General features: G+C 49.7%; 12 protein-coding genes across 12 annotated transcripts; 8 read left to right on the forward strand and 4 right to left on the reverse strand.

Annotated features, from left to right (window-relative positions):
- Positions 1–1715: 1715 nt before the first annotated feature.
- On the forward strand, positions 1716–3380 carry TGAM01_v207984 (protein ssh-4; the record flags this gene model as incomplete). The annotated part of the gene is made up of 3 exons (XM_018805714.1): positions 1716–1968; positions 2034–2339; positions 2398–3380. 3 exons carry the CDS (start codon positions 1716–1718, stop codon positions 3378–3380), a joined length of 1542 nt encoding a protein of 513 aa, XP_018661137.1.
- Positions 3381–4384: 1004 nt separating this feature from the next.
- On the reverse strand, positions 4385–5407 carry TGAM01_v207985 (hypothetical protein; the record flags this gene model as incomplete). Its single annotated transcript, XM_018805715.1, has 1 exon — positions 4385–5407. The coding sequence occupies one exon, from the start codon at positions 5405–5407 to the stop codon at positions 4385–4387; it is 1023 nt and encodes a 340-aa protein (XP_018661138.1).
- A 1576-nt stretch (positions 5408–6983) lies between these two features.
- On the forward strand, positions 6984–10688 carry TGAM01_v207986 (hypothetical protein; the record flags this gene model as incomplete). The annotated part of the gene is made up of 5 exons (XM_024550221.1): positions 6984–7102; positions 7169–7977; positions 8029–8715; positions 8776–9072; positions 9124–10688. The coding sequence occupies 5 exons, from the start codon at positions 6984–6986 to the stop codon at positions 10686–10688; spliced, it is 3477 nt and encodes a 1158-aa protein (XP_024405052.1).
- An 862-nt stretch (positions 10689–11550) lies between these two features.
- On the reverse strand, positions 11551–13529 carry TGAM01_v207987 (hypothetical protein; the record flags this gene model as incomplete). The annotated part of the gene is made up of 4 exons (XM_018805717.1): positions 11551–11941; positions 11998–12524; positions 12604–13443; positions 13515–13529. 4 exons carry the CDS (start codon positions 13527–13529, stop codon positions 11551–11553), a joined length of 1773 nt encoding a protein of 590 aa, XP_018661140.1.
- A 3728-nt stretch (positions 13530–17257) lies between these two features.
- On the forward strand, positions 17258–19125 carry TGAM01_v207988 (hypothetical protein; the record flags this gene model as incomplete). Its single annotated transcript, XM_018805719.1, has 9 exons — positions 17258–17369; positions 17429–17752; positions 17809–17852; positions 17923–18133; positions 18209–18476; positions 18547–18652; positions 18712–18827; positions 18880–19077; positions 19122–19125. The coding sequence occupies 9 exons, from the start codon at positions 17258–17260 to the stop codon at positions 19123–19125; spliced, it is 1383 nt and encodes a 460-aa protein (XP_018661142.1).
- A 1656-nt stretch (positions 19126–20781) lies between these two features.
- Positions 20782–21701, forward strand: TGAM01_v207989 (hypothetical protein; the record flags this gene model as incomplete). The annotated part of the gene is made up of 2 exons (XM_018805720.2): positions 20782–20935; positions 21070–21701. 2 exons carry the CDS (start codon positions 20782–20784, stop codon positions 21699–21701), a joined length of 786 nt encoding a protein of 261 aa, XP_018661143.2.
- A 5397-nt stretch (positions 21702–27098) lies between these two features.
- On the forward strand, positions 27099–27698 carry TGAM01_v207990 (hypothetical protein; the record flags this gene model as incomplete). The annotated part of the gene is made up of 1 exon (XM_018805721.1): positions 27099–27698. The coding sequence occupies one exon, from the start codon at positions 27099–27101 to the stop codon at positions 27696–27698; it is 600 nt and encodes a 199-aa protein (XP_018661144.1).
- Positions 27699–28721: 1023 nt separating this feature from the next.
- Positions 28722–33149, forward strand: TGAM01_v207991 (hypothetical protein; the record flags this gene model as incomplete). The annotated part of the gene is made up of 1 exon (XM_018805722.1): positions 28722–33149. The coding sequence occupies one exon, from the start codon at positions 28722–28724 to the stop codon at positions 33147–33149; it is 4428 nt and encodes a 1475-aa protein (XP_018661145.1).
- A 1411-nt stretch (positions 33150–34560) lies between these two features.
- On the reverse strand, positions 34561–39696 carry TGAM01_v207992 (hypothetical protein; the record flags this gene model as incomplete). The annotated part of the gene is made up of 5 exons (XM_024550222.1): positions 34561–35457; positions 35513–35880; positions 37237–38240; positions 38301–38482; positions 38545–39696. 5 exons carry the CDS (start codon positions 39694–39696, stop codon positions 34561–34563), a joined length of 3603 nt encoding a protein of 1200 aa, XP_024405053.1.
- Positions 39697–47079: 7383 nt separating this feature from the next.
- On the reverse strand, positions 47080–49372 carry TGAM01_v207993 (CAMK protein kinase; the record flags this gene model as incomplete). The annotated part of the gene is made up of 2 exons (XM_018805725.1): positions 47080–47639; positions 47710–49372. The coding sequence occupies 2 exons, from the start codon at positions 49370–49372 to the stop codon at positions 47080–47082; spliced, it is 2223 nt and encodes a 740-aa protein (XP_018661148.1).
- Positions 49373–51825: 2453 nt separating this feature from the next.
- TGAM01_v207994 (DNA primase large subunit) lies at positions 51826–53537 on the forward strand (the record flags this gene model as incomplete). Its single annotated transcript, XM_018805727.1, has 4 exons — positions 51826–52015; positions 52070–52611; positions 52703–53310; positions 53375–53537. The coding sequence occupies 4 exons, from the start codon at positions 51826–51828 to the stop codon at positions 53535–53537; spliced, it is 1503 nt and encodes a 500-aa protein (XP_018661150.1).
- Positions 53538–64298: 10761 nt separating this feature from the next.
- Positions 64299–64622, forward strand: TGAM01_v207995 (hypothetical protein; the record flags this gene model as incomplete). The annotated part of the gene is made up of 2 exons (XM_018805728.1): positions 64299–64449; positions 64513–64622. The coding sequence occupies 2 exons, from the start codon at positions 64299–64301 to the stop codon at positions 64620–64622; spliced, it is 261 nt and encodes an 86-aa protein (XP_018661151.1).
- Positions 64623–69313: the final 4691 nt, after the last annotated feature.

Consider the following 69313-nt stretch of genomic DNA (forward strand, 5'->3'; position numbering starts at 1 on the left):
TTTAGCTAGATACCTACTGAGGACATATCTCAATGCTTCTCTAGATACATGTGATATATGCCTATTTCTGATACGGGGTAGCGTTATGAGATAGTAGTAGCAGTGTTACTTTAGATTCTTACCTGAGATGCTAGCTGAGCGGCTGTGTGCTATTCATAGCAGCAATTGACACAATCAGAGCCCCTGGGCAAATGGCACGCATAAGCCCGCATTGACAGGCCGATACAGCGAGCAAGCGGCTTGAAACCCGGGCTGTGTGGGTGAAACTACAGGGGCCGGAGCTGGTCAAAGCTCAATGCTGTGAATTAGACGCCGGGTCGTCCGAAGGGGTCCAGCTGGGAATGCGAGGGAAAGAAAACATAATTACAGGTATTTGATTTTGTTCTTATACGCAGTTTGTACAAGCAAATGCGGCGGCGTGTATGGAATTACTGCTAATTCCATGCCCCAGCGCTCCGGGGCTGAGCTGATTATTCGCTGCGCGCTCACGAGGCTGCGCCCATACGCAAAGCATTGCGTCACACGATCCACCGGCCCAAGAGCGAAAAAAAAGAAGCGCAGCTGGCACGATGTCACCGGTACCCGGCCAGGGAACGCAGCCTGGAGCTGCCGCCGGTACTTTAGCGCCCCCGCTGCCCAGATAGACGCTGCCACGGGGCCACCACGCAAAACCCTATCCGCCGCATCGATGCCTGCTTGTACTTCTCCGCGCCGGCGATCACGCGCGAGGAATGCGCCGCAGCTTGTACCCTGTACCCGCCCCGTCCCTTGGCCTGATATTCCACTTTTTTCCCTTTCCTCCTCTGCTCGTCCCAGCCTTCGCCCAACTTGGAACGCAAACTCTCTAGATCGAATCCTTTGTCTTCTCTTCTGTTTCTCGCGTGTTGTCGTACAAGCTGCGAATCATTGTTTCTTTTTTCATTCTTCCCTTATTGTTCTCATACAGGTGTTTTTACATTTTTTGAACCTCTACAGGCATTGTCTCCTTTGTTTCTCCCAAGTCTTTCCCCCTTTCCCTTGTGTATTTTATTTTGCGCACGCTGGCATCGGACGCTTCTCACCATCCAATCCATTCGATACATATCTTTCAGCCTTTAGCCCGTATTCCTCTAGGCCTCTTTTTGCTCTGGGCCCCTGCCAGAAGCCCGCCGCTGGTTGGGTCTTACGGCTGCGCTGCTCACAGGCATTCGCCGCTATAGCTTTAGTGCCCGCCACTGCCTGCGCTCAAAAACAAGCACGTCGCCGGTACTCGCTACAGACGCCTCGCAGCCCGTTCCAGGCCACCCTTCTGAGTCGCTCTCCCTCCAAGAGTGGCGACCCAAAACGCAAACTCTCTTCCATCAACCTTCAACTTTTTTTGTGCCCTCTGGTAGCGGCAGCTCCGGAACGGTCCGATACAGCATTCTTGTTTTGCTCTTGCTTCGAACGTGCGGGCGACGACACTCTTCGATTTTTGGCAACGAGCCCGGGATCTGCACCTTTGCGCCCAACGTTTCTGGCCCTCGACGCTGCAGATCGACCTTTGGAGCATCATCCCCGCAGCCTCCTCACCACCGCAAGTCAACGCTCACAGCGCTGCGACTGTCGCGGCGGAGACGCCGTGTCGTCCTTTGGACTCTTCGGAGTCTATCTTTGTTTTCGCTACGAGCGAATGCTAGATTGTGACTTCACTTGCCGCACCGACTCGACGGCTTGATTTGAAATACTCCGCCATCATGGCGTCGTCACCATCCTCCGCCTTGACGGGCGTCATCATCGGTCTGGTGTCCTCATTTGGCTCCATCGTCCTCATCTTCCTCATTGTATTCATCTTCTGGGCATCTGGATGCGCTGGCTCAGGCCGAATCATTCTCGACCGCATCGGCCGACCCGGTGAATATGACGATGAGCAGGCATTTGCAAGGGAAGAGGCTGAGGCCTTGGAGAATATGGACGACATGTCCAGGACCGAGTATCTGAGGGCTAAAGGTGTGCTACGCAGTCCATGCAGTATTACTGCAATATAGACCATATGCTGACCATTTGAAATCCAGCATTTGTTACTGCGAACCCTCCCGAATCCGCGCAAACAGACATCTCGCTCTCACAGTACCTTGCTATTCAAGAAAAGGGTGTCTCTGCCTGGGAATTTGAACCCGAACTGGAAATTGCGAATTGCTTCGTCGAGGCCCGAACCGAAATTGAATTCTTCGACTCCGAATGCACCGTCATGAGCAATTTGCCTGTGCCCAAGCAGAATGACGTCTACTACTGGGAAGCCAAGGTTTACGACAAGCCCGAAAACACACTGATTGCCATCGGTATGGCCACCAAGCCATACCCTCTCTTTAGATTACCAGGTATGTTTTCATTTCTATTTTGTATAATCTGCGCCTCGCGATCTGACAACGGTTGTAGGCTACCACAAGTATTCTGTCGCCTATCATTCAAACGGCTCGCGTCACTACAACCAGCCATTCAGCCGAACTCCATATGGTCCCCACATTGTCACCGGCGATGTTATTGGTGTCGGATACAGACCACGGACAGGCGTCATCTTCTTCACACGCAACGGGAAGAAGCTCGAAGAGGTTGTTCATGGCTTAAAGTCCCAAAACTTCTTCCCAGCCATCGGAGCAAACGGCCCCGCTTCAGTCCACGTCAATTTCGGTCAATCTGGTTTCGTCTTCATCGAGGCAAATGTCAAGAAATGGGGCCTGGCCCCTGTCACGGGCAGTTTGGCTCCTCCGCCTCCGTACGGTTCTGAGCAAGGCAGCATTCTCCTGGAAACTGGTACCAAAGACGGCTTTTCGTATTCACAAGGTCGCGCTCATCGACACTCCGTGAGCGGCACACCGTACAACGTCCGAGCTGCCGAAAATGACTTGAACCTGAACGTACAGCACGGTCGATCACGGAGCGGAAATTTCAGAGTTCTTCCTCCAACTAGCCCCGGTCCCGTCCGAAGTCCAACCGATATCTCCCTTGCCCAACTCGTACCATCGGATGAGCATGGTGAGCCTAGTAGCAGCAGCACGAATCTCGCCGATGAGCAACATTTGGATCAGAATCCCCTCCATCTCCATCTTGAAGACGCCACCAACCCGCCGCCCGATTACTCAAGTCCAAGGCTCCATCAGGGCCGTAATCGACAATACAGCAGCGACAGTGAAGAGGAGGAATACACCCCTCTCATCCATGTTATGAACCGCAGTAGAGGCGAATCATCCGCGACAATACGGCCTGCAGGACACGGCCAACCGGCTTTACCCGAGGATCCGGTTCCAAGCTACAGCGACGCGATACAACAGGGGGCGAGCCCACTACGCCGTGAAAGAAGCGACAGTTCTGAATCTGACGGCTCAAATCACAGCTCGAATAGCGGAACTTCATCAAGCTAAGATAGACTTGTTCAATTTTCAGCAAACGATTTCATGAAAACAGAGATACCAAAAGTTAAGATCTCGAAACCACCGCTACCCTCCGACCTAAATACCAATTCGACATCAGGGTGAGAGGTATACACGGAGCCACTAAGCATTGCTCTCATCCCAACATTCATACATACCACATACTCACACAATACCATCTTGCACATTTTTATATATCTTTCGCACGGGCGCCTTGGAGTTTGTATAGCATTGGGATTCACCGCCACGGCGGCAACACGTCGACCCAGTGGGTCTTTTTTTTTGTCTTTATATGTGGCACTGCCTCCTCTCCTCAGACCTTAGAATAGGCCTCTTATTCTTCTTTTCTGCCATGAATGGAAACATTTGCACGGAATACCTGGAGGGCCATGACACGATACCAACCTCTTTGAAGGCCTTGGCGAACTGCGACTACTTGGATTTTTTTCTTTTGTCTCTTCTGCAAACTCTGAGCGGGCTGAGCTTTTGGGGTAGCATGAGTTGTAGATAGCTGATTCAATAGTATAAGGGCTTCAATTTGGCAGTAACTTTTGGTCTCTTCGTGATTTTGCTCTCGATAACTGTGAGACCCCTAGCTAAATCTCACAGAGCTCAAGTATGTTTTGTTAGTAGCTGACTTACTAGTAGTCATCGACAAATTGTTTTTAGCACTGTGAATCGTACATGTTCAGATGGGTATAGTAGCCATGAATAAATCAAATGTCTTCAGCTAAATATCATTTTGCTAGCTAGAAGTATTAGAATATAATTTCACTGGCCAGACCCACTAGATCTCAGGTCTCAGTCCAGCTCAGATGCCACTGCGTCGCCCGCTTCGATACTTTCAGTCCGTAATGTAATCATGAGTTTCGTAACGCTAAACAAGTTTGTCCAAAGCCAAAGCCAAAGCCATTCTTTTAGGGAAGAGCTCAATATCCAGCAGCAGTAGCAGCAGTAGCCTCAGCTACATGATGCTGGATAACTTTTCCCTTCTTCTATCCCACCACTTCAAAGTCATATCCTAATTCCTCCACTATGGCGTCAAACTCAGCACTCTCCTCTTCCTCAGGCTTTTTTATCTCATCCTCAGGCCTCCTTTTTTCTGCCTCAGGCTCATCCATGCCTCCTAGAAAAGGTTCCGAATTTCCCTCCACAGCTCTCTCCACCATTTCGGGCCAGTAGTCGAATCCATCTCGAACTGTAAAGCCGCTCTTGTTGCCGAGGAACATTCGCCCTAGCTTTGCCCTCGTGCCCTCCACCTTCTCGAGCCGCACGAGCCTGTACCCTAGGAAGATGATGGTCTCTTCCTCGTAACACGCTGAGTATCCCTTTTCGCGATGGACCTGAAAGCGGCCGCCGGCACCGACGTTGAGATTGAAGCTAGGATCTACAGGGACCTTGACTTCTGCGCCAACACCCGATGTGCGGCCTGTGGAATCGCTGATTTCCATATTTGTGAGGGTAACGATGTCGGTGATGAAGTAGCCTTGCCCGTGATTATCCCGTAATAGGTCGAAGAGCTCCTCGAAATACTGTGTGTTCTTCAAGAGCTGCTTGAACTTCTCGCCCGGCGAATCCATATGCCACACCCGCGCCACAGTAGCCATCTTCTCGCTGGTGTCCTCCTTGGCCCGATCGACAAAGGCGTCGAGAATCTCATTGAGCTTCGCCGAGACGCCGGCGTCTTTGATTCGACGTGTCCAGAACTTGACGTCGCGGACTTGTACTGGCTTAGGGTCGAGGTTGGGGACTAGTTCTCGGGGCATTTTTGTGCCCTCGCGGTAGGGGATGTGGCGCTCGGTGGGGAGATCTGGGTATTTGACGACGCTGCCGATGAGCTTGTCGCGATACTCGCCGGCGTCGAGGCGTGGCTGGACGAGCCAGAGCGGCTTCGTCTCGTGGGCGTGAGGCATCGCGGGGGCGGCGAGGGGTTCACTGATATGTCGTGAAGGTGTGTCGATGGGCAGACGTTGAGTAAAGGGATGTGGATGGGGGTTTAGGACAGCGGCCGTTGGCATAGTAGGTATTATATGTGGAATTGAGAAAAAAGGAAGAAGAAAATTAGGAAGGAAACGGGTATAGGTCGAGAGGATAGTGGCAGTGAGACGATCGACTAAATGGATCTTCAGCTAGGTAGGTAGGTGTCAATGCTGGTTTGTTGCCGTAGCTGTTCTTGCAGGAAGGAGAAAATTTGAGCACCTTCAGAGAATTTACAGGGAAATATATACATCTCAATTAATGAATCAGCTATTTCTATTTCATTTAGCAGTCACCTAGGTGTGACCAAATCCTCGAGAGGCTTCGCCGACGACCATATACGGCCGATGACAGCCTTGTGTGGCATGTGACGATGCTGTTCCTGGCAGGGCAGAGAGGCCGCCACCAGCACCTGCTTAGCACCAAAGTCAGGGTTAGGCTGCGCCACAGCCGGCCGGTCGCCTGTGATTCAGCGTACCCTAGCTGCGCCACATAAACGAGCTTGCTGCGGGTTGGGCTATTGTAGAGGTCGGCCAATATGCGAAAGGTTTAGCGGTTATTCAAGGGATGTGCTTCACAGAACGTAAATTACATGAGTCACTAGTATTATATGAATAGGGTTGGTGTGGTAGAAAGTTGCGGAAAGGAACGGCATCTTTGCTAATGTTTACATCAGAGACGTTCAACTTACACCAGTTGAGATAGCAGAAAAGCCAAAGCCCTCAATCTATCGGTCCGCCATCAGCTGACTGTTCAATGCTGCGCAGCTAGGTATTCAGCAACAAAGAATACTACTTCACGTTGTGTGTTCATGGAAAAGTAGATGAATACAAGCGTTACATCCCGACATCTGGCGGAAAATCCAGTAATGTTGGGAGCTCTAGAACAAGTGGAGATCAATCTGGGCTGTTCCTGGCAACGTATCGCCACCTGAACTGTAAAAATTGTCGTTCAATGCAACAATGCCCGCCGCCTTCTCTTTCACCAACAAAATACAATTAAAGGCTCTTTCATTTCAAGAGTCACAGCCTTGATCACCGTTGTCATGGCCCAGACCTACCAGCCTGGCTTATGAGGCGTCCGTTGCCTTAGGTGCCTAGGCCTATTAGATAGCGTTGGCCACGGGATGGCTATAGCCGGCACCAAGTCTCGCGCCACCTGCGGAACAACAGTGTCAGCCCAGAATCAGCCCTACAAGTGAAAAGGCAGTGAACTGTCAAAGCTGTTGTTGTACCGGTATAACACACCATGTTGGCAGGAAAGGAAAGGGAACTGTAATTTAGGCGTTCTTTGTATAAATTGGCATTGCTCGCCGTATACTCCATGGCTTGCAACCACATGCTGACATTTCAGCCCGCTAGCACTTTTATGCCCAAAGCAGGGAAGTCGCCTTTGGACTTCCTGACACCTGCACCAGCCACATAGCCTCTCTCATTCTCTCCCACTCATCACTCATCCTTCATCCTTCGTTTCGCTCCCAAACTTGACGCTTTTATCTTTTAATCTCTGGGCAAGCAAGCTTCATGTTTGCGCATCATTTCTCATCGACTCTAGAATACCAAGCGGAGACAGCATTTGTCCATACCATACGACAGCCTTTGCATAGCCCCTGTGCGCATGTATCCGAGCCAAATGACGGGCCTATTCCAGCGCGTACGAGGGGCAGTAACGCGGCAAAGGAGCTCAGACTTGAGCGGTTTGAAGGTTGTGAAGGACCCCGAGGATGCAGATATAGAGTGAGTTTAACAGCTTTGGAGTCGTATTGTAATGATCCCCAGAACATTAAACTAACCCCTGGACAGCATTGTAGCGGTCCATGGACTTGGTGGGCAAGGCTTTAGATCATGGATTTCATTCGAGGGTGGCAAATCCAAGTTCTGGCTAGAAGACCTTCTTGCAGAAGATATTCCCAATGCGAGGATCATGACATATGGGTATGTTTCCGATGGGCCTAATTATCGATACCTAGTGCACAATGTGCTATATGGCAGAGCCTTGGATTTGGTCAAGGAGTTAGGGAGTCAACGAGACCGGGATGGAACGAGCAGGCGCCCTCTCTTCTTCATCGCGCATTCCCTAGGGGGGTGGATCGTCAAACGCGCACTCATCATCTCCAGCGAAGCCGTAGACGCAGAGATCAAGAACATCGAGCTGTCGACTTGTGGAGTGGCTTTTCTGGGAACGCTGTCTCCTGGTAGGCCTCAATCTCCAACGCCACTAGCGCATGTAATTCGAAGAACGACATCAGGACTCGATGAAATTCCAGATCGCAATGCTTCTCGGACGTCCTCCATGCAGCCCAAGGCTAGTGATTTTGAATGGCTGGAGAACCAAATGGAAGCCTTCAAGGCAATCACAGAAAACTTGCCGCAGATATCCTTTTACGAGACAAAACAAACGGCGGATGGATTTGTTGTCGAGCAACGGCATTCCATGTTTGGCTCCGACGGAGTACAGATTGGGTTATCCGCCACTCATTCGGGCTTGATTCAATTTCAAGGTCGTGACGCAAACTACAAGACATTCGTCAATAGATTTCGAGAACTAATTCATAAGGCTAAAGCCACTAATCTATTAGAGACGAAACGGAAGACATTTGACGTCGCTACAGGTAAGAAACGACCTTGAGGCCTACGTGGTAATATCACTGACTCGAATCTAGATCAACAACTAGGGTACCTGAAAGATAATTTTGATATTCCGTACAAGCTACCTGGTGAGTCTTGCACAATTATACGCAGAACAAGCCAGCTCGAGCTGCTCGAAGCCAGCTTCAAGCCACCCCACGATCCGCAAACTTTGCATATCAGCATTGCCGGTCTATGGGGAGACGCTGGCGCCGGTAAAACTACCTTGGCAAGAGACTACGCCGAAATAAACAGGGATAAGCTTTCCTTTATTTTCTGGATTTGGGCTGAGAGTTGGGAGACGGCTGTGACAAGTTATCTGGAGTTTGCCAACAATCTTGTTCAATACTACTCCAAGGACGTGTCCCGAATCCAAGTAGAAAACGATCTTGGACTCACTGGAGTTGAGGATATGCTCAAGGTAAAGAGCATCCAGGAGCTGGATGCGTCAAGAGTCAAGTCTGTGGTCCGAGCCGTTAAGGACTGGCTTATGAGGCCCGATAATGACAAATGGCTCCTCATCTTCGATAACGTGGAGCCGTCCTTTGATATATTCAACTTTATTCCTCTGACTCTCACTGGTAAGATCATCTTAACTGCGAGAGAGAGCAGTAGCTGTATTTGGGGGACAAAGCTACGTGTTGGGCCAATGCTGGATGGAGAAGCAGTAGAGCTCCTTCGTTCAGTAGTAGGAGATAACTCTCTACAGAATGACGGTGAAGGTATGAAAACATTCTTCAATACTTATTTAAGATCAGCACATAACTAACGACTGCGATTAGTGGAAGCGGCCTACAAGCTGGTGCGCCAGCTCAAATGTCATGCTCAGTCAGTAGCCCTTGCAGCCTCCACGATTAGCAAGAAAAGCCTTGTCGTGTCTCATTTTCAGAGCCAGCTCCAGTCCAATATGCCGCTCAGGCTATTAGGCTCGACTCTTGACCAGTCTTCCGTAACAAGGACAGTGCTTCGTGTTAGCGCAATGCTTTCATATACAGTTATCCCAGTGGCTCTCTTCAGTCCATCGAAAGAACCAAAGAATATCCCAACGCGATTTGCCGATGCTTTTGCGGAAATCAAAGGTTCGTTATCACGGCTATTATTATGGCAAAGTGGTACTAATTTTGATCTAGCATTCCAAGGTGCAAACAGGCTTGATGACGTCTTGCAGTACCTCTTTGATCAAAATTTTATACAGACTTCATCTAGTGAGTCACCGCCAGCATCAGCAACTTCATCGCCGAGCTCGCCTTCTGCGTCGCAAGATACAAACTCCTCTACAACGTCCTTTGAAACGTTCATACTTGACCCTGCAGCTCGCGAACACGTGCGTGCTACTCTCAAAGATGGTGAACAGAAAGAAAACGCATGGCTAGCTTGTAACATCTGTGTAGACGGAATTCGGGAACAAGAAACGACTTCTTCATACTTGCGGGAAATTCATGGCTTTGGAAGAATCATGGCTCCTCATGCGAAAGCTTGCTACGACGACTGGTCTAGAATCCTGGAGCATGACGAGGACGATGTTGCCTGGCATGTCTTGGGGAATGTCTGCATGACACAAGGTGCCCTGGAGCAAGCTATTGGATGCTTCGAGCTCTCTCTGCAGCAGAAATCGAACGTTGATGCCGGTGAGAGGATCCAGACCTCTCTATCACTTGCATCGCTGCTTCAGCAAACAGGGCAGCACGAAAAAAGCACAGAAGTCTTGAAGAATATTGACTTGGCATCCATTGACAAAGCGCTTGGATTTAGAGTTGCTCTGGCCAAAGTTTCGGCAGCGACTGCGCAGGGGGATTTCGATTATGCGGAAGACCAATATGGTGTTATTGAACATGCACAGGAAGAAGAGCTTGGGCCCACAGATGCGACAACTGTGAGCACTGTGCAAAAGCTCGCGTCTACATGGGAACAGCTGGGGAAGATGGAAGAAGCTCAGGCGCTCTACCGTCGTGTATACATCTCTTACCTGAGAATGTTTAACCAGAGCCACCCCCTGACGCTTGAAGCTCTCGATGACCTTGCGCACGTATCAAAGGCTAGCAACGCCATTGACGAGGCTGAGACACTTTACAAGAAATCACTAGAGATCAAAACCAGGGTGCTTGGAGCAGAACACCCCAACACTGCTGACGCTATGCAGAAGCTTGCCGTTATTGACGATATGCGGTGCCGTTATGAAGATGCCAAAGTCAAGTATCAAAAAGCCTTGGATATCATGGCTGCCTCGATAGGCAAAGCCCATCCGCTTTACACAACCACATTGGAGAATCTAGCATTAAGCAGTCGTCTACGTGCTAATGCATTGGGTGAGGAAGATGATACGAGATCAATACTCTCTGCAGAGAGTGGTACCGGCAGTCGTACTTTTCGTCACCGCGCCCGCCGTCGCCTCACAGCAAACTCAATGGCTACCATTACTCGAGAAAGCTATGCTGCAAATAAATCCAAAGAAGAGGCCGTGCTTCGCGATGCCTCTCGCCAGCGCGCTTTTGCCGAGGCAGAGAAACTCTATCTCGATGCTCTAGGCATCAAGAAATCTGCGGTTCTGCTGTACCGCGAGGAAGAGGTTGTTGAGACAGCGTCGAAGTTACGGGAGATGTATGAGAATGAAGCCTTCTATGAGGACTGTCGAGATGAAAAAGTTTTGGCCTTGATGAGCCTCTTGAGAGAGATGAAGAGGAGAGGGACATTGTAATGGTTTCTTTCTCTTACACCTTGACTTCCTGTGATGTTGCAGGCTATAACAATGGTTTCGTGGATTTGAGACAACAAGAGAAAACAGGCCGTGTGGCTCAATGGCAGAGCGTCTGACTACGATTAAGTATATCAGGAGGTTGCAGGTTCGACCCCTGTCTCGGTCAATCTTTTTAATCTTTTTTGGTGGCGTTTGCTTGGTTATGCGCTAATATCCACCAAGTCTCGTATGGTCTCTTTTTATGTTTTATCTTGCTTGTATGTTATCTTTTCTGTTTAAGGAGTTGAGCGAGGTGTTTGTTTCGTTATGTTTAGTTTCAGGTTGTCATTGTTAGGAGTGACTAGGGATGAATTTCCGGGTGGGCATATCTTATTTCTTTTGGGTTGGCGATTTGTTGTATTTTGGAGTTGAAATTCGTCATAGCTATAGTAAAAGACATCCTGGGTTATGTAGGACTTGAGACAAGAGGCTGTAGAAGGCCAACACAATGAAAAATGTTTGTATTTCAATGATGTAATAAACAAAAACACGTTTTGATCTCATAACAGAAAATACTTGGTATCATTTGTGTGGAGATACGTACGATACTTGCAACTAACTACAGTATACATTGTCGAACTCCAGCCATATCCAGCGCCAAGTCATATAATGCTATCGTCCCATCCAATATACCTTGATTCGAAGGCTGATCCCTCGTCCATCTGTAGTAAAAAGAGGCCCGTAAGTATACTCAGCCGTAGCCAACGGGTGAGGGAAACTCTCTATTCACTCTCTTTAATCCTTAAGGAAAAGATTTTAATAAAAGATGTCATAATCTTCCATATAAATATCTAGCTTGTCGCTTATACTCTCTTGCCCTCCTCTATTTCTGCTGCTGCTGCTGCTGCTCTTGCTGCGGCTGTTCCTCAGGAGGCGGCGGCGGCGGCGCGAAATACGCCTTTCCAGCATCCACAAGAACCTGCTGGTCAATACGGGCCTCGGTCTCACCGTACTCGACCCTCTTCCACGTCGTGATGCGCGCCTCCTCGGTGTCGACCTCGAACATGCGCAGGCGGCGGACGTAGCCGTCGTAGCCGGCGTAGCCACCGAAGCCGATGCCGCCGGAGTAGCACATCCACATCGCGGGGACACGGGGGACTTCGTCCTCGGGCTTCGTTTCGGACTGGAGGGGCAGTTTTTCTTCCCAGCCTGGGAGGAAGGATTTTGTTTCGTCGCCGTGGCGGGAGAGGGAGCAGTAGTCGTTGACGTGGTCACTTTTGAGGGATGATTAGTATATAGATGGAAATAAAGGGGAGGGGGGGCATCTTACTGTCCGGCGCTGACCATGACAACACCTTGCTCAACGAGGGCATCGTGGAATCCAGTGTTGTATACGGGGGCTGTGACGCCCTCTTTCCATTCTCCGACGCGGGGCTTATCCCAATCCGCGTATTCTATCAAGGGAATATGTATAAAGGCAATATCCATGTGTCGATGGGTGTATCCATCGTGGTTCTTCTTCAAGTTCGCATGGGTCTTTTTAAACCAGTCAATCTGATTGGGCTTGACCCAGTCATAGCCCGGATAATGACGTTCATCGGGGGAGTATGAATGCGTGTCGAGGAGGTAGATTGTCAAGGCAGAGTGGTCGTTGTGGCCACGAGCCAGGACTTCGATGTAGTAGTTGCCGACGCCGTCGACGTCTGCGGGGCCGGCTTGCGATAGAGAGTAGGGAAGGGTTTCCATGAGAGCCATTTGGGCTTCTCGCGACATGGACTTTTCGTCGTCGTGGTTGCCGAAGATGGCGGCATATGGTATTTTGCGCTCGATGAGGAGAGAAGCGTACTTGTATATAGCCTATCATTTGATTTCATCCAAGGTCAGTTCATGCATGCTCCGATTCCAACTGAAGAGAAAAAGGGGTGTATCATCATACCGAAGGGGCATCGGGGGCCGAATCGCCGTTAACCTGATCGCCGCTCAAGATGACCAAGTCGGGCTTCTCCTCATCCAGCATCTTGGTGAGGAAATCAAGCGTCCTGGGATCGGCCTCGCATTTGCCTCCCTTGTAGCCGTCGGGAACAGCCTCTCGGCACTCGCCCACGCCGGTGCTGAGGTGCAAGTCTCCCACTTGCATAATCTTAAGCCGTCCGTTGTCGGGGATCCTAGGCTGCGGCTTCTTCAGCTCGTGATGCGCGCCTCTCTTGACAGTCAAGTGGGCGCTGAGGAAATTCGAGCCGGTATCGAGATGTAGAGGTCTGCCGACAATGCCCCAGCCGTCGCGAGCCTCGGTTGCGTCATCGCCAAAGACGACGTCCACGTCCGTCACGGCAGCATCAGAGTCGCTTGATTTCTTATTTCTGGACCGCTTCAGCCAGATGCCGCCAGGTCTCGGCTCCCAGTGCTCGCCCTCGCCCGTCGAGACGTCTCCGGGATTCAGCGATCCCACCGAGACGCCGACAACAACCTCGTCTTCGTCGGTCAGGTTCTCTTCGTGCTTGCGGCGCACGTGGAGGTATGCGCTGGACGTCCAGGCCTTGCCCAGGTAGAGCTCTTTTTCGATGCGATGCCATTCGTTCGGGTTCAGCTCGCAGGAGGAGAAGGGCTTGAGGGAGGAGCAGGTCGTGATGGTGATGTCGGTGACCACGAGGCCGGGATGGTGGGTTGGCATGTAGTTGTGGAGGGCATTAGGCAGGACCCTGTAGTTTCGGTCGAGGAAGAATATGAGGATAGTGGTGAGGAACGCTACGGCGCCCAGCTGGGTGAGCGTGCGAACCTATGAGTCGAAGCGACAAGTCAGTGATCAAGAATTTGGAGTTGCGGCAAACAGGGTGGCGGCCAACGTACAATGCGTCGCGTCATCGTGAAGGGCGCCAGAAAGGGAATGTAAGCTGAGTATCAAACACGAGGATCGGTTCTCAGTGATGCGCCGTGCAGCAAAGTCCGCTCAGTGTCGCGTTGTTCGCATCTTCAGAAGAAAAATCGCATGGCGGATGATGTAGACAAGCGAAGATGTGTGTAGATGCGTATCCTATAACAATGCCCGCCACCAGATAAACAGGCCTCGGCTTCTGGCTGCTGACCGCCAGCAACTAGCGGCAATTCGCGCTCCTATAGAGATCCTCTAGATGAGGTTATTGGAGGCCAAAGTTTCGGAGAGCTTCACGTTGAGTCGAGTCTCGAAGATGCGTTGATGCGTTTTGCATGTGTCAACTTTTGCTGTGTCGCACTGGATAAGGCCACCGATATATCGATCCAAGGGGTCAATGCCGGGATCAGCGAGATGAGCTGCCGCGATTGGTCCAAATGCCGCTCCTAGTGCAGCGAAGCCAAGTCTTGGCTCTAAAGATTCCATGGCTCCAGTGGGGTAGGTTGTTGAGCTGTAGCGAGCTCTGGGGCCTGTAGCAGTCGCTAATGCCATAGGATCATGCATTTAGATTATTGCAGATTCATTTCATAATGAACAAGTCACCATCGTAAGGCATCATAAGTATACCAAATCTTATAACGGCTTGTCAAATACCCAAGCTATTATAAAGAATGAGCCTTTAGCAACATCAACGCTAATGTGATCCTAGTGGAGCACCACAGCTGCATCGACTCTTACAGATAGACGAGCTCTACCCATGTCGTTGATGCAGAGCTTACCAGTCATCTAATCATGGGCATCTTCCTATTACATATCATCTTCTCCCATGTTAGCCCTTGCTCAAAAAGCACATCTCTTTTACTAAAAGGTAAATATTTAGGGTTGCATAGCTCGAGCTCCATTTTCGTATTCAGTAGGAGGCAGACTAATACAGATTTTAGTTACGGATCTTTGCATGAAGCGAGAATTTGTAGAAGTTTGCTGTGAGTCTGTGTACTATCCTCTGGCATTTTCTTCTATACATCACATAATTCTGTAGTCCAATTCATTATATCGCAACGCCATCAAGGCCGTGCAGCCTATCAAGTAGAGGGCACTGCCACGATACACTGAGCTTTCTCTAGTATCTTAACCTTCTCCCCGTGAGCCTTGGTGTGTTTAATTAGAGCTCCAAAGACTGGGAACGCAAAATCTCCCGCCGTATCCGGAATATGAGGGATTTCTCCAATTGCTTCATATCGATCTTCCAACCCCTTCAGCTGGCATTCTGGAGAAACGTAGCATTCAAAAGGCTCTAGTGAGTTGCGCATTAGAAGTCGGAGAGCCCGAGCCTCTCTGCAAAGCTCTCGATAACCATTTCTCAGCTTCTCAAGCTGTTGTGGCGTCGCTTTCTGAGAGAGCAAACATTTAAAGTAATTAAACATTGCGTCCCCATATATGACACCAACGTCACCTCCCCCTAGGCCAGCAGACTCAATACATTTGAATGTAGATAATCTCCAGCTGACCAACATGTCGTCATTAACTTTTTTTTCTATTAGCTTAAACTGCAAATCGGGTGCTTAAACGACATTTTCAAGGTTTTCTTACCAGCGCAATCGCTAATCACTCGCTCAAAGAAGCCTAAAGGTGGACCTAAAGTTGTAAAGGGGTTGCCAAGTTGTGCTAAATATGGGCTCGCTTTCTCGTCGTTGATGTCAAAAAGCAGTTTATCCAGAATGTTGTTATGCAACAACTGGAACAGAAGACTCCGCAAGATAGCCAGCCGGCCTGACTTTGATGATACGCGCCATAAAGCTGCGATGTATATGTGCTCAAACCATGTTCCATCCAATGTAATAGTTTGGAACTCTTCTATATTATAGGCTTTGCTTGAAGCAATTCTCTGTATGCGCTGACGTAGCTGCGTAAACCTCTCGCACACGTCTCTATCGCTAACGATTTGGTTATGGTTATTTTCAATGAGGAAATCCCGCATGCTTCGTTCTTTGTCTTGCAATCTTGAGACTTCAGATTGAGAAGCCTGCAGTTCGGCTTGACAATGGTGTACCGAGTCGTTGAGTTGACGCACCTCACTGTGGGCTCGGTGTAGTTGGCCATTGGCTTGTAGCAGCTCACTTTTGGCTTGTTGTAGCTCGTCATGAGTTTTCTGTAGTGAATGAGCTAAGCGACTATAGTCGGCAGTGAGCTGATTGAGCTCCCTATTAGTCCTCGGAATAGTCCATGTTGGTAATATAGTATGTATCAAGCCTCTCATCGTGCCAGCAGCTTCTCTCTCTGTATTTTTTGCTCTCGCAGGTTGACGTAGAACTTGAAACGCTTTGGAGGCTGATGAATGCTCTCCGTCCGGGGCTACAATTTGATTGGCGCTTTGGGCTGGATCAAAGGAATTGACGCTGTTTGATTCGTGATAGCCGGAATTGCAAGCAGTATTTACTGATGACCTCCAACACGCCAGAAAGCAGTCGCATATCCCAAACATTAGATACGCATTATTATGAAGCTCGTGGCGAGGGATAAAAAGAATCGTGAGTTATATGGAGATGTTATTCATAATACAGTTGAATAGGTTCAAGAAGACAACAGAAGTTGGTTCAATAAAAGCTGTATTGTTCAATGACTGGATGGATATGGACATCCAAAAGTAATAAGGTTCAGCCAGCTTGGCCTTCAAAGTCATAGCCAGATTGTTTACCGTGGTTTAACACGACTTGTGCTTCTTACTGATAGAATTCTAGAAACATATAGAGCGTTGGTGACGTGATAATAACTTGTTAATTTGTAGCTTGGCTTCGATTTTGGGCGCCAAATTTGTGCCACTGGATCATAGCATACCAGTCAATTGTCGCCTACTCGGTAGGTATGCGAATAACTGTATCGTAATTAAATTAGCTTCGATCTCAAACCTTGGTATTATGGACATTGACGAAATCTCCAGATTGAATCGCAGTCTATACCTACTTCCGGCATAGATTAAAAGCACAATTATTGATATGTAGAGACTAGGCAGTATGCAAACTTCCCATTCCGGCGTGTCGCTATTGATATGAGTGAGCTCAACAAATAACTCCCTATGAGGAGAAAAGACGCATCGTTCCAGCTGAGAACGCCATCCTGTATCTCAATTGTCATTCTGAAGTCAAGATTGATGCATTCATCAATTAGTTCCTCGCTGTATCGAGCAATTTAGATTATCCACGGAGCTTTTTGCATTGGATCATTGAGTTGAATCGTGGTTCTTGAGAGTTAAATTTTATTCAATTTCCAAGGAATCATCAAGGGTTTATATGACTAGAGCTTTAGAGCTGGCTTCCGTATAGTTGGCTTCCTCATTGCGTCGTTGTGTGCGGCGAAGAGTTTTATCTTCAGCAGGGAGCTTTATCTTGAACCTTATTGTTAAGCGATCTAGACGATCTGACTTTGTTTGGCCTTGATGGCTAACCTGGCTGAACCTTATTACTTTTGGATGTCCTCGCCAGCCCATTTTTTCACCGACCTTTGCAGGTTTTTGAACCTATATAACTGCGATGTATACAAAATCTCTGTTTCCGAATTAGTGTTTGGCCTACGTGAATATGCATAGATATATAGTAGTTTCATACCTAACACAGTCGACATCGCGAACCTAGTTCTGTGATCAACACCATATTCATTATACAAGTATCTGACGGTCACTTTCTTCTTCATTCCAGTATACTTGAAAAAGACAAATCCATCCAGCATGGACGATAGGCTCATTATTGCTGTGGATTTTGGCACCACTTACTCTGGGATTGCTTATTGTTTTGCTGATCAGCGTAACAGTTCTCCCATTCCCATCGATAACTGGCCTGGTAAGCTGATTTCTGTCTCTGCCATTGTTAAGATCAAAATCTCACAAACTTAATCTCAGGAGCCAATGGCATTGATGTGCCAAAAATCCCCACTGTCATTTGCTACGACAAACGAAATTCTAACAAGTTTGCCTGGGGAGGGAGCGTAGAGCCCCAGGCTGACAGCATATCTGGATTCAAATTGTTACTTGACCCATCGCAACTAAGGCCAGATTACGTTCCCGGAATTCACGTTGCGCAAGAACTTCAACAGCTACCAAAAACGCCTATTCAGATTACTGCTGATTTCATTGGCGCCATACATAGCCATGCAATTGAAGAGATTGCCAAAAAGTTTCCCAAGGACTATGTCCAGTTGTGCCGCAAGGAATATTTGTTTTCTGGTATGTTGCTGACAGCGACCGGAGTACATGAGTATGTCTTCTAACAATGTTCATAGTACCGGCTGTATGGTCTGATGCTGCTAAACACGCTACATTAAAGGTAAGCTCTGGGTAATTGACACCATAGTAAGATTAAAGGCTTATACTTATGTTTTACTTTTTGTCTACAGGCCGCTGAGATGGCGGGACTTAGCCCTGTCCGACTGATCAAAGAACCCGAAGCTGCGGCATTATGGACAACTAAGAAGCTTGATGTTGCTCTCAACTCTGGTGACGTCTTTGTTGTATGCGATGCCGGTGGTGGTACAGTTGATTTGGTATCGTATGAAGTCGAGACCACCAGTCCCAAGCTGCAAGTCAAAGAAGTGGTTCCTGGCACAGGTTAGGCAATTATCTACCGAGCTGCGCTTTACGAGGTTGCAATACCAAGCTAATGTTTTCAACGCACTATCATAGGCGGAATGGCCGGATCTCTCAATCTGAACAAGCGTTTTGAAAGCGCTGTCAGGAAGCTTGTTGGCGACAAGCAGTGGAGCATGTTACACTCCAGCAAAGGCTTCCAGCTTGCATTGTCACTCTTTGAGAAGGAGATTAAGAAGGCATTCAAAGGGGATTCCGATGACGACTGCTTCGACGACGAGGAATTCTACGTTAATTTCTACCCGGCAAGACTGGCGGATGACCCTGACCGCGGCCTGGAGTCAAATACGTGGACAATGGTCAAGTACGTGGACAACTACGTGAACGAAATAATTTCATCGAACGACTAGGTAGTCATGCTCACATTTTGTCAGGGACGACTTGATGGATATATTCAATCCAGTTATTGATGACATTCTTAAACTAGTCGACGAACAGGTCAAGAATGTTGAGATCAAGATGGGAGGACAAGGGCCAAAGGTATAGTTCACATTTGTTATTGATCATGGGGTTTCAGAGCCAAAACTAACTACTTACAGTATATCTTCTTGGTTGGCGGCTTTGGTAGCAATCAATATCTGATGAAACGAATCATGAACAAATATCCAGATATTGAGATTTTACAGCCGCCTGATGCCTGGGCTGCAATTGCCAAGTAAGTCATCCCATATCTTAAGAGTAAGAGACTTTCTAATTGTCAAACTAAGGGGTGCCGCGCTCTCTGGAATGTCAACCGAGGTAACAAGAACAACTGTTACAAGTATTTCAGCTACTCGCCATTATGGTACCGAAGTTTTTGGCCGCTATGATGTGATTCAAGACCATGGAAGGCCCTTCCACGTGGCTCTTGATGACGATCTTGTAACTGAAAAGGTCAGTACCTCTGTAACTACCTACCTTCTTAGGTAGGTAGGTAGGCATATACTTGACCCGACTAATCAAAACGCAGATGAAATGGTATATACATAGAGGAGACGACCTTTCGAAAAATACTCGTATTCCATTTACGTTACAAGGTCACTATACTCAACATCAATATGATACAGAAGATCTTTGGTTACACAGCCAGCTGTTTGAATCTCAAGAAGAGTATGTATAAGCAAGCTTTTGGACGCTCATTTCCCTTGATGATAGAGTTATTGACTGGAATCAGAATTGCGCCTCGATATCCCTCAGAAGAAGAGATGGTCTGTATCAATTGCAAATTGATCTGCAATCTCTCCAAGGTGCCAAAACACCTATTTAAGAAATGCATTAGTGAGTGATGAGCACACTTATGTATCGAATGTTACCTAGCTAATCATGGTCGCATCGAAAGACAAACGTCAACAAACATAGTAAGCCCAATCTCCCCCCCTTTTTTTTTCCATTTCATGCTTCAGTAACGGTATTGACATATCGTGTAGCTATGCACTTACGTTGAAGTTAGTTATGACACTTGAAGGCCCGCTCATGAGATTTTCTCTGGAAGTTGATGGAGTTTTGTATGATTCGGTTGAAGCCAAGTATAGCCCATGTGTCCAAGGGTATGTACCTAACGATGAAAAACCGCTATTTGGCGCTCGGTTTCTAGACATGTAAAGAACTTATATCTGCCTCTGCAGATTAGACATAATTCGTAATGTTTTTGAGTGGAGTTTTATATGAAACGGAGGACTGCTAGCAGTAGTTGTGATGACTAGATCTGCTCTGTTGACGTGTCTTACGTGATGCTTCGTCTCATTGACGTTAGTGGAAATTGTGCCGTGGCCCTGCACTGACATGGAATTGTTTGGTCGAAAAATTGGCATCGTGAAGCTGTTTCAGGATTTATATAGAGAAATCACTTGATAAAATCTAGACATTTTTGACCCTCTCTCACACCATTCTTTGAAAAATTCCTTGTATTACCGGGTAGGTGGAGGCGAAAACAGACCAGCTTGGTACGTGTAAATCCAAACACAAGCTTGTAGTAACGATGAGCTGCACCTCCATCTCGAATGCCTTTTTATCGAGATAATGACGAGCTCTTAGCACCATAATATTGAATGCAATGTAAGCAATTGAGTAAAAAACATACGAGCTGCTGTTCTTATGACAAGCTTCATTGTGGTGATATAGAGTCAGCGGAGAGCTTCCAGAGCTCAGTGCTCTCCAAGGCTTACTTGGCCCGTGCGCTGCAGCTCAACGGGCTGGTGCATCTCATAATAGCGGCCCGGATCGCCGCCGCCGTGCACCGCGTCTGTCTCCCAGGCTGTCTCTCGTTTTCTTTGACCATTTCGTCACTTCCATTCATCCAACGCCCACTTCCTCTTCTTCTTCTTCTTCTTCTTCTTCTTCTTCGCTTCTCGCGCACTCGCAGCTTTTCCATTCACCATCAATTGCATGCGCCCGTAACGACCGCGTGGTGCCTCCCCTATTTATTCACCCTTTTTTTCTTCCAATACCGCTACCACATATTTTACTGCTACTCCAGCCGCTGCCTACCTAGGTACCTTGTAGCGCTGCTTCTTCTTCCGCTCCCTTGAGCCCAAATTTAATTTCGTCACCGCCAACTGCGCGCCATTCTTTTCATCCCGACCCAATTTTCCATCATCGTCTTTTTTTTCCCTCTTTTCAAATCCAACAAGATGTCCGACTATGCATCCCTCAAAGTGCCGGAGCTGAAGAAGCTCCTGGCTGAGAAGAAGCTGTCGCAGACCGGCAACAAGGCCGATCTGATTGCGCGCCTGCAAGAGGCCGACAAGAAGGACGCCACCGCGTCGGGGGAAGACAGCAAGCCTGGTATGTATAGCGACTGCACATTTCTATTTTCTTGTTATACATGATCGACAATTGAGTCTGATTGGCAAACGCCTTTTGTCGCGCTTGGCATGTTTTCAATGGGAAAAGCGACGCTAACGTTGGAACCTGCGCAGCCGAGAACAAAGAAGACGAAATCAACTACAGCGATGACGAAGCGACTGGCGCGGCCGCCTCAAAACCTGAACAGGCAAAGGCAGCAGAGCAACCCGTAGAGACGCCCGCCGAAGCGCCCGCCGCCGCCGCCGCCGAAACCGCAGAAGAACAGGAGGACGCAGTGAAGCCTGCTGAAGAAGAAAAGCCCGCTGCCGAGGAAGAGGCCAAGGAGCCCGCCCCGTCCTTCGCCATGGGTCTCTCGTCCTCCACCGCCGACGAAGAGCTCAAGAAGCGCGCCGAACGAGCCAAGCGCTTCGGCACTGAGCTCGACGACGAGACGACGAAACTGGCCGAGCGAGCCAAACGCTTTGGCATCAATGATAAGGAATTGGCCAGCGGATTGGACGCAGCTCTGCCCGAGCGATCGCTGAAGCGTGGCCGCGGCCGCAACGAGGGCGATGGCAACAGGCCCGGCAAGAAGCGCAGCCAGGACCGTAAGGGACCTTCTGGCAACGAGAGGCGCAGCGGCCGCAACAACAACAAGACTCAGGGTGGCAATGCCTCGGGCAAGCCCAAGTTCGGCAGCATCATAGAAGATCCTTCTGAGCGAGCCAAGGCCGAGAAGCGAGCTGCCCGATTTGCTGCGGCGTAAGTGGCTCAGTTCACAGGTAGCTACTGGCGCTTGAAGAATGTTGATTTAGCTGGACTGAAGCTCAAGAAAGCTGAAGGAGTAAGGAAAAAAAATCTTGAAGATCTAGGGTCTATAATGAGTACGTCTGGAAGGGAACGGAAAGTGGGATAGGATGAAATGGCATGTGTATCATACGAAAGCGCTTTTTTCTAATAAGAGGCAAAAAACGGCGTTTTCTGGGTTTTGAGACGATTGCTGCAATTTGCCTTGGTGCCGCTACTGTCTGTTACGGCTCTGTGAAGATGCAAATTGGCTGCCCATACCAGCTCTGAGACTGCGTTTGAACAAGTTGGCTCATGTTACTATGAACCTCGTAAAAGGAAATGATGTCGGCCCCGATGCCAATATACACGAAGAAACGAGCCTACGGCAGTACTAATGCTAAAGAGGTTAATAAGCTTCAGGGTCTGAGCAAAGCTCATCTGCCAGCTTCTCATGTAGATGAACTGCTCTAAATATCCATCAATCAGGTAATTACCCTCTCATTAGCAAAGAACATTTCCTTTTAATCTACCGGACAAGAAGGTAGGTACTTTTGTAAAATAAAAAAAGGTCCATAATAGGCCCTTCTCATCACGCTTCGGCTTGCCCTCTCAACCAACAGCAAATGTGACGTCTCCGTCTTTATCCAAGCCTACCGAGGGTGGAAAAAAAAAAGAACGCAGTAAAAGTTATACCTCAAAAGAGAGGTGTGATGAAAAAGGGGAAAAAAAAAAAGAGCGCACATTTTTATTCTGGCATGTAGGTATCATCACAGTCATATCACGATATATCCTCCTCCCTTATCCGTAACGTAACGCGAGAAGATCAAGAAAAAATTACATGTGCAAAGAGATCTTAAGCCTATATCAAATCACAATCACATTTGACTAAAAACCCGTGATCTCCGCTATATGTCCACATCCTGGCTCTCATCACACATATCACATCGCTTTTCCCCGCTCGACGGAGAGGAGCAGAAGCGAGAGAGAGAGAAGAAAAAGAGCGAAATGAGATGGGACAAGGGGTTAGGGGAATTTGTCCGTGACGGGTAGTCAAGCACGCCATCTGGGTTTCGTGCATTTTGTTCCAAATGTGATGTGTCGTCTTTAACACGTTGTGTGCAAGTATATCGTGATATCGTGATGTATATTTACTCTACCTACTAAGTAGTACTAGATACCCGTCGACGATGGTGCTGTTTAGCAGCGCTACTTTTTACGGGAGCCAAATATAGTGTTAACGCTAGTATTTGCTTTATGGGTCGCTGTGTTTATGAATAATCATCCCCTCTAGCAAAAAGAGAATGCTTACGCGCCCGGGGAATGTAGGTTGAAGGATTTAGCAGTAGCTGCTAGTACTACTATTGGAGAGCGGCTTGGCAGAAAGCCAATAGCGGGGATGAGATGTTGGAGATGTTGCTATAAGTATATCCGCAGGCTGCGGTGGGTATTCTCGGGAGAACGTCAAAGCGTTTAAGAGCAATAAAAGGGTCAAAGGAGGGGATGCTAGACGTTTCTCCTCAGCTGAGCCACTCGACTTGAGGTTGGTTGTACGGACGATACGACGGTGATTCATCGTGTATCGCTCTCTACTGAGAGGAAAATGAAAAGGATTCCGTGCACGCCTGCTACCTTCGAGCTCTTATTAGATCTTCTTCTGCAGACTAAGGAAGGGTGTTGATCCATTGTTTGAACAGACCAAGCTGATGTCTCGGACGACACATCGAACAAAGCAGCAGAGGTCTGCCACAAGATATGCAGAAAAGACAAAGAATAGTTTAGTTCAGCACGTAGTCAGAAATCAGCCGCTGCGTTGAAGTAGAATAGAGGCCAATCACTCAACGGAACGCACAACACCTTCAAGCCCGCTGCTCAGTTGATATGTCATATGGATCGCCCAACAGGACAAAAGATCCGTTTGAAGGCTCTGAAAAGACCAACGCGCTAATCCCGCAGTTTGAGCAATAAACGGCTGCCTGTGTCTGCTCCCACTTCTGCCGTAAATCATGGAAGCGCTCCAACCATCAATCACACCAAGGAGCCAGCTCTAGCGGCGGTGGTCGTCGGACGTCGCTTTGGGAGGTGAGACGAAGCAGAAATTTCGCCTCGGCGAGCCAACATGCCAGGCTTGCTCCCCACGTGCAGACCCGTCGGTAGCATGATTCAGCGCTGAAGAGCTGGAGTGGTTGGATGGCCTTCATGACTGAAGCTCCTCGGGGCCACCCTCCGTCACGTTACTTGGAGACCTTCAAATTCGGGAACCAATGGCGGCCTCGAAACCCTTGCTGAGCTAAACGAGATGGGGCCCTCACCTGGCGTCTCGATATGGATACAGTAGATGGGCAGAGGGGTGTGAAGTTGTGGAAAGAGGACGGACGTGGCTTGATTCGCTACTGCTGCCCCGGGATTTTCTTTCTTGGTTTCAATAGCAGCCTGCGATACTCCATCCATACTACCTACATATAGTAGCAGCAGAAGTATAGGTATACCGAATTTGGTAAGTAGCCGTGCTTTTGCCTGCTAATCTTATGCCTTGCTAAGCCGACCAAAGGAGAGCGTCGTCAAGCCTCGGGTCCGGCCGGGAGTCCAAAGCACCCGGATCTTGGGCCCAAGTGATCAAGTGACTCCGGCACAAAGAAGAATATAGGGGAAAGAAGCCTGACGACGTGTTCAATGCATCACCATCCACGTGTGGGCAAAAAGAAGAACAACAAAGAATATGCTTACCGCGCCACAGGCCAGCCAAAAGCAGATTGCCGCCAGCAAGAACGGCATCGGCGGCGACCGCAGATCGGGCGATTCGATTCGGCACCCAGCCACAGGCCACCAGCCCCACCAAGCCGAAGCCACTGCGGGAACGGCCACTGCGGGACGTGCCACGTCAACAAGCCTCACTTTGTTCCAACTGTGGCCATGTGTGGCGAAGCAGCTGCGGCACTTCAATGCACGTTGACGACAGCGCAGGTATTCTTAGCACGCAGGTTCCCTCCCATCTGACTTCGTGATATCGCTTGAGCATGAGTCTTTTGCCTCAGCAGATGCCCAACAGGTCGCATAGATGGCGCTGCGTCAGCAAAACAGTCGGCAATTGATAGACTTGGACATGGCCAACACCTCCTGTCGCCACTAGCTTCCAATGCCAAGGGATGTGGTGTTCAGCTCCGTTGTGCTCCCCGAGCTGTTGGGTCAACGGAGCACGGTCTGGTCATCCCAATGCGCTGACAATTCCGGTATCTGCCGTGCTGTGTAGCGTCATGCTGGGGCCGGATCAAGGCCTGTTGTTGCTATTCTTGTCATTTGCATTCGGAGACTCTGATTTTGATTCCTTATGAGGTAGGGTGTAGTATGGAATAGGTAGACCTCGCAGTTGCTGTCTGCCTTGCGGGCAAACAAACAACACACTAACCCCTGGAGAGTACGCTGCCCATTGAGCGGATTAGCTTGGCAAGTTCAACGTTCCAAATTATCATCCAGAATATCTGTCAACATCTTTGCGATGGCGATTGATATCGAGTCAAGGGTTGCCCGTATATTCCGCGCAGGCTATTCAGCTGAGCACATAGTGTAATTAACATGCTGGGGTATGTTGTTTGTTGCTATGTAGGTGCAAATTAGCGATATGGAACAAGGCGTTCTGGCTATCGGCGTATCCTAGCTCGCAGGGATAGCATGGAGTCGGAATAGCTGAAGAATGTGATTGGGAGAAAATACAAGAGTAGAGGCCAATCAAATCAGAGAGGCAACCGCCATTCCATGTTTTTTGGCGAATGGCCGTTCCTGATTTCTCCAGAGGTACCTTCTCCATAGCGGGGCGTGCGTTCAGGAATAGAAAGTGGGCAAGTGAGCCTCCAGAGCTGGGACTTTGAGAGCCCACTTGAAGCGATAGACCCCTGGCTATTTGGCTTCCGCGGTGTGATAGTGGTGGTGCGACAATTTGCGGCTGGCTTCACCCGGTATTACCTGTAACGTGAGCGCTGTCACCGTGTGATGAAGTCGGAAATAATGAGAGAGAGAAAATTTTTGCCAGGCCCAGTGCTCTGTGGCCGTTACCAGCCTAATTTCCCCTTCTGCCGAAGGCCTGGTCGGAAGCACAGAGCATTTGCGTGTGGCTAGAATGCATGATGATCTGCCAATGCCCCCTCAGCGGGTTACATGCAGATGAGAGATGCAGCAAAGGGCCATGCGGGAGCACCCTCCAAAGGTAAGTAATGGCCGACATCTGTCCGTCTAGGCGTCCGCTTGGAGACCGTCGTTGGATACGGGCGTAGGATTCAGTGCTACACCGGGCACATGTTAAAATCAAGCTGGTGGTGTCTCTGCTCGGGCAGCGGGCTGATTCTTGCCCGTGCCCAGCGATGTTTTGGAAGCGAGAGGACGCGAGAGAGAGACATGCGTACGCAAGGGCAGAGCACTATTCGTACAAAGTCTTATTTGCTTGTCCGGTTGGGGGCCCAGCTGGCCACTGAGAGGCTTCAGCAGATATCCATATGCAGCGATTGTTAGAATCGAAGTGGGTAAACAGCACACTAGGGAAGTTGGGTATGGCACATCTGCCTGTATTTGCACTAGGGATCAAGGCAGACAAGAGTATCACAGGCCCTGAGCAAGAGTTTGAGCACAAAGATGATAGAAAAGACGGCGTGAGATGGAGGGAGATGGATCTATGCGGGGCAGATGGTTATGGACAGATGGAGGCATACTTGAGGTTTAGCATGTGGAAGTCGCTTGCGAGCATGGAGCAAAGGTGTATATGACGAGAGAAAGGTTGGAAGTTGCGGAGTAATACCTCGACGTATGTACTGCTTAGCACTGTCTGCACCTCCAATCTTGCCAGTATACCTGCTGTGAAGGTATCGACTGGTGGTACCTGAGGCAGCACATACGAGGTCCTGCCTTAGTAGCTGCACACCCATTTCTCGCCGGCCCTCACCATCTCTCTCACCATCCATGTCTGCAAAAATTGACGCCCACCACTGACGGCTGCCCACTACGAGAAAGGAAACGGGCTAACGACGCAGATCGTGCGGAATGCTGAGACATGCAGACACCTCTTTCTTGGATCGACCTGTCGGAGTCGACGCAAATGAGACATGCAGGCAAGATATGTCTGAGACATGCATATAGCCTCTTGACCAGCGACAGAGCACAACGCTCGGCTGCGGCTGATGCCTGTTCCCATACGGGCGTAAGCGGCCGGTAAAGGTCGGCGACCACGCCCATGAGCAAGAAAGAGAGAAAGGGGATAGGACGTGGAGAGGTCACTGCCCCAGCTGCCAACTCATCCTCAGCTCTCTTCGCCTTCTGGTGACGATGATAGTGACGATGGCATAGAGTCAACCTTGGGCCTTGATCGGCCAGACCAAGATGGAGAGAGACCATGTGCCAGTCTCTGCTGCTGGGCAATAGCGCTCGTGGTACTTCATGCGATGCAAGCCTCGACCAGGCCAATTGCGTCGCGAGTTCGACGCCGCGCGCCAATGAGTCTTTCGTCCTGCGCTGCGGCCCTGTCGACCTAGTCTTCTCCGCCTGGAGCCATCAGGAACCACCGCAGCCTTTCATCTTCAACGGAGAGGCCTGCCTGGCCCTCAGACCCTCGGTGCCCCACCGCCCCGGGCGCTATGTTGAGGATTTTGGTGCTTGGACTGCCAGGAACAGACGCCGCTCGCCCATTTGCTGCCAGGCCTTGCGTCCAATCGCCGCTTCGCTCTGCCCGGACGGCCTCTGGCGGCATGCAATAGGACGATGGCATCCCAGGCCGCGTTTTCATGCGCATGCGGCGCAGCTCCAGCGAAAGCGCAGTGCCACTGATCTCCCCAAAGCTTCTGGGGACCCTGGTCTGGACGACTTGCCAGTGCATGGGCAGCGCACTGCCTCCGATCGGCCACAATTGACCGCCGCCCAAGCCCGCAGAACATCATTTTCTCTGCTCTGCGCATCTTGCAGTGGGGAGGGCAGAATGGGTCGCCAGACGCCCTAAGGCTTTCCAAGTGCTGCTGGTCGCGGCTGCAGCCGACCACTCACGATGCTCCATCCGGAGGCCTTCATGGCCTGAATAGGCATGCAGCCCACAAGATCCAAATGCTCGCGTTTACAAAGCCTGCGTCTCTCTTCATCCGCCCCAAGTAGCCTCATCCACCAGCGTCCCCGCTCTCGAGGTCCTCTTACAACGACTTCTCGTTGGTGTATCGCCCCGTGCAAGCTGGACTTCGTTTCGCCACTCCACACCTCTTTGCCACGCCCTGTATTCGCACAAGCAGCCAATCGATTCCCAGCTGGCGAAATCCTTTCCACGCCAAACGTCCCCCTGTTGATTGCTACAAGCCAAGTGCCCTCTGGCCTGCTATAGTCAATTTTATCTACTCACAAGCGCTTTCAGCAGCACTAAGCTACTCCGTCCCTAGTCAGCTTATTCCCGTCTCGGGCTGCGTCTCCACTCCTCCGGTCCTCTCTCAGTCTGCCGGTTTCTTTTATACTACCGGCACTCCATCGTTACATTTGCTCTCTTTCCGCGCAGAATAATTTCCTTTTTTCTTCTTCCTCTTCACTTGTTCTCGAACAAGGCACACACGCTCGTTTTGTGAAAATTTTGGCAGAAGCTTCTTTTTCCGCCCTAAAGCTGTTCAATAACAGCTTGTCCTAGCCCGCCTTGAGACGGTGGCCACTGGGTGTATTCCATTGCATACCGTCTGTTACTACTATCAACAGGGAGAAGAAAACAAGTTCCTAGAATATATATTCCAACAAGAGGCGTTGATTTGAGCTTGTAGCCAACGGGGTAAGTTCCTTTTTATTTATTTACTTCTGATGAGTCGACTTTGACTTGGGTTGTTGTCACCAATCTCCATTCTACTTTGCCCTTTGCAGTTACGTTTCATCTGCTAACTCCACTATAGAACAAGCTTCAGCTTTTAGGAAAACGTGTTTGGGCGAGATATGTGTCTCTATATATCATAAAAGGCATGTTTGGAATACTACAGATATCCCACGCGGTTGGAACAGTATGGCATCCCCCAAGGCGGGATACGGGCTACCGGCCAAGCCTACCGACGGCTTTCGAAGACGACCCGAAGACTCGAGAATGCTGAGTGGCATCCCAAAATCTACGTCTCGTGGGAACGAAAGAGAAGCGGACACATCGAGGACAGCAAAGCAGGATCAATCGCAATCCCGCGGGGCCAGTCGGGTCCCTCTTCCATCTGCGCCACGCCGTCCCTCTGCTACCCCAAAACTTATCCCAAAGCTCGCTTCAGACCGGCAATCAAAGTCATGGGGCTCAGCAACCAGCTCTTCTGGCCATTCTCGGTCCCATACGCAGACTGAATCAGGCTCGTCGTCCTCCAGTCGGTCATTCGATGGTGGCTCAAGATTGGGACAAAGTGTGCCGAGACGAAAGAATCCTTCTTTATCATCCGATGCCGCCAGCCTGCTTAGTGATTCTCCCAATCCTGGCTCAACTTCTCCCAAGCGCCGGTCACAAGTTATGATAGACCCGGCACTTGGAATTCAGCTTGATCCAGGTGTCATCACAAGCACCAGCAGCGTTTACAACGAAGAGTCGTCGACCCTGTCCAAGCCCGTTGGCCAATCTCCGGTGTTATACCCTGAGCTAGATCGATATCGCCATCACGTTCCAGTGCACAATGTCTCAAACAGGCAGATCGCGGACATGCCCTACCGCCTGGCTACGCATGACCTACCCCCGCCAACGCCTGGAAGCTTGCTCTTCTCTGCCAACAGCAGCGCTATCAGCGGCAGTCCTTCGACAGGATTTTCTGCATCTCCTGCTCCAGGGCCATATAGCCGAGACACTACGCCGACTTCAATATCTTCGCAATCTCCCGGACTTTTTGTCCCCAGTCGTGGCTTTCCCCTGACTAAGACCCGGCAACACAGTCCTGCTCTTACTCGCCCGCCGGTGACTAGGCGAAGAACTGCGAGTATATCAAATGAAGTCGACTTAATAAGCGTGGACCCCCATGGTCTAGCTGCAGTTAGAGAATCACTGACTTCTTCATCATCAAGTTCTACAGTCAAAGGGAGTGTAGTTAACAGAAGAAAAGAGAAAAAAGTGGGAAAAGTTCTAGCAGCGCCTCCACAGAGCCCACCTCCCCGGAAATCTTCGCAGAGGTTCCGTACGAGCCAAGACGATGAGGAGCTTTCTCCCAGGCAGCGTCTGCAACAGAGAACTCGGCCCATGGAGATGTCGCCCCCAGCAAAGTCCAATATCTCACCTCGCAGCTATCAGTCACCATCGCCACAAGCTATGCCGCCACGCCGACCAAGCCGAGATGGAACTGCTGATCTGAAGTCTCAGCTGTTCACGCCAATTCCCGTCATTCAAAGTAGTTTAGCGCTCCGAGCAGCCAATATGGAGAGACGTGATAGTGACTCTTCAACCCCTCACCCATCTCAGCCTTCAGTTTCGCAGGTCAACAAGAGTGCCTCGACATCAAATCTCCTCACATCTGAGCAACCTATCCCATCAACCAGGTTGACGGGTCGGAGAAAGCTTAGTGTGTCTGGTATTGTCAAGCCAACTGACACATCCACCTCGACTGCCAAGGCTTCGGGCTCTCGATTCCCATTCTTTGGGCGCAAAAAGTCTGCTTCTGAGAGCGTAGCAAATGATAGAGAGAAAAAAGACAAACAGAAAGTACCGAGAAAAGGTCCAGCGGCTGGCACAGGTCATGAAGGGTACGGACGCATCGGTGCCGTTCGACGGCGGAGTGGGATGATTCCGAATCCTCAATCATCAAATGAGAGCCTTGTCAGTGGTGACTCTTTCCTGGCTGACCGCATCAATCCTGTCATTATCTCAGGAGGAGCTATCGTCGAAAATCGAAACGCCAGTGCCGAGCTTCTCAGGTCAGAGAGCAACCTGAGTTTATCAACAAACGAACGTCCAAGCATTGATTCAGTAGCAAATTCCACCATGTCTTCTGCTTCGAGAGATGTGTCAAGAACATCTCTCTGGCCTTCAGCCATCCCTCGCGGACCTCACAATACCCGAAGACCATCTGACAGCACTGATACTAGTAGCGCGACCATGGGATCAACATTGGCATTCCGGCGATCAATTCAACGACTAAAGTCGTTTCCGGATAACCCTCTGCAAATGCCACAACCGATAAACACTAGCGGGGCAATCTCATCGCCAATGACCAGCTTTGATACCAGCATCATGTCTGATGAGTCTTCGCTATTCAATATCCAGCAACGGCCATCTCAGGAGTTGAGCAATGTCCCACCAGCACCAAAAAAGCTGCAAAAGAAGCCTCGATCTCCAAGAAAATGGAACCTGTTTGGTAGATCCAACGCTCAGCCCAAACAGAGAAAAACAAGTGAGACAGTTGCAGTCACAATTCAGCCGGTGGAGAAGAAGCCTGTGGCATTTTATACCATGATGGACTCGCCTGAACAAGAGCCTGTAGACCTACGGGAAATTCTACGGGAAGCCGACGCCTACTCGCGCTCGCCTGCTAAGATGGGTACCCCTGAGCTGCAGGCAGCTGAAGGACAGTCTCCCATCTTATCGCAGTTGCAACCTCCAGCAAACATCACACCGCAGCAACCCTTACCTGGCCATGAATTTCAGGCAATGATACCCGGGCCCACCCTTCCACAAGCTGAAGCAGGAGTGCCTGTTGCTGTGACGCTGAGCTCTGGGAGACCCAGTCGACTACCACAAGTAGGAAGAATCCCCCAGGTGGTGAGCAATCGTCCCGAGCCGGCCTCCCCTCGTAGCTTCTCGCGGCCGTTTGGGCCAAATCAGCCGCTGGCTTTGCATATACCTCCCACACGTGGTGTAGGCATGAACACCAGGGTGCCTAACTTCTCCAAGCCATCCACACCCATCCCGGATGCCAGCGGCGAAGGCTCAACCACCGACGCAGGGACAGAATTTTCCTTCTTTAGCGAGCCTAGACAACACAGATCTCCCGGTCCTCCAACTACACAAGAGTTCTTGGCATTCTCTCCTCGAAAGAACTCTGACTGTACCTCTTCGACTGAATCTTGTGTCTACAGCTACGTAGAAGCGACTGCTATTATCCCAAAGCCTGATGACCCACCTGCGGAAGATGAGGTTTGGGACGAGTACGATGATCTTCTAGGGGAAGAGGCTGTGAAAGACCGACAATCGACTACATCTTCCAAGGGTGTTCCTTTTCATCTCGAAACATATCAAATGAAGCTAATGAAGGGGAAGTCACTTGAGTCTCCAACAATCGTCACTGATAACCGCAAACTGTCGACTCTCTCAGATGCCCCAACAGCTTCCACTTCCTTTAGTGCTGATATGACAGAGAGAATTCGCAAAGCCTTTCAGCCTCATCCTAGCCCTACTGTGCCTTCACCGGTGCCGGAGGATGCAGAGCAATATCTTGGCGGACATTCAAGGAAGCCTAGCGCCGCTGAGACGGCCCGTCACAGTACTGTTTCTTCTCACAGGTCTAGGCAATCGAGCTCATCCAACTCTTCAGAAGAAGGAACACCTCTGGCTCAGGTGAATCTTCGCGTAGGATCTATGACCGTTAGTAAATGGCTTACTTTTGGTCAAGTTCTCTTTAGCGATATTCGCCATGGGCTGGTGCGTGGCCAAGAGTCCCTTGAACGCCCTCAAGTTCTTGTTATCGATGGGCTCGGTAACGACGACTGGTCATTTTACGCTGCGGAAACATACTCAGCCGCCAGCTTCTTCAACCTGTCTCCACGAGCTCCTTTACCTGCTGAAGTACAGAGCTCTCCATCTCGCTATCCCTTGAGCCCACCCAATCATCATCAAGTACAATATCTTTCCCATCTTGACGAGTTTCCCTTTGATCCGCAAACATTCAACTGCGTTGTTTATCGGTTCCCAGCTGCTGCCACGGAAGCGCATTATCAAAACGTTCTTTCCGAAGCCCGTCGTGTGCTCAAGCCGGGCGGATATCTTGAACTATCTATTCTTGACGCCGACCTCAATAACATGGGCAATCGCGGGCGCCGGGCCATTCGCCAGCTTAAGGAACGCATAAACGGAGCGTCTCCAGAAACTAATCTGGCGTCTACTGCCGATCTCATTGTTCGTCTTTTGGGAAAGAGTGGCTTTTCAACGATCAAAGCTGCGCGCGTTGGTGTTCCGGTGGCAAGTTCAATCACTTCCTCAGACGACAACTCTCAAGGCAGAAGCTCAATCGACGCCAAAAAGAAGAAGCCCAGGGATCAACCTAGCCTTGCAGAAATGATGCGAGACCATAGTTCAAATGCAGATGAGGGCATCACCAATATGGTATCCCGAGTGGGTCGCTGGTGGTACTCTCGATGCTATGAGAACGCAGCCAGTCATTCCTCTGGAAAGAGCATCTGGAACGATAAAATTTTACTCAGAGAATGCGAGGATCTGGGCACTAGTCTCAAACTGATGGTTTGTTGTGCTCGTGCGCCTTGAGCAGACCAATAGTGTCTTTGCACATGACAGTTTGTGGTTTTCATTACGACATATACGTATTTGTTTTTTTTATCTTCTTTCTTTTCCTACTTTCCACTGGCATGTGGAAACAAATTGGCATCGGAGAAAACAAAATTCCAAGATTGGAAAATAGGGCGCAAGCCTACCCTCAAGACTGGATCTTCAACGAGCATGATGTTACACTCATTCCTTTTCGTTTTTCTCCGATTGTTTCAAAGAACAACTTCTGGAGCTGGAGCCCTTAATACCCCAAGTTCGATAATCTTTTCACTCTACTCCTTCAGCGAAAGAGTCGCAGACAGCATATATGCATGTAGTGGCTACGAAGCCTCTATCTAGCGAGCATTTGACATTCTCAGCTTCGTTTATGTTGTTGGCTTTCTTCATTCTATTTCTTCTCTTTATTTCGCCGCCGGACGGAAGATCAGCTGCCGAGCGCACAAGACAGTTTTCTTTCTCTCGCTGCTTTCTCTTTTCTCTTTTGCTTTATTACTTTGCTTTATTACTTTGCTTTATTACGGTATCTGCGGCTAAATCTTAATGGAGAGCGCTTCGTTTAGAATGACGTTGAAACAGATGCAATGGCAGGCCGACGCACTCTGTGGATAGTCTTTGAAACGAGTATCAATACTTTAAGCAGTGTTGAGAAGACAAGCGCAGAGAGGGGGGCTATAAAGGAAAAGGAGGCAATGGTAAAGACTGTGTTTTTTCCTATTCATGAAGCGATTATGACGATTATGACGACATACCTAAAAATTGTTTATTCTTAACCTTGTATATAGAGATACCCACCATCAATTTGGTAGATGTTTGAGAAGCGAGAATGAATTTTGGCTGGGACCTTTTATTTCTAAACAACATTGCAGTAGCGAGTGAGAAGCATATTTGACCGAGCTATCAATTTCTTAAATGTTGATGTTCGTTCCCTGTTGATGTCGATATTAGTTTTATATCCTCCAATTTATTCTATCATACGCAGAGAGTAGGAACAGTCTATCAAGAACAAATCATTTGAGATTCAAGCGTTTTATCTCTCACTCCACAGCTATCTTGGCAGGAGGAATTGCCACCGACTGTTAATGACACGTAGTTGAGTAAAGGATTTGCTCTACAGTGATGTTTGACCTTATATGTAGCCGTACAAGTCGGCGGCGCCGCTCTGTGAGGCGTTTATACATCTATCTAATATATACGTATAATAGTGGCATTATATACAAAAATATGGGGAACAAATAGCCAAACGACCGTTCATCTAATATATACAATAATCATATTTCCATGAGAAAGGAAAAAGAATTCTAGTAAAGCGATTTCGAATTCATTCCTCAGTCTCTGCGTCATCATATTTCTGTGTGAAAGAACAGAGACTTTTTGTAAAGCCATTTCGAGCTCACTCCTCAGTCTCTGCTTCTCCAAGGGCATCTTGCGCCGGCTCTTCAGACACGGGCCATCGGCGTAATACAGCCAAAAACCCTCCACCGGCAACTCGCTCTCCTACCCTTGGCCGCATCACCTGTACTGGCTTCTTGTTCCCCTCTTCGCCCTGCTGCGCCCTGGGCACGACTGTTTTCACATCCCAGTGTCGTCCACCGGAGCTGTCGTGCACGCCACCTTCAGAGGCGGTGGTGGCGTATAGCTCAATAACTTTCTCTGTGCGCACTGGCTGCTTTGTCTCTGTGGACCAAGCCTGAAAATCGGCAATTTGGCTGATGGAGGGTTTGAAGAGGATGAGCAGGCCGTTGGGGTGCAGTGCCTTGATCACGAGCTCGGCGTTCTCATGAGCCGAGGGGAGATCGAGAATAGCGCGGGACAGAAAAGGTTGGCCACCTGTCTGCTCAAGTCGGTGGCCCAGAAAGTCGTCTATGGATCCGACGTGGAAGTCTACTGCAGGGAGGTACTGCGCACGTCGAAAGTTGCGAACTAGCTTATACGCAGCTCGGGCATGTTTCGTATTGTGGTCAAGTGTATGCAAGATCGCGCGACGGGAAGATGCATATGCGTCAAAAGCTGATTGGTCTTCGGGAGAGACTTCTAGACATCCTCGTGAGGCGGTAAAGTCGTAATGAGGTTTGTACGGGGCGGAAATGAGGGTTCGTCGTAAAGGAGCTGGGAGCGGCGGGTTTGCGGCGTGCAGGGCGCGAGCAATGTGCAGAGTGAGGCTGCCATGGCCAGTGCCCGCTTCGAAGATTTCGAAAGGGGGGCCTGAATCATCTTGGTCGTCTTCCCCGGGGCGGGATGGGTTCAGGTCGAGTAGGTTGACGATCGTGCTGGCATCGTTCGGATAGATCTGCGATCATCAGCTATGGTCCACTGCCAGTGCAAAAGAGAAAGACAGCGCTTACCGGAGTGGCAAGGCGCTCGCTGTTAATGATGTAGCTCGCAAGAGACGGCTCGTGCAAAACCACAGAGTTGCCGGCGCTATCGCGAACCACATCGAGGATGCGACGGCCGATCAGCTCTGCCGCAGGGACGGTGGCGCCATAAGACAGCTTCACCCGAGATGAAGGCCGCAGGGGAGCCGTGAGGTGCCATTTTGCGTGTTTGACGCCATGCTGACGGAGGAAAAGGACGTCGTGTTCTATGAAGGACGATAGGGGGGGTTTTTGTTTGCTGTTTGTTCTGTGTGCCTTTGGGGCCAAGTTTTTGGTTCTAAGAGCGTAGCGTACCTTGGATTGTGCGGTTTGAGGAGTAGAAGCGGCAAAGGGCTTTGCTACGGCTGGCTATTAGGAGCTGAGGGTGTTTGGAGCTCAATTGGCTACAGAACAGCGACATTGTCGTGTTCGGGCAAAAAGCGAGATGTTGCGATGCTATATGAGGGCGATGTTGTCGATGAGGTCACTGGCAACTTTTTTTTTTCCTCTTGCGCCGGTGATACTTCGGAGAGCCCGCTCACTGCTTCTTTCCGAGATTCATGTACTTGGAAAATGAAAGTGCACAGTAGACGATAAAACTCATTGAAGCAACAACAGTCGGTCCAAAATGCGCAAGTACAATGTCATCATGTCTTGATTCATTACGAAAGATTTAATATAACAGGCAAGTCGATAAGTCGATAGAAAAGAAGGTGCAATGAAAATCAGTGGGCTGCCGCTCCTTCCAGAAGGACGGCCTGGTTCTACCATCTGCATGACAATTGCCTCCTCGTCCGTTCCTGCCATCCAAACTCCAGCCTGCCGTCGCCTTCCCAGATAATGCAGGAAATGCTCGATAAGGTATTTTTCTGCCCAAATCCCATCAACTCCTCCTTTGCCCTCTTTTTTTTGTAAAGCCCAGCCTGGCTTCGTTTCTGCGCCACCACTGCTCCAGACACGTTCACATCCCTCTGTGGTCTCCAGAAACGCACACAACACAAAAGAAGAGCAAAGCACTGCACAAGACCAAAGAAAACGCAAAACTGAACAAGCACACTCTATTATACACGGATGGACATGCATCCAAGATCAAGGCCTCCAAAATAAAAACGCCGGCTCGAGGTGCAGCAACTGCATCAAACAATTCAAAGAAAAAGGGCTCGTCAGCGTCAACAAGATGAGAAAGGAAATTTCACGAGGGTGAAAATATCAGCCGTCCAAAACTCCAGGCTCGACATGAGATGGGAATGAGTCGCTGTGCGCGCCATAGCCCTCTTGATGCTGGGTATCAATCGTTTGCTGAGATATTCGACAATCAATCTCAACAATTCTTGCTCGCCAAAACGCGCATCATAGGCTTTTTTCTTTCTTCCTGAACAAGATAGTCGTCATGAGTAAACGAGTGAGAGAGGTAACATGATACCTGCTATTTGTGCCATTTGGGACATTTCGCTAAATGAAGCCCCAGGACCTATTTGTTGTGCCCATCTGGAGAGCCGCCGCCCACGCATTCTGGGGCTCTTGAGCATGCTCCGTTGTATGAAAGTCCTCTTCGAAATAAGGATGGATTTTCACTCCAACGACCTCTTCCATAATGGTTACGAGTGGGTCGTATCGTCTCCGACACCTTTTTGTCCACGGATCGACCTTAAGCGGACTGTGATAGCAGTAGCTATTCGGACGCGGGTCTCGCATCGGGAACATTGTGTTCATACTCCGCAACGTGTTCCAGTAGTCGTTTGCGGCTTGTTTCGCGATATCAGAACTCGGAGATGCAGCATACAGCAACTGCAAGATGGAGTATCGGATAGCTAGTACCTCGACACTGGTTTCGCCATGCCGCTGCTCGAATTGTTTTTGAAGCGCTCGAAGTTCGATGACCAGCTTTTCGATTCTCTCCGGATTCACCTGGTTATAAAACAGCGCAAGATCGGACCATGTTCGGGCCACATACGGATGGCGGCGTCCGTAGATCGCTTCGAGTTCTTCGGCAATTGTGGAGATGCTAATCCACAAGAGCTCGGAGAGGGTCTTGGCGCCATGCTTCTGTTGCACTTCATATAAACAAGTGAAAATCTGTCGGAGTGGATGTGTGCGTTCAAAGTTTGTCGACGAATACGCTGCCAAATATTTGCAGAGGGCCGTCATCATGCCGGGATCACCGTTAATCATCCCCAAGATTAGCTCCATGATGCCTTGGGGTGAAAGCTTCATCAAATCCACCTCGAGCTGTTTGAAGGCTCGCATCATATAGTCGCCTCCCTGATCTGCATCGCGGGCTTCGAAATGAAAGTTGGCCTCGAGCAAGAGGTCGCTTGATCCAGCCCCCCAAACCATAATTGATGGCCAACTAATTTGGGTATCCGTCTCCATCTCAAATTGCCGGCAGTGCAAAAACGCCTTTCGCATGTTTCCAACGACAAGCTCTTGGGCGCGAAGGAGGTCAGGGGATCGCAGTGCTGGAGGCGGCGTTGGTGTTCTACATCGAATATGAGCTGGCAGATCGGCGGGCAGCTCGAAATCCACCAAATCATATTCCGTCACCCCCTTTCGCTTCAAATAAGTACCCAAGTTAACCACCCTGCCATTTCGGACAAATTCGGAAACCTTGCCCTCGGCGTCTCGCTGAAACTTCATCGACAACAACCGCTTGACCTCTTCTTCTGTGTTATTCTTCACAAAACCCCATTGAGAAAACCGAGTCTTATACATCTTGGGTCTGGAAGGCGAGCCAGGTCAGCGTTCAAGAAACATTAAGAAAAAGGACCAAACAACTTACGTGGCTTGAAAACCATATTGTTCAGACATGATGCTCATGACCTCTTTCAACGGTTTTCTCTCCTCAAGATACAGAGTTCGGATGGTGGACTTATATTGCTCCCAGGCCTCTGCAGGAACCTGTTCCCGTGACGGCCTAGTACCTGCCTGGGCACGAAGAGAAATGGAATCCTTCCGTTGTGCCTGATTCTTTGGTTAGTACCGCTTGGGCCGAGAATTCTTCTGGCTCGTTTTCTATGACTTACAGTAGAAGGGGTGGATGAAGAGGAGGAAAAAGGCGGTTCTGAGGGTCGAGGCGGTTTTGGAGGAGGAGACATTGGCCCTGGAGTTGGAGCAACGGCTGGTACCGGTCTCGGTGTTGGCGCTTGCGCAGGTGTCAGTTCTCGTGCCAAAGCCTGTGTTTGTGTGACGGTAGTAGGCTTCCGTGGAGGCAATCGCGGCCTTGGTGGTTTTGCTGGAGCCTTCCCTTTGGCTGCCTTGGCGGCGCTGGGGTTGAATTCCAAAATGAACTGATTGCCTGTGTTCACAACCGGCTTTGGCGTCGTTGGTACCGGCGGTCTAAAATATCCTGCAAAGTTGGTCGCGTTGGTGAGACCAGAAGGCTCTGGTTTGGACCCCATCGATGGGGGAGGACGCCATATTTCGAATCCAGGGGTGCCAGGGACTGTGGGTGTAGCTTGAGTTGGCGTAGATACTATCGGGCTGGTCACCATAGGCGTCGATATCATCGGACTATTCACACGGGTAGTGTTCATGAATCCATCCATGCTTCCAAACGGCGTTCCAACACCAGGACTGTGCACTTGCTGAGTGTCATGGAAACTGCCAAAGTGCACACTGCCGGAGCGACCCATACTGGTTGCAATCGGGCTGGGAGTTGGCGGCGAATGGATACCGAGAGAGCCATACTGAGATTCACCTGAGCTATTAACGGGACTCGAGATCCTATGCGATTGGGCTACGGAATTCAGACTTCCAAAGTGTGACGAAATTGAGGGACTGGTACCAAGGTGATGTGTTTGGTGTTGCGCGTTATTGATGGGTCTCGGAGGCAGTGGAGGCACATATCCTTTGTTCTCGAATTGCGCGACCAAGCGACTGACTCCTCCTCCTCCTTGAACCGGATTCATACTGCTCATTTCGACATTCTCCGATGGCGACATGGCAACTCCATCGCCGTTGTGGTGGTGAAAGGGTGTGTCAATCTCGGGCGTCCAGTCCATTGCAGATGCTGTGGAATAGGCTCGTCCAGTTCTCTGCACAGGCTGAGGGCCCGGGGGCGGAGGCGATGACATATTGCTGAAGCCATACCGTTCCCAGGCCTGGTTGGCAACAAACCCAAACGGATCATCATCGTAGCCAGAAGCGCGAGGCTTGTCTGGCGGTTGATGGAACATGTCAACGTGCCCACGCCAAGCAGACGGAGCAGTTGGTGCTCAGTCCGCCGGCTATCTGTCTGTCAGTCACTGACGGACCTTGGCAAGTCAAAAGACTCGGCTGGAATAAAATCAGTCTCCAGCGCGATGATTCATCACTCTGCTGGAGTGGCGAGCGAGATTGCTCAATCAAATCAAGGTCGTGAAAGGGAGGCGGGCAAAAGGGCCCATAGTCGCCCAGCGCAGGTGGATGGTAGTAAAGAGAAGAGAAACACAGCGGTAGAAAGGTCTACTAAACGAGCGCCGAGCCCAGTACAAAGTCCAGCTAGGGGCAGATACTAGGTATCAGTATCGTTCCCCAGATATCGGCTGATGTGGGCAATGTCTTGATAGGGCAACAGTTTAATGATTGTGTAGTTTTATTAGGGACAAGCAGCAGTGCAAACTCGCGTGGGAGGAGGAGACCGGGCCAAGCCACGAAGCTCAGAGAGGGCGAGCAAAAGTTCCCTCGTCTAGGCCGCCAAGAATGGAAATCCCATTTGCCGTCGTTCAGTTAAGAAGGCCCCCGCTATGATAAGAGGGAGAGATCCCCCATACACGCTGGAAAGCAGGACGGAGCGGAGAGAGCTGCTACAGTACCTATGCTAGTATGCTTCTACGATTACTAGCACAATTGGATTAAACAGCGACGGGAGAGCCTAGGCACGAGAGCAGGTGGAGAGGGGCTAGCAGCAAAGACAGGCAGGCCAAAGATTGGATTAGAGGGGATGTAACCTAATGCAGGCTGGTGGCTAACGACTATTGCAACAACGATGGCGAAGCAAATAACCAGGCCGGGGAAACAAGTAGGGCTGCCGACCATTGAGCTGGAGTTACCAGGGGGGTCGGCGTGTGGGAATGCCACCATCGGCCAGAAGCAGAAGGTGATATGGATTCAAGCCACCATCCACCAGACAAAACCACCAATCATAGCGCTCTGATACCAACCCCTGGTGCCATACACACGAGAGCACTGTGCTGAGACCATCGATGATGGCATTCGGCTGCTAACGAGGGCCTCAGTTGCACAGCTCGATGTGTCTGTTGGTAGGCAGTTCCAGAAGGATTCTGCATCTTGTGGTGGCTCTGTCGTGCGAATATAGCAAGGCGGTTGTGAGATATGCGAGCCATTCAAACGAGGGGGACGGTGGGAAAAATAAAGCGCCACAAGTTGAACCACCACCACTACAATTCGCACCGGCATAACCGATCACCTCGGACGCCATTACCAGTTCGAAAGGAGTGACCGAGCAAGCGGGCGGGAAGGCTTAGGGCTCACACTATTCCGCCCAGGTCGCCAAATAGAATGTTCTCTGCGCCTGATAGACGTCTTCGCCCTGGTGTATCGCACTGCTTGCAAGATACGGAGGATGTATGGGGTGCTTGGGGGTTGTTACTCCAGCCCCTAGTCTCAGCGCCGTGCGCTAACCAATATAGTTGGACAGATTTGAACAAGAGCAAGTGCCTCGGAGACCGCCAAGAGGTGGCATGCCGCATACCTGGGGGCTTTCTTGCAGCGTTCGATAGCAGCCATCAACCGACAGGACTTTCCGCGGTGATTCTACGAAGAACGTTGACAAGTATGCAATCTATTGGCGCTGTTATGGCTGCCTTGTGTTGGAAGGATCGTCAATACGGAGTCGTAAAATCCGTCGGAATGGCACTCTTCTGATCCATGCGCAACGGACGGTGGGCGTATAAATGACCAGGCGCTGGAGCCGGGCCGACAGTCTCTTGTCCATGGCGATTTTTGCTCTTATTTGGTTTGAACAGAGGCTGATTGCAGCCAAAACACCAAGCCTGGAGACAGCATTGTGGGGCGCAACGCGATTCAGCGGCGTGGCACAGAGTACGGAGTACGGCGCAACATACTGCTGGCGCCTTCGGCCACCGCCGTGGGTCGAAGCAGAAGCCCATCGAGGGTCTGGGGCTGACCCGCGCCGAGACCTGGTGTCAGCAGCTTCTGCGGAACTAGCAAGGATTGCTTGGTGTCAGTGCAGCCCTGAACCCGCTCCCTTGGACACTGTGCTTGCTGCGGTGGGCATCTCACGAGATCTCCAACCAGTCGTCTAATACGAAGTACTCTCGTGCCTACTGTCCGATGCGTTGGTGTTGCAAAAGAAGCTTATCATCGATAAGCACGCTCAGAATCCTGCATCATAGACGACGGCTGCAATGTTCGCCGAGGGCAGCCAACGGCCAGAGCGGCTACACCTCCAGTTGTCGACATTTGCCCCAAGTGGGCAGAGCCTTCATGACCAAGCAATCCAGACCCGCTATCCACGAGCAGCAAGGCTTGCGGCAAAAAATGCGTGCAATTACAAAGTGCGTGCTACATTCTCTGCTGGCGTTATCTCTATTGGCGTCCACCTAGCGCAAGAGCCCCGGCGATATACGCCATCATCAGTTTTTTTTTTTTCTCGCGCCTGCAGGTTGGCAAACGAGCTTCCGAGAATCACGAAATTCCAAATCAGCTAGGGCAGCATAACGCTAATATCAAAACGAAAGGAAAGTGCTAATATCATGTGCAAAGCACTGACTTTTCATGCGCAATATACGATGGCGGCAGTCGCTGAACAGCATGTGAAGAGTACTTGAAAGATGGTATCCTGCTACTTTCACATGACGGAGAAATACTTGTACCTAGGTAACTGCGGCACACGGAATCCCTACCGTGCCAAGTGCTTAGTTTCGTTTACCCGCCTGGCCATCAGACGTTGCTCCCCGAGCCTCGTCCGCCGGCGCGGCTGCTGATAAGAGTTCACTTGGATATGATTAGCTAATTGAGGCGACAAAGGATTCATCACTCGCATATCATAGCCGTGCTGTGCGTGCCGAACGCTTCAGCTCGTCATGGGAATCTGCAGGTTTTTCAATGCAGTGATACGACGGGGCCAGGGTACGTTATGGTACTGGCTCCAGTACCTACTAACTACCACATAGAGCAGCGTGGCTGCTTTGGGGGCAATGCGACAAATACTAGTCGCCGTTGGCCTCGTGCCTCCGTGGCTGATTCCCGAGCCTGAAATGACAACTGAGTGACTGCTAGTCTTGGGAACGAGTAGGTAGTCGTACCGCCAGCCAAAACCCTCTAGGCCAGGGCCTTTCCAGGTCGAGACCAATGACGTTGGGTCGCAGACAAGCGAAGCAGCTGCTTGAGTGGCTTGTCTTAGCAGCATGACGAATCGCAGGGCCTTGAATGGCTGCCAGGATGTTCTCCCGATTCGACGGGGGGGCGTTCTTAAGTTCGGGAGGAAGCCGCTCGCATCATATTCCCCTGAAAACAAGCCTAGCCCCTACAACGAGAATTTGGCTGCTTGGCAATCATATCCTGAGTTGTAGCAAACGAAGTCTACACAGAGACCCTTAAAGGACTATCGAGATGGCGATTGGCTGTCGAGATTTGGATCTAGCCGGGGACACTGCCGAATTATGTGAAGCTATTCGTGCCCCGAGGCCTACCAGTACCCATCTATTAATGCGGGGACTGACAAGCGGAGCTCAGAGTTGCCGCCGAATGCTGGATCATGGAACCTTGCCGAAATGGCCTTGAGGCGATCCACCTGCTCACTGCAATTGCCAGAGACCCAGCCGACGGCACGTCCATGCGAGCTGCAATTCCAGGCCGTCCATCAACCGATGTTGAAACAGCTGCCGGCTGTCGGAGTACTTGCAGCTGCAGGCAGATAGATGGGCTTTGCTCATGACTAAAGAAAGTATCCGAGGCACACAGCGAGCAGCCTGTTTGAGGTGGAGGCTCAGCTTTGTCGCGCAAATTTTTTCGGAGGCGGCTCGGGCACTGTCGGGCTTCTACTGAGTGGTTGCCCCGATTTTGTGCCCTACTACAACTCTTTGCGCTCTGCCGACTGCGGGTTGCTTCCTCACAACCAGCTGCAGAGTTCAATGACAATGCATCTGTGAGTTGAACTTACATCGCGTGGCCGCATCGCATTCCCCCGCAGCCAAGATGACGGGGTTTTATTTCTATTAGTCGTGAGATTCCGAAAAGGTCCTCCAAAGTGGACATTTCCCCAGGAAATGCCATGCTCTCACACCACCAAACAGTGCACGTTGCTTCCCGACGATAGCCGCCGGTCCGTCGTGGCGGTTTCTGGGGACTTTGACCTCCTTTTCTGGGGTAAGGCTGGCCAGCCTCGTTGGAAATCGAACGAATCGAACGAATCGAACAAAAATAGACTGTTCCCTCCCTTCTGCAGAGTGCTTGAAGCCAAGACATGTCAGCATGGTTTATGGTTGTATTGGAGACTATTGGCTTCGAAATTGAATCCTTCCTGTGAACCTAGCGTTGAATGTAAGGAAGCCCATTCTAGAATCCATACACACCACACAACGAATCTGCGGAGAAAGTTTATTTGAGATCCAAACCCAAAGGAACAAACTACGGCTTTTACGAGCCGTTTACCTCATTTGGCTTTTTCCAATGGCATCAGAAGACAGAGTTACCCTCTCGCTGGTTCCTCGTCTAATTTCTCCGCATATCCTTCATACTGTCGAATAGCTACCTCCTTTTGCATCGTCCGAGCTCATCCAGGGGCAAACGATGACGGCTACAGTGTGCGGATGACCCGCCGTCGAATCCAAAGTGACATTCCTTGCAAATCCGTATTGAAAGCGGGCGTCATGTGTTACGCTGCGGTGACGAAACAGACACTGTGGAAACAGGAAAGTGTTTTGAAATACAGGAAAAACTCTTTTTCCATCGCAAGAGACTTGCTTTAGGGGTAGTACTCTACGATGAAGTAGTGTGCCTCTCGCTTCATCTTTTCGAGTGTTGCGTTGTTGGTTGAGCGGTGCTGCTGTTGACCAGCAGATGGTGTCTATTGGCAAAGGCCTGAGCTTGGCGAAGCAACTCTCTTCCCCGCGAATAGTACCACATGCATTCGTGCGTGGTCCTCGGTAGAATATTCACTAGACCGTTGGCCGCAACTAGGCCTCGTATTCTGTGTCTCGGATGGACTGACAACTATTCAGCCCTGTGTCTCTGATCATGGTCACTTGCCTGCTCTGTATCCGCCTGTCAACTGCTTCTCGCCATATGAGTCGATAGTTTCAAGTACGCTACTATGATCTTCGGCAAGTATCGTTGCACAAATATGGATTCGCCCGAAATCCTCCGAGAAATTGTGTTTGCGATGTAGCTTCGTTTGTTCCAGCCTATTCAGCCCAGAGGCACAGCGGGGAAGAAAATAAAGGGGGCAAGCAGCGCGAGAGAAAAGGGACTATGTGTCATGGTAGAAATAGACGGGCTTCAGCTGACGAAGATAAAGAGGGCTTGATTTTACATGTGATGTCCAATTTCTTTCCATCTTTCCCTCTATTTTCCTTTTTTCCGCTAGTGTTGAAGAAAGCCATATGCACGGACTCTTTGGCAGACCGTTGTTGCAGGTGGGAAAGCAGGTGCATTAGTTTGAGTCCTTTAATGGGGAAACTATCTCGTATACCCTGCTGGCACAGCCTCTTTCCTTTTTTTCTCTCTCTCACTGCTGTCATGCATGGGATTTCGAGTCAAGTTTCAGGTTCAGTCTATGAATAGTCCTTCCATGGATGTGCGCATGAGCTGTCTGTCGTGTACCTAAGATGAGACAAAACAGTAATAGGAGAGAGCGGCAGAATTCCGCGTTTAGGGGGTGTGTGATGTTGAGTCATTATGCTTATTTTTTTGAGTGGTATTTTGCCACAAGGGATAGATGGATGGATGGATGGATGAGGTACCTAGAAGAAGTTTTATGATAGGAAAGACGGAATGGGAGGGTTGGGCGTTTCGAGATGGAGGAGTGGTCTTGATATCTTATATATGGGTTATGAAAGGTTTATGTGATGTTGTAATTTAGATGTGGATGAATCATACGAGTGAAGTATATATGCGTTTGGTGATGTAAAAATCAGAAGAGGGAAACAGAGGGATTCTCGCGAAGAGTGTTTGATGATGATATTGAAGGTGATTTCTAGTTAAGATGGATAGGAGGCTTGAACGTAACCTGTAGCCAAAATTGTCTCGTGTAACTATGCTTATACTTTTGCATAGCATGGCTCATCAATCTATGATAAAGTTAGTCGTGATCAATAAAGGGGGGGGGGGGGGGGGTCTCCGTTTGGCACTTTAATGGTCTAGAAACAACCCAATCCTTAATCCCTTGCAGTGATTCTCTCTGCCTTGATGTTAGCCTTTATATAAAACATTTTGTATCGAATCGGATATAGGCATTCAGCCGTAAGTAAATATAAAAATATCATGAGAAAAGTGAGCTTTTTTTTTTAAAAAAAAAAGCAGAGGTGAAGGAATGTGTTTTTTATTTTTGTCTAGTTAGACTAAATAAGAAAGAGTTAGGCAAAAGGACGATTGTAATGTGCTTGATTTGGAATTCTCAAGTTTGTCTCAAAGTCGAGTGGATAGCCGATAGAGCGTAGATCTAGTGAGTAGATGGATCTAAATGCGTAGCGTAGATGAATCTAACAAGATGGACCTAATAAAGTAGATTGATCTAATATCTAACAGAAGAAAACATTTAGATGACGAGATAGTTTATTAGAAGTTATTTCCCCTAAACATAGAATCTCAAAGCAACAACTACCCGCATCTCTTTACACGAGACGTTACATATAGGCCAGAATAGAAAGATAAAGAGGCCAACTACTAATACAATACTACCAATACATACAATCTATCAGACCCCTTATTCAAGTCAAATAGATTGCGAATTTAATCAAGTTGACACAGTGACGGGTCACATTTATTGTCAAAGAAACCAAAGCAGTCCGAGAAAAATACATATCAAAAGGGAAAACCTGATGGTTCCGAACCAAACACCCAAAAATTCTAAAGAAACGCTCTTCCATCGCAACGAGTCAGCCATACGTGACTACTGATTGCCTTGCATAAAACTCTCCCCCTCTAGTTGGAACTTCCTCCACTTTCCTTCCAAAACTGCTCATAGGCCTAGAGCTGTCAAAAAAAACAAATGTGTTGCATGCGGTAGGATCGTTGTCCATCTACCGCCCTTATAACTCCTGTTCGTATGATGGGTATGACCCGTTTTCGTGGTTGGTTTAGTATAGCGTGAATTGAATATAAATGTCAGTTGAGTCCTGCCTGACGTAGCGGATAACGTGGAAAAGCATAATGAGAAAATAGTGGGAAAGGCTCCGAGGTGTATAAGCGTGGGTCGGGCCAAGAGAAAAGATGTATTGTGACGGGTTAGTTGTTTTTGGTAGCCCCAGGGCAGACTTAAAGGTAGCGACTTTCCATCCCAGTACCTCTTCCGAAGAAGGGTCTTTGCTGGAAGTGTGTCTACGTCGTCGTGTTTGAGGGCATGGAGGCAGATGTTGATCTAGGAGTGTCAACCATCATACTTCGACTCCTCCAACTTCTTCTCGAAAGCGTATTCCGCCTTCCACGGTAATTCCAGCTTGCACCCAAGGCGTGCTAAAAACTTGCTGCAACGTCCAGCGGCTTCTGGCACGCTTGAGAAGACCCTCTGTGATGTACATGGAGTCCAAAAGGCCTCTTTCTCTGAAACGGGCCTCGTTACCTTCATGGTCACCGTCGTCGCCCCCGTACTCGATCCAACGCCACTCGCCCCTGGCAATCCGGTGGCTCTTTCGACTTCTCATTTTATGAGAGTCGTTCATGCCGGGAGGAGGATCAAATGGAAGTCGAGACTCCAAAAGAGCGTAAAGAAGCACACCAAGCGACCACGCATCAGTAGCACGCCCGTCGTAAGGCTGACCCATGATGACCTCGGGAGCGGCGTAATCTTCTGATCCGCATCGTGTCTCAAGCTTCTCATCCTCAGCGATTCGTCTTGATAAGCCCAGATCAGCCAAAGCAATCACTGAATGTGGGTATGTGCTCCAATTGACTGATGGGTCTGCAAGCTCGTTTGGTGTGAGATTGACAAGAACGTCTAAAGAAAAGGGGGTGTTAGCGATGCTGCCGCTTCTCTTTGGCTCAAAACAAAAGCCAGTCCAACTTACTTTCTAGCTTGATATCACGATGGACAATCATTTGTTCATGAAGATACTTCACGGCGCCAACCAGCTCAGCGAAAATCCTTCTCAAGAGGGGTGGTGTCAAAAGCTTTCGGTGGGCCGTGGCGACATCAAACAGGTCTCCTCCAGGAGAGTAAGTCAAGACGAGAATGGCCCTCGTGGGTTCTATGCTCCACGCCTTGAGGTCAACCAGGCTAGGATGATGAATGTACTGCATGATTTCCAATTCTCGCTTGAGACTCATCTCAACACGTTCCTCACTGGCTCCCCCTTGAGGACCATGCTCGCACACTTTGATAGCTACCAACGTCTTTCGGTCAAGCGGGGGATCAGTCACGGCAATGTTAGTTCCTGAATCGGCATTGAGATTTTTGGGCTGATCCATCTGACTGGTAGCCAATACGACTCTGCTAAAGGTACCTTGACCCACAGTTCGTACCGAGCGCCAGCGTCTCCGTTTCCGATCATGTCGGTCAAAAGCTTCGAAATACTCGTAGCATGAGGCTGATGAAGCATCTGCCGTGTCCCTTGATGACTCGCTAGGGGGAGGGGTTGGCGGCTTTGTAACACTAGGAGATAGACCGCGTGATTCTGCTAGATTTTGCTCTCTTCTCATCTGAGGACCTTGAGTATCAGGTTTTGCATGAGGGCCAGAGACCGAGACAATCCTCTTAGGAATGGCAGTAGGATCTGGCGCCGTATATTCACTGAGACTTCGATTTCTTGTATGAGGTTGATTTTCAGTTTGATGCTGAAGTTGTTGCGAGAGTTTGGGCAAAGGCTGACTGGCGCCGTCACTTTCGGCTAGGCTTACATATACTTTGCGTCTCGAAGAAGAAGCCGCTGCATTGGAACCCCTCATTGGCCCTGCCGGGGCCGCCATCGAGGGCAAATCCTCGCCAACGCTGCTCAATAAACTGCGATGTTGAGGAGGGGATACAGAGCCCACAGTCAGCTTCTTCCACGGCCCAGGAGATTCTCCCGACAAGAGAGGACTCGGCAAAGGCGTCACGTCTCCCATTGCAGTAATCATAGGGCTTGAAATGACACTGCTAGTACCGCTAGCAGATCCAATTGAATGCGCAAGCGCAGCCCGGAGACTTGGGGTTCGCGTCAGCAGCCGTATACTGCTAGACGATGTCTTGTGGTTCAAAGGCGTGGGGATTCGGATAGGCGATAGGCTTGTGTGGCCAGTAGGAGACTCGCGATGGTATACGGAAGGGGAAGCTGTAGGAGAAGAGGACGATGCAACGTTGGTGGAAATGCGGAGCGACGAAGTGGCATCGTAAGAGGCCCCAGGGTCTAGAGCGGCCCTGCCTTGGTGACCAGCATCTTCAAACAGAGCAGACTGAATTGGAGGCGTTGGAGCAGTAGTTGTGGCCTGGAAGTCGACAAAGTGCATCGGAGGATTGCGGCTGGCAGCTGCGGCAGCGGCTGGGGAAGCAGTTGCAGCGGGCAAAGCTAATTCGTCATCTGGAACAAAAGCTGATCTCTCGTTGCGCTGATTGGCGCCGGATCGGATCTCGGAAGCACAGCCCGAGCTCGGGGTCATCAGATTCTCAGAGCTCGATGTCGAGGGAGCTTGGGAGCCATCGTCGTGAGGAGTCGAGGTCGAAGTTGACGGCGGGAAAAAAGAAGCGTTGCTCATGGCTGGACAGTTTGTCAGAAGCCCTGTGTCGAAGATGAGTATCCATCAATCGGACTGTGCAGCGAGAGCCCAGGCATACCCAAGGCTTGTCACGTACGTCAAGTCGAGCGCAGAACAGAGGCTGGAGCGGCCGCCTTGGAGGTTCAATGGCGCTGCAGACTGGGAGATCGGCAGATGGTCGAGGCTAGAAGTGAAGAGGAATAGAGGAACCGTCCCGAGCACGCAGAAAGGCACGCGGTCCAGCCAAAGCGAGGGCGGCGCGAGGGAGACGGGACGTCGCGGGCGGAATGAGGGGTTTGGCACAGCGAATCAGGCGCTGCGCTCTCCTATAAGGACGCCGAGGACATGCAGGGCTGCGGCGGCGAGGCGAAGCGGCGATGCGACAGCGCACAATGGGCGCTGGAGAAGGCTGAAGAGCAGAGGCAGAGGCTGTGAGTCGAGATCGTTGCCGCGAAGGAGTCAAAAGGCTTCCGACGACGTTGGCCCAGTCCGATCCAACGGCAAGCGCCAGGCTGGACGTCCCGGGTACAAGCGAAGCGCATGACATGCGGCGGGCCTGCCCCCTGTGCATGTACAGCAGCGAGTAGCAGGTACAAGCGCCCAACCGCAGGCCGTAGGGCGAGCACCAGGTGGGAGGTACATGGGGCTACAGGGCCTGCGCTAGCCCCAAGCAGCGCGGGCGGTACGTTACATAAAAGTACTTGACCGAGGGGCACGGCTGCAGGCCCAATCAAAGCGCTGGTGCTGCCCCAGCCCGATTTAATGAAATGAAATCGATGGACGTGCAGGCCTCTTCCTGGTTGTGCTGCTGTGCTTTTTTTTTTTTTCTATGCTAAAAAGGTGGCCCGGAAAGAAGTTTGTCTAGGAAAGGGGGGCTATTGATTCATGCGGGTAGCAAGAGAGAGAGCTTCGAATGACAGCAACAAGCAATGGCACATATCTTAGCACATGAATAGAGTGCTGCGTGTAAGTACTGATAGGTCACTCCATTACTGAGCTCCCAAACACAAATACCATCGCTCTCACAATAACGTCATACAGCTCACAAAGGCCAGAACGTGCATCGGCTTTGGCGAACAAGTGGACTCGTGGGAAAAGCGGGGTCTCGATGGATGTGAGCCACTATCAAGACTATCAAAACGCTGGCAGGGATTGGTTTCCTTATTCGCTCGTTTCATCTCTTGAGTGGCTTTAGCGGCATGCTCTTCCACGTGACAAGATCCCGGCCGTGTGGCTCAATGGCAGAGCGTCTGACTACGAATAGTATATCAGGAGGTTGCAGGTTCGACCCCTGTCTCGGTCAACGATATAGTCGATCCGCCACTACCAGAAGTGGCTTCTCTTTTTGGAGTATTCGACTCTGTCTCAGGAAGCTGTAACATTCTTGAGGCACTTGGGCCTGGCTCTCAACCACAATTCAAGGGCCGTGTGGCTCAATGGCAGAGCGTCTGACTACGATCAAGTACATCAGGAGGTTGCAGGTTCGACCCCTGTCTCGGTCACGAGATCGATCCCAATTCTGCGGAAGGGGATTTAATTTCTTTTTTGTTTCGCCTTTTCGCCTCTGTCGTGGAATGTTCCGTGGTGGGCTGCCTGTTTTGGTTACGAGTTCGTGTTCTAGCCGGGTTATGCCTTTGGTCACCGGTTCAAAGAGCCCAGCGCTAGATATTACGATAAGCTCTGAAGACAGGCAAGCGACATTGGCCAATGTCATGTAGAGAGCAGCGTCTTACAAGGCTAATTACTGATTGCCAGCACCCATGTCTTGAAGCCGTTTGTGGGATGCTGCATCTCACAGGTACCTAGCATTGGCTTCTTAACGGCACGCTGTAGTGCGGCAAGCCGTAATGCTTGGCATAGAGCACTTATAGAATTCTAATGTTCCAAGGTTTGAGAGTTGAATAAACAAGGGTCTTTTGGAGTGCACGTGAGATCTAACAAGGGCTAGGTATCTCTCTATAGGCGGTTCAAGGCCAGCCAAAGATGTCACGATAAAGCGCAGGTGAGAACGGCAACCAAAGTTAAACTAGCCAATTGCCTAGATGTCCTGATATATTGGCTGACATGAACGTAGGCAGTAGTCATTAGGACAGTGTCGCTGTATAAGCAAAGTTGATATACTTGTAGCACTTGTAGCTGTAAGGGTCATGCTCTAGTAAATGACGAGTCGCCTTTAATCCTAGGTGAACAATTGGATAATCAATGGTGGGTGGCAGGTGGGTGGCAGGGCCTAGGTTCCCTGTATCTATAGTATCGCTGCGCGTTAGTGTTGGCGCAACACAAGTACAGACACTAAATGCGACGAGCTTAATTGATTTTGAGCTGCCCCACGTCTCAACGCGTCAAGTCGCGTCTCTCCACTCAGTCTGTGATTCACGACACATATCCACCAGCTTCAACACAGCAGCTGGGCATCTAAAACAGCACAGCTTTTCAGCATACCGACAGCAGCCATGATGCGCCACGACCACAACAGAATCGACCCCAAGCGGCGAAACGTTGTCGACCACCGCAAGAAGCAGTTTGCAACGCCCCAGTTCAAGGACACGCAGTATCCCCACCGCCTGAACTTTTACGCAGATGCGCCCACAGCAGATATTACGCTCGAGCAGTTCGAGCAATGGGCCATTGATCGACTTAGAGGTGACGGAAGGCTGCTTTCGCTCAAGATTACACGCAGCTTCTAACATGGAATAGTTCTGGCCGAACTCGAGGCCTGCTCCTTTCGCAATCGATCGCCAGCCGAGACGGCATCCCACATGAAGTCCATTCTCGACAAATATCTTCCACTCGACTCCAACAGCTCCAGCAACACAAAGATCTTCTCACAGCGGCAGAAGGACCACTACAGCCATTTCATCCTGAGACTAGCCTTCTCTTCTACGGAAGACCTACGGCGGAGATTCTCTCGAGTTGAGACGATGCTCTTCCGGATGCGATTCAATAGCGATGATTTGAACGAACGGTCTGCATTCGTATCTGGCTTGGATCTCGACTGGTGGGAGCCGGTGACGGAGGATGAAAAGGTTCGATATGGCGTCGAACTCGCGGCCATGGTCAGCGGAAAGAAGATGAATAGCGAAGACAACACTTGGTTTAAAGTGGACTGGGAGCGAGTGCCTGACTTGGTAGAGAGCAGACGAGTATTCTTGAAGGCTGGAAAGGCATATGTGCCCGGGCGAGAACAGTCGAGTATGGTAGTAGCGGAATTCACGAGCCGGCTTGACAGGCAACTAGAGGTAAGCAGGATGCATTGTGGGGGCGGGGTTTGCTGCGAGAGCAAAACAACGAGTCGATTATAGCTAACGTTGGATGTTTCTTTGCAATCAGCTTACGGCGCGAGCTCTGCCGCGGCTAGACGAAGACGACAGGTTAACGCCAATTCTAAACCATCTCTCCAAAAACTTCATCACTCCCGACTCGGCTTACATGTCTGGATCAACGGCACCCGCTGGAGCTCAGATCTCGGCTGCCAACATTGATAACCTTTCACAGCATTTCCCCGCCTGCATGTCCAACTTGCATCGATCATTGCGTCGCGATGCTCATCTCAAGCACTACGGCCGTCTTCAGTACACTCTATTCCTCAAGGGCATTGGCCTAAACTTGGAAGAGTGCCTCATGTTTTGGCGGAGTGGCTTCCACAAGGTCACAGACGACACATTCAACAAGGAATACCGATACAATATTCGCCACGCTTACGGCGAAGTGGGCGGAGATTCAAATCGACGAGGTGGCGGCTACAGTCCGTTTAGCTGTCAGAAGATTCTTACTGAGCACCCCCCTGGGCCTGGCGAGGCTCACGGCTGCCCGTATCGGCATTTCAATTTGGACAATTTGAATGCTTTGGTGCAGGCCATGGGGGTATCAGATCGGTCGGTGCTGCAGGGGGTAAAAGAGGATAAAGATAACCAAAAGTTCCACATGGCATGCAACCGGTAAGCTATTCCAACATTCAAGTCTTATGTGTAATCATTGCAGAGAACTAATTCGGCTGCCTAGGGTATTTGAACACTTGCACAAGGCCGAGATAAAAAAGGCCAAGGACGAGGGTGTTATGACGTCCAATCAGCTTGAGACGATTGTCCACCCCAACGAGTACTTCAAAAGAAGCTACCTGCTGAAGAATCTTGGCAAAGAGACTGATGTGAAGATGGAGGGCTAATTGGTGTATTTTTGCGTTGGCATTCTATACAAATATTGCATTTGGAGGAGAAAACCATGCAAATGATTACATGATTGGTATGGGTGATGTGGGGTGATATGAATCACGGCATCGTGCTTTCTTGAGCTACGTAAATTTTTGAGTAAATGGGCAAGATACATTTAAAGAGATGACGTTATTGGCGTTTATCTTTTCTTGAGCTACCTATATTGAATGACAGAGGGATAGAGGAATTATATCAAGAGAATAAATTTTGGAAATTGTACGTAGCATGGCAAGATTTGCTAACTTAATGGCCTCTTGAAAATATTAATGAACAAGGTAGTGAATGAACTGCCAATAGCTTTCCTATTCTATATTATGGCAGCGGTGTTGAAACATAGCTATTTATGGCCGCAAAATCTAACAGACTAATTGATGCGAGCCCATGATCTTCGTCTCAGGCAACTACTTAGGCCTACCTACACGAGCAAGTTCCGAGCCGTTGTTTCTCGCGCAAACATGTAATCTCTATTATTTTAACCTCGAGGAGGATTAATATCATAAAAATAAAGAAAACTCAGAGTGCCAATGTCACCAGCTACTCCGGCGCAGCCATCCCTTCCTCCACAGTATACAGTATACAGGATTTGACACCAGTGATTACAAGTCCACGTCCAATATATGACTTTAGATTTGCATAACAAATATCCAGTAGATAGAAGACATGACCCAGCATGCTATAAGCTTCAATCTATCGTCCTCTGGAGAATGGTTCTCTTTGATACCGTATCCAGAATCACGTCTTATATTTAGCCGTCTCATGATAGAAACAATGGCTTAGTTTTGTGTCTTGTACATCCATCATAGCCTGAAGCTGCTCAAATTCGTTGGGACATGTGCAAAACTAGTCGAAAAATAGGGCTCAATAATTTCTGTAAATAGTGGACGGCTTTTACATATCTTGTCACAATTGTTCAACGGCGTCATTTATGAGGTTCTCAACGCTGATGGATACATTTGATGAGATGTCAACTTCGGTTATGATGTGTTTGGGCATTTTGGACAAAGTATTGGCTGATCTGAAGTCACATGCATAAGCCTTTTTCATGTCCGCTGCGCTTCAACCAATGCAGCCGCCTCCTCTCGCTGCTTACTACCAAGATCAAGCATAGTTTCCAGTTTCTAGGTTATCTTCTACTTACAATTATGCTTTACTACATGAAGAGCAATATTTCGACGCCATGCCAGTGTTAATAGCGTAGATCGCCTTACTAGAAGCCAGTTGCTATCTTCTCTTCATCTTAACTCACAGCCCATAATTTCACAATAGGCTCGATTTATAAGGCCTGACGCGATTATAACTCGTGGTTGCTCTTTACTCTCTACTTTTGTTTCGTTTTGTTAATTGCGCACTGCTGCAATTGGTGTGTGGTGCGGGTTCTCTTAGAGGCATTATACAATAGAGTAGGTAGACGCGGTTACCAGCTATTGACTACATGAGTATGAATATAAGAATCAGATAAGCGCTCTTGTAATAACTATCACATATATTTCGAATGAAGTGGTATGCCATCTGAGGAGTAGTCAACTCTATAGCGAAGCCCTTGCTAATAAAGAGCCATCTAAAAACACCCCTCGTGCGTAGTCGTGCCTTATGCAAACGCCCGTGTAGATAATGTATGTAAGATAATGTATGTAAGAGTATGTACCCTAGCATCGGTAATGTTCCAGCTTGAACTACGTAAAAGTCTAATGAAGTCATTGGAGGGTTTGTCTAACTGAATTAACAGTTGCATCGGGCCCTTATTCAACCACCACTTACACGCCATTGATGTCAAGTAACCGCGGCTATGAACCCTGCCCATTCACTACAACGTCACCGGCATCATAGCCATGTAACTCCAACTCTTATCTCAACTACACTGGTCGCCTAAACCCCCATCTCAGATCCCACCACAACCTCCAAAGCCCAACGTACCCTCCCAATCACCCACGCCCCTCTCCTCCGCTCGAACCCCTACCCAAGCTAAGGCAAGCGACCCGTTCGCGGAAACGCTGCTATACTCAAATGTCGTAGGCGTTTGGTTCATGCACGCACAAGCCGGTTTTTGTTTTTCCAAGTTGGGCTCTTACTCGCGGTACCTACATATATACAGACAGACCTTCATGCAACATCTCATCATGATCGACAGAGGGGATACCCTTGGCATCGGAAGATTAAACCCGCGTAGACGTACGCCCTGATGTGTGCGATTTTGTGTGAAAAACCCCGATTGAAAGATCAGACAAGCTGTGTTTATGTTTTGGGATGGTGGATATACGTGTAGCTTTGTCTACCAGTCTAAATGGTGGAGGTGAACGGGGAAAGTAGACATTGGAGAGCCGGAGATAGTTCGTAGTCTAGTCGTTTTGCTTATAGTATAAACTACGTCCATACGAGTCATTCGAACATAGCTACAGTAAGATCTAGGAGCTTGATCGGCCGACGAATGCGATGCTGAGGCGGTCAGCGGTTGTGAAAATGGAATCATAGCGGAACTATCCGGCCTCCATACGAAGATTCGAGTATCCATTCTGCAAAAATTTTAGCTCTTCTACGCAGCAAGGTTGATGTTTATTCACCTTTTTGATATACCCTCGGTTATTTTTCTCGTCGGTCCGTTTCTCATCTAACCGTCCGTCCTAAACGGGCTTAAAATAGCATTACAGCTACTAATCCGTTAAACAAGCAAAAGCGGGTGTGCTAAATCCCTGTACAAAGGTGCCATCAGATTAAGATATATAAAGATATATGCACAAGCAAAGCCTCTATGCGTGTAATTAAGACGAGCAGCAATAAAAACACTGCCCGTTTATTGCAATACGACGCAATGCAACGACCTTTACATCCTTCCTTCTTAACGGACCATCCATCAACTTTTCACGCTATCGTGGGAGAAAAAGAAGGTAGAATAAAAAAGAGTCGGACAAGGGTCTAAAAGCATCAGGCTAAAACCAAACCAAAATCTGCTGCATGATGATATCACCGCTACGCAGGAGGGCGTGCGCGGGTTGGAAAAAAGAGCAAAAGAAAAAAAAAAGCGCGGGATAAAGGTGCAAGGGTAAGGAAGCGATGACGACACTAGGCATGTAGGATGGCCGGGGGCAGAGGAGAAGGGTCTCTCGTTAATTTTCTTTTTTCTTTTTTCTTTCTTGCAGGGAGCTATTGCGCTAGTTTGTCTGTTATATGGGATATGTGAATGCGTTTCTATTTTTTCTGAAACTGGTGATTTGCTTCCGATGGGTAAAATGAGACAAGACGTGAGGCTATTCCCGCGGGGAAGCCAGAAACGAGACTGGGGTATAAGTGCCCACTATAAGAGATGCCACTACCGCTACAGTATGATCGTCATCGCTTGATGCGACAGATATTGCAAGCGTTATGAATTACAACGAAGCGCGAATATCAGGACTCAGAGAGGAAGGCAAGAGAAAGAAGATGGTCATCGAAATCTGGCCAGACGCTGAGACACGGTGCGACGGTTGGAGGATGTGCCGATGGGCTTCGATCACGATCGACTAGGGCCGTAGTGCATGACGCTCGCATTTGGGCGTGCGTGCTCGTTATCAGCATCTCGATGACAGACAGAAGAGGGGGGGCATGTCTACTGTAATTCCGTGTAACCACCAGCCATGTAATCTATCTGTCGATATTGATTCCTGCGGACAGAAACAGAAAAGGGGGAGAGAAGGCGTCTTCACGCGGGTTTGTGTTTTGTCTTCAATCAGCTCATACAACCCATGCGCAAAGCTGAACAGAGCTGCTGCGCTTTGCAAGGCACTGCATTGCATCAAATAATAAGCAGCCGTGGTGGTTCGGGGTTAGCAAACCCGTCTGGGGTTTTCGAGCAGGGCTATCACACAGAGGAGGCTGTCGCTGCTTATCGGCCAATGGCAGTCGGCAAACTCGTCTCTCCTTGGGTAAATCATTATCAAGACAAGACACTCGGCCAGGGGGGGTCACCTCACCTCACCCCGGGCTGCGGGCTGGACAGCAGCTGAGCGCGCGATGGAGCTGAAGGCGCTGCATTTTCGTTGCCAGGCCGCACATCGAGGTCAGCAGCGCCCACGATGCTGGTTTAGCGGCTCACAGGATTTTGCATTCAGCCTTGCTCGAACAAGGAGTCTGGTTTCCAGGCCGTCGGTAAATAGGCGATAACGCACAGCCAGGAGTTTACGAGTTATACTAGGTAGGTAGGTAGGTACTGCAAGCTTCACGATCCTAGCAGTCTAAGCGAATACTCGGTGTGCAACTGCTTGACATGGAGGCAGTCCCAATGCGGCCAGGCTCTGAGTCGTACCATACATAGGCAGGTAGGTCGTACATTGTAATCCCCCGCCCATGTGAAGGAGGTCATCGTGAGAGCCGTCGACGCGATGTGACGTGTATTGGGCCACCTGGGGGACCGCCAAGATGCGGGGGAGTTGCATATGGCTGCGACCCAAGGGGAACCGCAACAGCAGAGCATGCAATAATAGGGTCTTGGGGGACCCGTCCCTGCTCCGAATACTACTCCATCCAATGTTGGAGATTCAGTCGGGCTGCCTACGTAGGTATGAAGTCTACGCAGCCTGAGGTCAAGTGCAGCGCCAAACTTGCTCAGCGACTTACATGCACACTCCACCCCATAACGCTACGATATGATGTGTGTACATACTTGCGCTTCTTGAAATAGTACTCATCATCCAAAAGCAAATCTATGCAATGCATCAGCGTCATGTTCTCGCGTTCTCATGTGTTCACTCCCTCTCGAATCATTTCTCGACCTTCATCCACCGTGTCATATTCCTTCTTCTCCTGCTTCTCCTCCACAAGTAAAACCCCCTCATACATCAATCACCGCATCTCAGTCCCCCATGAACACGGCACGACAATTTCAAGGGGGGAGACAACAAGAGCGCCAACTGCTACCGTCTTTTTGGAAAATGATTGCTCTTTTTGGAAAATGATTGCTCTCAGATAAGCATTAAAAAGCGGCAATAGCCGTCCCCTGGTATATCAGAGAAGATGCAAGCCAGGATTGAGGCATCTAAAAGGCGGTAGCGGGACGATCCTCCAGTTGGCTCTCTCACCCTTTCTTCTCTCTCAACCCCAGTTTGTATGAATGCAGGCGTACAACGATTGAGGTGCTGATACCTGTTTGATGCTGCTAGTAAGAGATTATCACTGTTATTACTGCAAACATGCCCCCTATTGCCCGTACTATTTGAAGATTGCATACATGCACATGGTTTACATATGTATGCCCGTCCATGTCTTATCATTTTCATTATTGTTCATTAACCGACTGCTCTCTCGCCTTGCTTCGTCATCCCCAGCCAATAAAACGTCCAGGGATATCCCTCTGCGCTACTCCATATTCGAGCTCTGCGCTGCGCATGTGGTTGATTTTACTTGTTGCCGCGCATAGCGCCCATAAATCCCGGACTCGCCATTGGCCGTTTTTAAGCCAGTCAGCAGTCGATGGTGGTCCAATGCGGAATTTGCAGCACAGCGCATTTGGTCTTGCTTCTGATTGGTGCTGCTTGCTTCAAGTTAGGTACCTACATAATGTAGGTAGAGACTGGCAGCTTCACATGACCTTGACCATTCATTTTCTCCAATCGCTAAACGCCTTTGACATGGAGATGATTCCGTCCCTTCTGGTCTCCAGGTCACGGAAGCGTCCCGGAGATGCTGCGTTTCAGCACATGTGCCCTGTAACCGCCCACTAACACGCACGATGCTTGTGCAAAGCAGCACATGCAGCATAATGAACAAAGGACACGGTTCAGTTTGGGTAGCAATGGCGATGAATTGCCCATGTCTGCTCTCCCTTGCTTCTTCTCGCTCTCAATGTCCAGACTCGATTTAGCGAGTCGAATCCTCCACTCCAGAGATCGCGTAATTCCCTGTCCATCTTTCCACCGCCGCATCCGAGAAAACACGAAGTGATCTCCGGCTTAGGCCGTAGTGTCAGGAACAAGCCTCGCTCGCTTGACCTCCAACCGAGACGCCGTAAGAGGTAAGAGAACATGAAAGGCATTCGGTCATGCGATTCATCGTGCCATAGTAGAAAAAGAGCTCTAAATGCGAGAGAAGAAACCTCTGAGCTTGGCAATTATACCCCACCAGATTGAAGTCTCCTCTCCTCTCGTCAACAACGCCCTCCTGGTGTGCACAGCTCTCTCCTCCGCTATTCTCCATACTAGCACGATGCATGTCTCAACTATTCCTCGCATAAAATCTAGATTCCGGCTCCTCTTTTGGGGGTCAAATTACATGTAGCTGATCCCCGCTTTACCCTGCGGGATACTGCAACTACAGCTCGCGATATCGCTTGAGCTGATATTGGCCAATTAATGTCTGCGGCTTACACGCCGACTCTGGCTGCACCCTCTCTGCAGAGCGCTAAGAAAAACCACTGCATCGGCCTATGCACTCACAAAAAATGAGGCATAGACGGCACTCTCTTGCCCATTGATAACCGTAAGAGGTAGGAAAAAAATGCCTCTCTCGTAGGATACGCACACATGGTCTGATGTTAGAATCCACATGGCAAAACGGCACGGAATGCAACTCCGATGCGACCGTCTTCATAGTGACTGGGCGCAAAGTGCAGTCGCCTGTAATGAATTGTGCATACGCGTATAAGAAAATCTAGAGCCTCATACTGTGCTGTTTGCTGAGAGAACGCAGCCCGCAGCCCTCTCCAATCTGCCTGCAGTAAGTAGGAAGCGGGAGGCAACCATCCTAATCTCTCATATCGCCACCTAATCTGCTGTATAATAGAACTCGAAACAATTGCAGGGCCAACCCGGCAAAACATTAGTTTCCGCAAAAACATTAGATTTTATGAACAAAAGCCCAGTTTGCACCGATTGCATCCACTCCCCCGCCAAATCTCTCCCCAGAACCTCTGTTGTTTCTTCTGTTCGGCGATCATTCAAGAGAAAGGAAAAAAAAGATATTCAGGAACAGGCGCCCACCAATCTCAACCCGCAATTTAGCCCCAGGCACACAAGAGTAGCTCACCCGTTCTGGTCCCTTATTCTTTCTAAACGGGCGCCCAACGTGTATAGATCAGGGTTCCCCCTCCGCTCTCCGCCCCACGGTTTCAGCCATCTCTGTCTATCTCGAGTCAGGAGAAATAGAATATAAGACTTACTAAAGGCCTAGTTTTATAAGGAATAGGAAAGTATCTGCAGAACTTTTTATTGGGGTTTCAAGCATGGAGAAACACGTGGAGGGATTTACCTCTTGGGGGAATTGGTGTGTGGATTGACATAGATCGGGGCGTCACAGATTGAAACTTTTCGATCGCCTTTGCGACAAGATGACTTCATTTTGACTTGCCCTCCCTACATATCGTCTATGATGCAATGCATATTGAGCACTTTCGTAGATTGAATTTGTTATGAAAAGAAGGAGCCAAAAACTCCAAAATTCAATATAATTTGTATTTACTTTTGTGTTTCTATTCATAGCTGATCAAGATGCAGCACAGCCTCGTCTCACCCAAGCCATCGCGCGTGCATTAAATACCACCCTTCAGCTGGCTACTCGCATAAACCCATAGACCTCGACACCACAAACTTCTACATCTACATAAGCAGATGTGCAAAAGAACGCTGATGCTGTTTGCCACCGGAAGCGCCTTTACAGATTTCTAACTCAAATCAATCCACAATTCAATATCTTGCATCTGCATGCCACCCATTTCCTCGATACAGTAGTAGCAGGTGGTAGTAGAATTACAGTTGTATAGCGCCCTGAACAGAATGCACACTCCATCACCATCAAATCCTCCTCATTCCTCCACCATCCCCATTCCATAAATAACCCAATCAAACCCTCACGGCCTCATCATTAAACAAAGCAAAAAAGTACTAGTAAAATGAAATGAGAAAGAACCACGTAGCCTCGCATCACATAGCATTACATCGCATCAAGCAGCCAACACACCGCACAAATGAAAACAAAAATGCGCCCATATACGCATTTACCTGCATGCCATCCCCTGCCAATAGCAAAAGTAAAAGGTCAGTTTTTTTGCCCATGCCCATGCGTATGTATGTACGTGCACCCTGCATATATGTAGGCCTCGCAAACAAGTCACACCGCAGAATCAACACAACAGCCTTGTTTATTTTTTTCTGCAAGCAAATACCTAGTATTGATGCCTTATACACCCCCCTCCTCACTCATATATCAGATCAAATATTATTAAAAGAAAAACAGACATGTTATAGCAGCATGGGCCTCTCTCCCTGCAGCCTCGCGCAGCCATCGCTTTGCTCCATGAATCATTTGAGACATGCATACGCACAAACCTATTACCAATCCATTCCGCAGCCTCTAGCCCTTTAGTCCAATAAAGTTCATCATTTGCTTCTTGACATGTAAGACAGAGAGCGGCAGCCGCAGTAGCAAAAAAGACAAGAAGAAAAAGTGACAGAATCCAGAATGCGTCGCAACTCGCAAGTCATGCCCATGGCCGACCGCCCAGGCTTGGCCCGGCCCGACCTTTGGCCCCAATACGGAGAGGGTTGGGTAGCTGCAGTCCAATGTTCACAAAAAAGAGCATTCGTACATTGCTTGATTCACAGCATAACAAGCGACAAACAATCGATGCACAGAAAGGTAATCATAATTTGTAGTCATGAGAAAGTAATTTCGTATTCTAATACTAAAATAGCATAGGCTTCGCAGGCCCAGATGGTATCACTATAAAACTAAAAAAAAGAGATGATTCTCGCAGTCTATATCGCAGCGCACCAACGACAAAGAAAATAAAAGCATAATAAAGTGATAATAGTCAATGCACGCATTGCGACCTCGCGCAAGCGGAAGAAGTAAATGGTAGAAGAAGAAGAGAAAGAAAATATCCGTTTATCCCAGGCCCCTCTTTCAATTTCGTCCCGTCGTCGTATATGCATCATGTCGGGGTCCCTCCCCTCTTGGCGCTCAGCGCCTGGGTAGCAAGTATGCAAGGAAAAGAAAAGAAAAGTGTACACCAAGTAATAAAGACGTCAGTGGCTATGCCAAAGGAGCTCTGTGAAAAAATGAGAGCCAGAAATAGCATGAGACCACGGTGCATGCCAAGGAACAGGAATTGGTCCGGTCCGCAAGGCTAGCCTCCGAATGGCGAGCGACGGAGCCCACTCGTGCCATTGTCGCTGATTCGGCATCCTTTTTTTTCTTGCTCTCATTTGTGTACAAGCAAAGAGTCCAAGACCAAGACCCCTGTCGCGCATATGAACTGGTAGGCCAAGCTATTCGTCGCTTGCAGCTCGGCGCGGCCTAGCGGTATCCGTCTTTTCTGCCCCAAAAGTCGCCGTGCATAATTTAGCAAAAATGGGGGTATCGTAAAAAGAACTTGTGCGGAACAAAGGGAGAAGAAAAAAAATTAAGCCAAAAATAAAACAAGTGGGAAAAAAATCGTGGCCATGATCGTCATTTCGTAGTCTTTGTTCGCATGGTGCGCCGAGGCTGTGGAGAAGAGAGAGAGGGAAGAGATCCCCATCAGGTATCGTGGTTCCCAGTTCCCCAGACAGGTAAGCCCAGTTTCGCTTGCAAACGACCTGTCACAAAACACAGGACCGGGTGCTCTGGCGAATCAGCGGCGCTCACCAGCATTGCCGAAATGCCGCAGCCTCCAATTGGAAGCCCTGTCTGCGGGCGACTTTGCGAGGGCGCCACTCACGGCTGGTGCATCGTACTGGTCCAGTACTTGTAACAAGCGAAACAAGCGAAGGCAGTGCGGCACCGGCCAGGGCGAAAGGGCCATGCGCCTCGTACACTTTTCGGGTTGCACCGCATGTGTATGTAGATGCAGATGCACATCGCTCGGAACAGCCAAGAGAGGCATCAGGGTCCTGTGCCGTCCGGCGGCAGCTCGGTGTGTGTGCGGAATGTGGACGTTTGCTCACACTTGCTGTCCGTTCCCTTCCATCAAAGGGATGCCAGATGCTGTGCCACTCACCCTCTGCCGTTCTGACGTCCCGTGCGGTTCTCAACGGCCGCTGCATTCCCGGGAAGCGCGCATCAGGCTATGCCGCATAGAGTGCTGACAGTTTGAGCCGGCGCAGCGGGTGACGAATCCCATTATCTGGGCTCGCGGGGTTGGTTGCCGCGGGAGACATGGGTGCGATGGTGATGATCTTAGCATCAGCTAAGCACTGATTCCACGGGATGTCCCAGGCAGCGGCCGCTTGGAGTGGTCAAGGCTTTTGATAGTCGGGATAGATCCGGATGCTTCTGCAAGGCTGTTGACAGGTCTGTTGACAGGTTGCCAGAGAGATGGCCGATGCAAAAGGGCGTCCGTCTGACCTCATCCCGCAATTGCCCCCCCAGAGATGCAAGTGAGAGCTCGACTTTGACAGGTAATATTTTCAGATTGGATTCGTGGGAAGAGTGTGTGCAGCGGCTAGAATGAGTTCGCGCGGCTGCGAAGAATGGCCGTTGTAAAAGGCTGCATGTGATGTGTCCGATGTCGTTTCTATGGTCCCCCAAAAAAAAGGTGATGATTTCCGTCTATAATATGCCGTATATGCTCGCTTTGCTCAAATTGGAAGGGGTTAAAGTACAGCGGGAAGAGGTGTGTTGCAGCGGCGTATTAGATGAACTGTTGGCTGCGCGGTGTGTTGTGTGTGGAGAGAGGTGGTGAGAGGGAGATTTGTCTCTGTCTGGCCGTTTATTTGTATCCCACGAGCTTGGCGCAGCGCTCGCAGTAGTAGAGGTTGTGAGAGATGCGCACCATGCCGGCTGTGCTGGCGTCGTCGGTCGTTGTCGTCTCGGCAGATCGAGCGCACCGCATGCAGCGCAGCACCAGCACGGAGGCGCTTGGTCGAGGAGAAGAGTCCATTCTGACTGATGAGGAAGAGATGACTGCAGCAGCGGGCATCTTCTGTGAGTGTGCAGTGTAGTGTGAAAAGAAAAGAGGCTTTAGCTTGGATGGACGGTTCAGTTCAGGGCAGGCTGGATATGCTGCAAACGTCGATCCGAGGAAGGGAGTCGTTGGTTATTTGTATCTTGTGTCCCGTGTCGTCTGGCGAGCCGGAGGAGTCGGCGGGGTGGCTTAAACTGCAGCTTGCAGGTGACGTGACTCGAGGCCAGGGCTGTGAATATGCAAAGCGGCAGGCGGTAAGCTGATGCTGTCGTGGAGGATGCGAGCCAACAAGAGTGCAGAATCTTGGTCAATTCCGGTGATGTTTGGTCTTGTCGATGGTGTTGCAGCGTTGTAGTGTTGTAGTGTTCTAGCAGGAGAGAAGTGGGAAGAGGAAAAGAAGGTTTGGATGCAAACGGTTGATACTTGTACTAAGATGTGATCCAGAGGGAGGACGGGCCTTGGTTAAAGAAGTAAAGGGGTGCGCAGAGCGGTAGGGCCACGATAGAGGGCGTGCGCCGAGCAAAAAAGGGTTCCAGCAAGGCAACAGAGAGGATCCACGGCAGGGCAGTGGGCGATCGACGATGGAGTGGTCGGCCAGGATGGATGACAAGGGATCGGCTGAGGCCGCGAGTGCTCGGGCGCCGGAGAAGCGACAGACAGCAGGACGCAGCAGAGCAGGCGGGTGCTGCGGGCGTGTGGATTCGGCATGTGCCTTGTGTGCCGTTCGTTTCAGAGCCGCGCTATTCAAGGTGCAAACAAGACCAGACGTCAATGTGACTTTCTGTTGCGAGCCCGGCCTGCAGGCAATTCCGAGCAAGTAACTTGTTTTCACCACGCCCGAGTCCATGACAGTCTTCAGCCCTCAGCCCTCAACACTCAACACTCATCAAACCATGCCCTGGACATGGACGCTTTGCCCGAGCGTTTCCAGCTGGGCGACAGCAACAACAAGGTTCCCGGGCTGTACGCAGCGTATGAAGATAGGGGGGTGTTCAGCTGGAATACGGGATAAGTGCAAAGCAAGAAGGCTTAGCCAGCCCGGCCAGGGGACAGGGGGCGTGCGCAGCTCAGCATAGCCGGCAAAACGGGCAGGGGAGCAGGGCGTATGCATTTCAGAGCGTTTATGTGCATATGCAAGATACGAGGTCCTCTTTGGCGCTGAGGACCAAAAAAAATAAAAAATCCCAGAGCTTTCAGGGCGTTGTGCTAAGCTCAAAAGGCCACTTTTTTTTTTTCCCATCGAAGGGGCGTGCGTGGGCGCTGGAACCCGGCCTGTCTGGCATTTTCGAACCAGATTGAAGCTTGGTCCACTATGAAGTTTTTTTTCTTCTTGTGTGCCCGACGGTTTATAGATATGAGTAACAAGCAAAAGGAAGCCCATCCGATATTAATCTGGAACACATCAAAGGGCACGTTGTAGGCTTCGGGCTCAATGACTTGTGGATTCATTCATTCACATTGATGAAAACTTTTTCTTTCTTTCTATTCTCATAGTGGATCTTTGCAGGGGCATGTTTGTCAAAGACAGCATCATGGACCAAAGAAAACAGGAAAGCAATCAATAATTAGCAACCCGCCATTGCAGCGTAACCGTCACCGTCCTTCGCCTCACTGGCCTTAGCCGCAGGAGCCCAACGAAGCTTATCAGCCGATCTTGCGCTGGTTGGCCAGGCGAGCGCCGGGAGGATTCGACAGCAGCCGCAAGCCTTGCACACGCAAACGCCGATGGCCGTGACAGCTCCGACGAGGTTTCGACGTTGTGCATGTCTTGAGGGTCTCTCAGCTACCTACCGTAAGCTGCTGTCTCGCAGCCGGCCCCCCAAGCCGTTCCGTTCTTGGCATCGTTCGAGCGCAAGCTGTTTATGGGCCGTCCGGTCCGAGACTCTGTCTTTGGTAGCGTGCAGACGAGCAGCGCAAAATCAATATGCGGCTGCCTTGGTTATTGGTGGCTGTACACATGCACTCACTCACACCACAAATGGCGGTCCGCCGTGCATGCGTGGCCGCGAGAAAAAAAGACCAAGCTTGCTCCGAGAGAGGCAGTGGTACCAAAAAAAGAAACAGCAACAACACACAAGAGACAACAACAACAACACATGCAACGAGCCGTGACGCCGGCCAAACCAACTAGGAATGCCAAGTGTTATGCAGCATCTGTGGTTGCCGTGCACGTTTCTAATTACACGTAAGGGGGGGAACGTGCATTTCATTCATGGTGCCCAAAAGGACTCAAGTTGAAACGCTCAAAAGCTTACGACGACGACGAGAAACATGCCAGCGAAAGCTGAAGAAGCTCGTCCCACGGCTCATGTTGTTAGCCAGCCTCGACAGCCCAGCCCAAAGCCAACCGGGGACATCCCAGACCGAAGGTGTGAATCAAAGTGAAGAGCTGCCTAAAGCCAGCTGAATGCCTACCAGGTAACCATAGACTCATCCCAACGTGCTCCGTGCACACAGAAACGCTGCCCAATGTTGTCTCGAACGCTGTAAATGCGCCGCAATAAGCCACCATGCTAGGGAATGGCGCTGCATAGTTCCAAACTGTAATGGAGAAGATTTATGCCCAAAGCCGCGCGTTTTTTTTCGCACTTACAATAAATAGCCAAAGAATGAGTAACAAAAATTGAAAGAAAGGCTCGGCCAACGGAGACTAGACAGTCCGCCGAGGTGCAAGCCACAATAAACACAAGAGAGAGCTTACTGGTGCTAAGATAACTAGCAACAATTAGCATCGTACCTATCGTATGTAAGTTACAGTAAGAGAGCATGAGATTTCTGTTACAGGGACAGTGGATCACAGATTGGAATTTTAAAGCTGAAAGAGGGCCCCCCTTGGAGGGCTGACGCGCAGCAGTTCTCATGTGAGAATCTTCGGGTCGGACAACCGTCCGATGATCCGGAGTTTTGCGTGTTCTCACCATTTTTTTTTTCTGGAGACTGCTAGAAGAAGAAAGAGAATTATGGAAATACGGCAGAAAGATCCATACGCCCTCTTCAATCCCAAACCTGTCTGCTTCGTACTAACGTCGGGCACCCATATCGTGGCCCCCCCATCAATCCACAATCGGTTATCGGGGAACGAGAAAAAAAGAGAGATTTAACTCCTGCATGAAAGAAACAAAACGCTAGAAGGAAACAAACAAAGTTCCAGAAGGAAAAGGAAAAAGAAGAAGAGCCCACAGAATACAAATGAAAGGGGATATTGATGGAATGGTAATAAGTGGTAGTCGGCCAGTAGCTGCCCCCTCTCTCCTATTCTTTTTTCTTACATCTGTACTTGTGCAATTAAGCTGAGGCAGCGAATCGATGGCTAATGTACCTACCAGGCTCCGTTTTGTGGCCCAGCTGAAGCCTTCTCTCGTATGTTTTTCATTAATTTTTTTTTTAATCTCTCACTTTCGGAGAATAGGAATATGTATACAGACCCTCTGTTATTGGTCGTCTTTATACCTCGCATTCTCTTTTAGGTGCGGTGTTTCGAGGCAAAATGCGCATCCATCCAGCCATTGGAATCTGGACAATGAAAAATGGACCCAGGGCGACGCCCAGCGTGTTTCAGATTGGCTTCGATGGCGCTAGGCTTGAAACAGTAGGGCATCGAAACGGAAAAAGTCATGCTTAGTTGCATGAATACGCCTCGAGTATTTACCTAGCGGGACTGCGAGCTGCAAACAGCAGCCTGCTGCACAACTGGAATTGAAACATTGCGCCGATTCTGACATTCAAACCTCGAAAAAGCCCCAAGAAGGCGGATGACTCATCCCCTTGCAATCTCATCTGCTCCCCCGCAAGGCGGTCTGATTCATCGCTGACTTGGCTGCTTGCTCGCCGATGGATTGAAGATGTCCCCCCTTGCCAGTTTGTCCTTGTGCAGCGCATTGCAGGCTTACGCACATACCTGTAGGTACAGGTAGGAATACGGTATTACTGAACGTGCAGGCTTGGCGACATACGAAGGAACACGACCTTTTGGCTGCCTCCATGGGAATCACATAAACGAACAATACGCGGCGCACTAAACATGATCCTAGGAAATCCCATTCAAATTGAATGCCAAGAAGCGCACTGATTAGTAGCAGAGCAGGGTGAAGCGAAGGTTGAAGCGGGCAAAGATCGATGGGCGCAAATACGGTTCAACACCATGATCCCCCCCCCCCCCGATGCCGCTGACAGCAAAAGGACCCTGGAGAGGCAAGCAAGCAGAACCAAAAATATCTTTCTTCTCCCCTTTCAAAGTTATTCAGTCGTTCCTTTGGCCCCACGTCACCATGATTAGGAACCTATACAAGGCCAAATGCCCTGCTTGGAAAAGTGAGTTTCGTGCTTTAGTACCTGCAGAGGGCGACTCCGGTCGTCAGCCAGGCCAGTTTCACAGCCGGCGATTGGCTCTCAGGTATACAAGTATATGCAAGTATGGGTTCATTTGATGAACTTGGCTTGGCTCCCCCCGTTCATCCATGCAGCAGTGCCTTGTTTTTGTTACTTTGATGCTGGCATTCTTGCAGCAAGCCGGCCAGTGAGAAATAGGAGATGCATGTCTTTTTTGCCTCTTTCTCCAGCTCTCCCCCAAAGCTCGCCTAGTCAGCGCTCTCCGAGCCTCTCTCCCTGTCTTTACTTTGTTCAGAACAAACTCGTTGTTGCTCATTCTCCTTTGCTGGCTAGCGCCATCGGCCGCTCCTTGATTTCCCTGCAAATCTCCGATCCTCAGCTTTTCCCCTGGCACGAAGTTTCCAGCTTCCTCTTCCCAAAGCCTGTTTCCAATATGCAGCAGCAAGCAAGTTTAAAATGGTGGCTGCGTGCGTGGACAAGCACAGAGTTAACGCCGTTCCAAGACATTAATTGATTACGGTGGGGACCTTCTCCTATATTGTCTCGGTTTGTTAC

This window comes from Trichoderma gamsii (assembly GCF_001481775.2).
Source record: "Trichoderma gamsii strain T6085 chromosome Unknown Scaffold_31.2, whole genome shotgun sequence".
Lineage (NCBI taxonomy): Eukaryota > Fungi > Ascomycota > Sordariomycetes > Hypocreales > Hypocreaceae > Trichoderma > Trichoderma gamsii.